Here is a 72089-nt window from a genome sequence, read left to right on the forward strand (position 1 = left end):
GTGATGTTGTGTTTTTTCTTCTGACCTTCTCCACATGCAAACTCTAAAACTAATCACTGTCTCCTGTCTGTCTTCTTGTCTCTTTGTGTGTGTGTGTGTGTGTGTGTGTGTGTGTGTGTGTGTCTCTGTGTGTGTCTCTGTGTGTGTGTCAGGTGCGAGCGTTGCGACCGCAGCTTCACACAGGCGACTCAGCTCAGCCGCCACCAGCGACTTCCCAACGAGTGTAAACCAGTGAACGAGAGCAGCGAGTCCATCGAGGTGGATTAACCCCGACTGAAGACCGACTGAGGGCTGACTGTTTGCCAATTGACCTATGGCTAAGCCACGCCCCCAAACGCGATGAGCCAATCACAGTGCGCATAGCTCGCCCATACACTCGGACATTCTCTGCTTCCACGTCCATTGAAATGCATTGCAGTTGGTCAGTTTTCATTTGTTTTTATATCTTTTTTCTTGACATTTTAAGTTTTAAATGGTCAAACGGTGTGCATGGGGTACATGCAACTCCAACACTAGGTATCCCGAGAGGCCACGGGGGGGATTTTTTTTTTTACCTTTTCCCAAGCCACATCTCAACCGAGAGAAGTGTCTGCTCTGGATAAAGTTATGCAGTAGACCACAACACCAACTAAACGTGGATAAACTTAACAAGGATGTCTACATCTGTTCTAAGTTAAGTCAACAACGTATTTGAGGCAAAACATTGTCAGAGATGTTTAGATGTTAGCCAGCATCACAGCTAAGCATAGAGTCCGCTAGCTTAATGCTAACGTATAATGTAAAACTCCATAGACAGGCTAACAGAAATTAGCCCGTCGCTATCGGCGTTTCGCGGCAACCGACAGCCATAGCAGTAAAGCTAAGTGAAGTTTTGGTGACTTCGAGATGATATTTAATCTCCTCCAAAAAAATCATCAATTGCCTCCTGTGAAATGTCTCCTACTGTGACAGCTGTTGCCATAGCAACTGTCACCGAATGTTGACTGTTTGTCCGAGTGAGTGGAGGGGGCGGGGCTTAGCCAGAGGTCAATTGTGGGCCGACTGAGGACCAACTGAAGACCGACTGTTTGCCAACTGTGGGCCAACTGAAGACAGACTATGGGCCGACGGTTTTCCAACTGTTTGCCGACTATGGGCCGATTGTTTGCCAACGGTTTGCCAACTGTGGGCCGACTGAAGACCGACTGTTTGCCGACTGTGGGCCGACTATGGGCCGATTGTTTGCCAACGATTTGCCAACTATGGGCCGACTGAAGACCGACTGTTTGCTGACGGTTTGCCAACTGTGGGCCGACTATGGGCCGATTGTTTGCCAACGGTTTGCCAACGTTTTGCCAACGGTTTGCCGACTGAAGACCGACTTTTTGCCAACTGAGGGCCGACTGAAGACCGGCTGTGGGCCGACAGTTTGCCAACAGTTTGCCAACTGTGGGCCGACTGTTTGCCGACTATAGGCCGACTGAGGACTGACTATGGGCCGACGGTTTTCCAACTGTAGACCGACAGTTTGCCGACTGAAGACCGACTGTATTCCAACTGTGGACTAGCTTTGGACTGACTATTTTCCGACTGTGGGCCGACCGTTTGCCGACTATTTTCCACCCTTGACACTAAATCTGAAGATGCGTCCTCCTCTTTGTCCGTCCACTCTCAGTGTAAAACACGACTCGGCGTCTGTAACAGACACACAGCTTAGAGGACACACTGTCCTCACTGTCCTCGCTGGTGAATCTGTTTTCTTTCCCACTGTGATGAACCTGAAGTGAAACCAGAACCAGAACCGGCTCAGTCAGACTGAAGCCGCTTCACCTCTTTATTATTCACAGCTCAACGGTTAAAGTTTTTATTGCTCGCTTTACTTCATATCATTTATAATCTACTGTAGAGCTGCACAATACAAAACTTCAGCTGCAATAATCACATCATAGTTCACTTCTTCCTGCCTCTTTTCATTCAGGATTTTTAGTTGTTTTGTTTTCTTTTTTTTGATGAATGAAACAAATTAATAAACTAAGGTCAGTGTTGTTATAGATGAAGCTTTGTGGTGCTAAAAAAACTCCAGAAAAAATCTCCAGAAAGATTCTCCAGAAATGAAGAAACCAAATCACCAAACTATTGTTTTTTCTGTGAAAATACAGAAATGATCAATTTCCAGAAGTTTCAGACAGATTCTTCTGTTTTCCTGCTGCTTTGGTCTTTAGATGTTTGAGAAACAAGTTCAGCATTTTCAGATTTGGTGTCTGGTGTGAACGTCGACTGACCGACCGTTTACCGACTGTTTACCGACCGTTTACCGACTGACTGACAGATGTTGAAGCTGCTGGAGCGAACCTTGATTCATCCAAACCAAAGATCTTCTCGGTCCAGCGGAGCGTCGACGGACAAACACACAGTTTTTTTGGACGAGGATATTTATTGGAATCATGTTCCTTCCTTCGTGTTTCCCCTCCAAAGAAAACTCTTTTCCTGAAACCGGGACAAAGACAATGAAATACCAAAAAAAAAAAAAAATTCAGACCGATCTGGTCTGTGTGTAGCTTTACTTCTCGGTTTCTTCTTTTTCTTTTTGCAGCAGCGAAGCCAAAGGAGGCGCGACCAAAGCAAACAGACTGAATGCACAACACCGACCGGTTTCACTAACACGGTGAAACCAAAACCAAAAGACGAGGACGAGTGTGTGTTGTAAAAAAAAAAAAAGATATCAGAAAAGAAAAAGAAGGACAAAAGAAACATAAATTATATTTATCGTCTTGCTCATATCCTGCTTCGGGCACTTTTGTTTGAAATGTTGATTATTTAATTTGTGCAGCTCTGATGTTGAAGGAGACGATGATGATGTGATTTCTTATAGAAATAATCCCAGTGTGAACATGAAGCTGACACTCTTCAAACCGTCTGTTTGCTTTTCATCCACAAAATACGTGAACTTTACAGAGTTTACAGCCAGAAAACTTTATTTTCTCTTCACGCCGTCAGTTTGAGTTGGGTTTTTTTTTCTCGATCAAACTCAGATGTAGATAAAATAAAATAAAATAAAAAACAACGTGTCAGTTGGAAACGCTGAGGTGAAGCACAGTCACTGCACCGACACCAAAGAGTTAGAAAAGCTTTAAAAACTTCCTCCCAAAGAGAAACTCAGTCCAAGCTACAGAGAAGCTACGTTTCACTGCACAAACTGTTTCACACCGACCACAGAGTAAAGACAAAACATCGGTAAATAATTCATTTACAATTTAAAACTTATGAAAGTGGAAATAAAAAGATTTAACATGACAGTGAAATAAATGAAAACACGTTTAATTTTGACTCTTTAAAGGGACAACGAGGAGTTTTGGAAAACAAAGTGTAAGAAAAGTAAGGAAACGCTGGTCAACATTAACAATAACAAAATAATGATAGAGACAAAACGATAACTTTATCGAAAATGGAGCCATTAACAAGTGTGGGTAGCGTAGATTCATCCACATTAATATGAGACTTTTTTATAACCAAATAGAAACTCCTCGTTGTCCCTTTAATAGAGAAATTAGAGAAATTAAGAATATATAAATAACTTTAACCTGGTAGGAAACTGTGATCCAGTCCAGCTGTCATCTGGTCCATAAACATCTGGTGACATCACGCTGACATCATCTTGCTGTTGCTATGGTGATAATTTAACTAAAGATTTAACGATCTGACCAACGTCCTTCAGATTCTGTGATTAAGCAGCGTTTAAAAAATAAATATAATGAAAATACTGAAGCTTTAAATCAGAACTTAAAAATAAATAAATAAAAAAGTTATTGATTTATTTAAACACGGACGTAAAAATGGACCTGATGATCAGTTATTGATCGGTTATTGATCGGTGATCAGGTGTGAAACAGCCGTTGTCCAGTGAAACGTCTTCGTCAGATTCTTCCTGTGCTGTAAATAGAAAAACTACAAACTGGGATTTTTTTACTACGAATCAGTGAAACTGAGCTGAAACAGTTTGACTCAGTGAAGAAGAAGAAGAAGAAGAAGATTCACTTCCTGTTTACGTCTAGACACAACATGTCTATCTTTACATCCTCAGATGCTCCCTCAAGTTTTACCACACCCATGACCCCTGGACAAAAATGTTCACTATATAAAATCTCTATTCCTGTCTATAATCTGAAGGTTTTTACAGAGGGGATTGTTGATACATCATTTATACAACGTTTTATTCCAAAAAAACAAAAACAAAATAAGCGAAATTTGATTTTTTTTTTACGGCTGGTGGCAGTATTTTCTCATTTACAAAGTGATAAAAAGAGATATCCAAAATCCTCCTCTGTGAAAACTTCTGACTCTAATATGTCAACACAATAAAACAAGAATTTAATTTTGAAAGTGGCTTTATCCAGTGGCTATTGTTAAGATTTTCTGTTCTGGAAATGTATGCAAAATTAGCGCATATTTCCTTAGATATTGCCTCATTTACATATATTTTTTTATATTACAAAGATAAAATTTGACAAAACTTGTATTACAAAAAATATTTGTCTTAATGTGAGTGATAAACTTGGGAAGTTTCATGGTGATATCTGTTAGTTAAAGTTTTTACTTTATTTTTAGTCCAGCGAAGGGTCATGGGTGTGGTAAAAAATTCATTATGAGTCCAAAAAAATGGACTTTCATTCTGAAATTTGGGACAGTATCCAGAGTTTACCCAGAGATACACCTCCTCGCCAAAAACCAGACCCCAGTGACCTTTCATCTGACCGTGGGGAGTTGGGAAAGTGTGAGAAGTGGACAAAAATGTGTTAAAAAAAACTTGTCTCTGTGTTTGAGATGAAACTTGATTAAAACCTCATGAGCTCTGACTTCCAGCTGTGTCCAGGTGCATGCTGGGAAACATAGTCAGAAGCTGCGTTTTTACAAAGAAGGGAGGTTGTTAACTTCCTGTTTGGAGGACGAGGACGTCTCTCCGTGTCTTTGTGTCTTTGTGTCTCATCACGTGAACAGAAAGTGAATCTGCGTCTTCTCGTGTCTCCACCGTGATAATCACTTCCTGTCTGACAGAGTCTGATGAAGATGAAGATGAAGATGACGACGACGACACGGTCGAGTCAAACGGACTCAACGAAGACATTTTGACTCGATCTTGTTTGCATGACCCCCCCCCCCCCCCCTCCATACCCCCTCCCTCCCTTTTTATATTGAATGACAAAAACAGATCAAAAACCAAAAAGTTGTTGATCCAGAGGAAATAAAGCTGAGATCCAGTTTTGATTCTTATCACCGGCTTCTCTGTGCTTTTATTGATCATCCACACGTCACCACGGCAACGCCCGCTGATCAGAGACAGAAACCGACTCAGTAACGTGTCACGTGTCTTTTATTAAGATACAGTAACAACTGATCAGAAGTTTAAAGGGATAGTTCACCCAAAATTCAAATTTCATTATCTCATTATCTCCTCCCCCTCATGTGGACTAAGGGCTGGGAGAAGTTTCAGAGTCCTCCATGGCTTCTCTGAGTTACAGCGGGGCTCCGTGCAGCAGTATTTGTCCATATGACGGTTGCAAATGGATACCAACTGTCTTCGTAACAAAAAGACACACCAAAAAACATCCAAATACCTCCATGCTGCTCGTATGTAATGTCCCTCTTGTATTGAAGCCCCGACATGAGAAATTGTTCCGCCGGTGTGATTTGCACTGACACAGGAAGAGCAGTGAACCGAGACACTGGGAGCTTCCGCTACAAACAAGCTTGATATATAGACTTATTTAATTTTTTTCGGAACAATTTCTCATGTCGGGGCTTCAATACAAGAGGGACATTACCAATGTTCTCTCTAATTTTCAAAAACTCCTGAGCAGATGATGACATGCTGATGACATGCTTCCAAATCAAATCCTCCAAATATCAATACAATTGGCTATTACTATAATTTTTTTTTTTTCAGGCATGTCATTTTAAATCATCATCATCACACTTCATCTTAGTTCAAATAATACAATACACATGGCCCAAAGGGAAAGCGGGAGAAGCAAAAGTTTATCTAGTCCTGCCCCCATTACCCACAGAATAAAAATCTTTATCATAATCTTTACTTTTCTTTTTGCTTTTTTTACATTTTGATATAACATTCTTTTACTTATTATAATGATTAATAACAGATTATTTTGACAACATCACCTAGGCTACTCCATATCTAGGTCAGTTACAGTTAATGATAACAAAATACAATATTGTTTTGGCAAAACATATTTTGCATTTATTGCCATATGAACAATATGAAAAAAATAACTAACATCAAGTTGGTGTCATCAACTCTTGGCACAGAAGCATTCTTGATATGAACAGTAATAATAATTCTCAAGCAAAAACTTAAATCGTAGTTAGTTGCACTACAGACCACGGTTAAGGTCATACATTTCACAATTCGAAGCGCAGATTAGGGAGAAATAAACAGTAAACTAGTCGGGGATATTTGAGTGTGCAACTTTTTTTTGTCTTCTGGGCAAAGAGGTGGGGCAGTAAAACACCTTAGAGGGAACAGTGGACATTACAGACGAGCAGTATGGAGGTATTTGGATGTTTTTTGGTGTGTCTTTTTGTTACGAAGAAAAGTGAGCACCATTCACAACCGTCATATGGACATACAGTGCTGCGCCGAGACCCCGCTGTAACTCAGAGAAGCCACGGAGGACTCTGAAACTTCTCCCAGCCCTTAGTCCACATGAGGGGGAGGAGATAATGAGTAGAAATTTGAATTTTGGGTGAACTATCCCTTTAATCACATAATCATTTTTTTCTTCTTCACATAAACACAGATTTTTTTTTTTTTCCACTGATCCTTCAGATCTGGTCCAGACTCTTCGGTCCTGAAGGTCTGAAGGTTTTACCGGTTCAATATGCTAATGAGGCTGTGATGTCATCAAGGTCACCACATCTACGACTCGACTCGTTTCCACTGACTGAGTGATGATATTTGACCAAAGTTGTTTTTTTCTTTTAAAACTGTAGATTTAGTGGCTGATCAGCAGCTGCCTCTACTTACTGCTAATAATCTGTAACACACACACACACACACACACACACACAAACTGGACTTTTCCACTTTGAGTCTGATTTCAGAGATTATTCCTGAGAGGATTCGACAAATTCACCAAAACAAACAGAGCGAAGCGTCGGAGCATCAATCACTGGTGTTTTTCCTCCGTGGGAACCGGATTCAAACCCAGAGGCACAACACACACACACACACACACACACACACACACACACACACACACACACACACGAGTCTGGATTACATTACATGTAATGAGATTATGGAAGTGGTAGTTTTAATTAAGAGCAGTTAGTGTGAAGGAAGGAAAACAAACAGAGAAAGTGCTGAGTGGAGAACGAGAGAACGAGGAAAAGAAAATCATGTTTTTAACCGTTTCCACTTTGACTTTAATTTATTTGAACAAGTAAAAAAAAAAGAAAAGTAAAAGAAGAACAGACGGAGTAAATGTGCAGAGAGAGAGAGAGAGAGAAAAGAAGGAGTGGTTCAGGATAAAACATTTTCACCGTGTGAACGACTCAAAGAAAAACACGACGAGTCACTAACAAGTGATGACATCATTATTATAATCGATCAATTGGAAACTGGGAGAGAAAATGACAGTTGATAATAAACCAGGGCTGAGATCAACGTCATCGTAACCATGGAGATGTTCACTGACAGGTTAGAAACAACGAAAAAATAAAACACTGTTGAAAAAAATCTACAGAACAAAAAAACATTAAAGGGATAGTTCAATATTTTGGCAAATTGGCCCCATTGCCATAATCCCTATAGTCATAGCAGTAGGTTCGTTACCTTTAATTGTGGGTGCAAGCTGTTTTTAGAGCGCCGGAGCAGAGCCGTGAGCGGCTCAGAGCTACGCTACGGAGGCTCATTATGGGATTTCTTGGTTTCCCTCATCAAACTCATCAAATACACAATCCAACAACTCCACAACGCTCTGGTGGACAAGTTGTGACCTGCACATTCACCACGCTATGAGATAATAACACAACGTTACCACACAGAGTTGTTTTAGAGGGAAATTCATGCAAAACCGCTGATGCACGTTGCCTTCAGGGACAGTTTTTCATCAACAGTCTCTGTATTTCCCTCTAAAACAACTCTGTCTGGTAACGTTGTGTTATTATCTCATAACGTGGTGAATGTGCAGGTCACAACTTGTCCACCAGAGCGTTGTGGAGTTGTTGGATTGTGTATTTGATGAGTTTGATGAGTTTGAAACCATGAAATCCCATAATGAGCCTCCGTAGTGTAGCTCTGAGCAGCTCACGGCTCTGCTCCGCCGTTCTAAAAATAGCTTGCACCGACAATTAAAGGTAACAGACCTACTGCTATGACTATAGGGATTATGGCAATGGGCCAATTTGCCAAAATAATGAACTATCCCTTTAAAGTGGCTTTAATGGGTGTAATGGTTCGGGTTTAGGTGGAATTTCCCTTTAGGGAGGGGCTGTGGGGGGGGGGGTTGTACAGACAGAGGTCACACTTTCAAAACCAATTACACATGAAACTGCAGTTTTTTTTAAATTTTAATTGGAAACATGTTGATGGAGAAAAGTGGGAAAGTTTCACTGTGAGAAAAAACACAGACTGATGTTTAACCTGAGTGTGTGTGTGTGTGTGTGTGTGTGTGTGTGTGTGTCCATATTTAACACTGTTGTTGTTTACAGATTGTGTTTCATCCGTTTTGTTTCAGGTCAAATCACATTCGACTCATTTATTGTTTTTACTGTTCTTCACTGAACTGTTTCCATGTTTTTCCATGTGTGTGTGTGTGTGTGTGTGTGTGTGTGTGTGTGTGTGTGTGTTCACAGTGAGGAAAGGCAGCGCAGGTTTGAACTGAACTTTATTTAACCTGCAGCGCTGACGACAGATTAAACTTCTCACACTGCAGCGTACGGTGGCTCAGAGAGGTCAAAACACACACACTGTGAGTTTCTTCATTAATAATGAAGTTTCATCAGTGTCATTAAGATCAAAAGGGAAAAAAAAATACTGTTTCATTTTCACAGTCACCGATTGTAAATGTGATTTTATTAAGTTGTTTTTGTTTAACAAACTATGAGCTGTGGAATAGTTTTAATTTGTATTTTAAGTTCAATATTCACTCATTAACTTGTAAACACACAAACTTTAACTTTATTTAACTTAGTTTAGTTTAGTTTATTTATTTATTTCATTCATTTATCGAGCATAAAAAACAAAAAATAAAATAAAACAATGACAATACTGTAACTCTTGAATGAAAGGGGGCAGAAAGAAGTGAACTTATATTGTCTACCCCTTGTTCCAAAGAATTCATTCACAAATTAGATAGTACCTACATCCAACTTAACCGTACGGTGGCTCAGAGAGGTCAAAACACACACAAATATTCACTAAAGCAAATTAATAAGAGTTTGATCAGTGACATAAAAACATTTTATACAACAGTTAGTTCCAACCGGTTCAGAACGAGTCATTTGATTGGACAAGAGACAATGCGACAGCCGCAATTGTTAGATTTCATCAATAAGACCAACATTATCTCCTAAAAATAATTTAACCAGCCGGTGGTAAACCTTTTAAAACCTGCGGGTAAGTTATTTAGCGATCGTTTTCTCCCCCCGGGATGACGACGGAGGTTGGCCGGGTCACGAGCTCTGCAGACCGGCTGCTGCCTCTGTGATGTCGCGGTCGCTGCGGAGCTTCACTTCTCCGAAAAACGTCGGAGCAAACTTCTAAACAGCCGTCGTTTCATTTGGATAAACTGGCCGTATATTTGGGATCTAAACAGTTACTTTCCCGCATGAAAAAATATAAAAACTTAAAGGAGCATTAACGCAAATCCAAATTCTTAATACGGCCACTAGATGGAGCCAGTGGCAGAGCATATCAGATATAAACAAGTGGGCGTTTTGGCTATTTGCTTTGTAAATTTATAGTTATGGCTCCCCACGACCTATCTTTTGCATATTTCAGCTTATTTTATGCTATTACTGCTGCTTAAAGTGTGTGTGTGTGTGTGTGTGTGTGTGTGTGTGTGTGTGTGTGTGTGTGTGTGTGTGTGTGTGCAGGGCCGTTGCCGATAATTCTAGGGGCCCAGCGCCCAGTGGGGCCCATAAAAAAGCCCAGTAGTCTAATCTTTGTATGACTGATTTATTCAGTGTAACACCCTAATACTCATAGTACACTGTAAAAACACAACATCTTTCTAAGAATATTTGTCTTATTTCTTGTCCAAATGTCTCATTTCTAGTCTAAACTAATCTCTTTACCTAAAAATTAACTTGTTTTTAGATAATTTTCACTTAAATTCACAATAAATAGAAAAATCTGCCAGTGAAAGTACGTTTTTTGTGCTTGTAATAAGGAAGAAAAACTTGCTCCACTATCAGATTTTTTCTACTTATTCCAAGTGAAAATCTGCTTGAAAGAAGTAAAAAGTGTCTAAAAACAAGCTACTTTTAATATGATGTGTCTTATTTTAAGTAGAATGATATTTGTTTTGACTAGAAGTGACATTTTGACTAGAAATAAGACAAATATTCTTGCTAAGATACTTGAGTTTTTGCAGTGTAATGCTGCATTAGCATCAAAACAAAGAAGGCTAAATAAAAAACGATAATACATACGTAGTCTAAGAAAAAAAAAAAGGAAAAGTTAGGGGGAGGGGCCCACTTTAGTATTCTTTAAGGGGGCCCAGAATTCCTAGCAACGGCCCTGTGTGTGTGTGTCAGTCAAAACAAGTTTTCCAAGCAGGAATTTCAGATAAAACTCTGAAAGACGATTCATTTCAGATGTCAGAGTTCCTCTTGTTATCCTTCTCTTCCTCCTCCTCCTTCTCTTCCTCCTCCTCCTCCTCCTCCTCTTCCTCCCTGTAGATGGATGAGTCGTGAACATCTGCTCACCATCAGCCCAGATGTTAACACACACACACACACACACACACCCTGTGCTCAGTGTTAACATGTTGTTGAACATGTGAAAACACGTGTCGTGTGTCGACCTCCAGCTGCTTCTTCTCCTTCTTCTCTCACTTCATATTTTAACTTGTGAACTTTTTATTTCCTGTTTTAACCTTTGATTCAGATTCAAGTTTTATATTTGTTTTGTTTTTATTTCCATCAGTTTTATCTCTAAAAACAGATTTTCTCACTTGAAACAACAACTGACTCGTCTCTTTATGTTTAAACCTTCAGACGTTTCAGCAGCAGAAACATAAACATCAACACGTCTCTTCATCATTGCCTTTAAACTTTCATGTTGTTTTGATTTAATCTGATGAATTCTTATTGAAACTCACGATGACAAAGTTTTACATTTATGAGAAAATATGTCAAAATAACACAAAAAATGATATTTTATAAATAAAAGACCTAGTTTTTCCGCTAACACTTTACAGTAAGAGTGCCTTAATTAACGTTAGTTAGTACATTATAATTTTACATTATTAATAAATTATTAAGTAATAATAATAAAAGTTGAATAATGTAATTAGTTATCATTATGTATGCATTACTCAGCATTAATTAACACATTAGTTTATACAGTATATTAATGCTTAATAATGTACTAATAAGGGACCCTTATTGTAAAGTGTTAACAGTTTTTCTCCTTGTTATGAGAAAGTGAGGAACATAGTGAGTCGTAGTCGTGATAAAATCAACTTATAAAACACCAGCGTCAGAAATAAAACATTAAAACTAAATAACTCACATTCATCTGATCCTGTAGATTTAAAACTGTGAGTTTCTTCATTCGCAGGATTTTAACCTGATCACTGATCAATCAATGACTGATATATAATATTAATGAAGTTTCCTGAAGCTGGGCCAAAGATTTGATCAAAAAATAAAATACTGTTTAATTTTCACAGTCACTGATTGTAAATGTGATTTTATTAAGTTGTTTTTGTTAAAAATTTTATTTTAAGTTCAATATTCACTTATTAACCTGTAAACACACAAACTTTAACTTTATTTAATTTAACATCTGTTCTTTTTGCCTTTTAAAAACTAAATCAGACACACAGAGAAGCTTTTATACCAAAATAATTTATTACACACACACACACACACACACACAAACACATAAAATAATAAATTAAACTCCTCAGTGTTTCCTGAGGCGACGGCGCCACCTGCTGTTACACAACCACAAACTACAAGGACAACAACAACGTGTCACTGGTCTTCACAGGAGATAAACAATAAACAAACTAACAAACACAACAAACAAACAGTTGATCAGTTATTTTCTGTCAATAAACTTATTGATTAATGTGAAACTGGGAGTTCAAAACACAACGACGACACAATAACACGACACTGATCAAACTTTCTCTCCTAATTTAATGAGTCTTAATCTGATTTAACGTCTTTATTTCTTGTTTCCTCCTGGGTCAAGGAAGGAGGGAAGGAAAGAAAGATGGAGGAAGGGAAGAGATTGGATCAGGGAAGGAAGAAGAAGAACGAAGGGAAAGAAGGGAGGAAGGAAGTGAAAAGGATGGTGGGAAGAAGGAAGGGAGAAAGGAAGGAAAGAAAGAAGGATGGGCAAAGAGAACAGATTGGAAGGTCAAAGAAGGAAGAAGAAGGAAGGATGGAGGGAAAGAAGGGAGGGAGGGAGGAAAGAAAGAAAGAAAGACAGAAAGAAAAGGAACAGATTGGGTCAAGGATGGAGGGAAGGAAGGATGGAGGGAAAGAAGGGAAATGAAATCAGTTCATTCATCCTGATCAATCAGAGAAAATTGATCGATTATTAAACATTGTTTGATTTGAGAGAAAATGTTTGTTTTTGTTAGTTAAAGTTTCACATTTATTTAAGATAAAAAAAACAAAACAAAACAAAAAACATGAAGTTTGTTCCTTCCTGAATCAACATGAATTAAAAACTCAGAGTAACAGTCTCTGATTGGCCGTCAGCTGAGCGCCGGCCTCTGATTGGCCGTCAGGTGAGCGCCGGCCTCTGATTGGCCGACAGGACTTCCTGTATCTGTCTGCTGAGCTCGGCGATGATGCGGTCGTCGTGCGTGTAGACGCCGGTCCGCAGCAGCGAGTCTCTCTCCTCCAGCAGGCGGCTCAGGTGCTCGTCACCGCTCTCGTTAGCGCCCGTGGCAACGGCGTGGGCGGGGCCTAACGACGAGGGGGCGGAGCCATAGGGGGCGGAGCCTAACCGGTCGTCCTGCTGCTTTAACCTGAGGCAGAAAAAACAACATGGAGAAGATGAAGTTTGGTAGAAAAATGAAATAAAAACAGACCAGAAGAGGCCGTGTGGCGTTTCTGCAGGTACCAGCAAATCTAATTTAATGCTTTTTATTGCCATTTCAAACATTATTAATGCCCATGACTTACTGCAAGTACTATACATGTGTGTACGTATACTTACCTATATAAACATACACACACCCAATTACTTGGTTCCACACGTTATCACACAAAAACACAAAATTAATGTTTATATACTAAGAATAAATCAGTAAAATTATTTTTTCATCAAAAGTTAAATTTTTTAATGCGTGTGGGAATCAAATTTAATGTTTTTTAATGCCATTTAAGGCCTTAATTTTAGCTAAATTTATTTAATGACTTTTAATACTTTTTAATGACCCGCGGAAACCCTGTAAAAGTTTTATATCCCAGCACAACTTTTCAAAACAGCTGATCACTACTGGAAATAATCATATAAAATGAGCTCCTTCTTATTAAAAACAATCACGTTTATGTTTCTTTAAAAATAAAACAAATATTGGACAATTTATCATTGGTAAATACATTTTTTTTTATAGGTTTCACACTGACGTTTGTCAATGTGAAATTTTACTTGTTTTATTTTGAAATAAACTTTTTATTTCCTGTTTTCACTTCATCTTTGTGATAAAACATTAAAAATATAATTAATATTAAAAGTTTCAGAGTCATAACCTTGTTAACTCAGTGAGTTTAATTGAATTGAATAGAAAACCTTTATTGTTGCTGCAAATTAAAATACAGCAACTTATTTTACTTATTTTATTTTGAAATAAACCATTTTAATTTCCTGTTTTCATTCATCTCTGTGATAAATATCTGAAGTGAAGTCGTTTCCTCGCCTGTTGAGCTCGTTCCTGATCTCCTCCAGCTCCTGCCGGTCCTGTCGCACCGCCTCCTTCTCCTCCGTTGCTAGGTAACGCAGCCTCATGGCCTCCAGCTCCGCCTGCTGCTTCTTCAGGCGCGTCATGGCGTTTTCCTGCTCGCGCTGCACAAACACACACACACACAAACAAACTGTAGCAAACCACTTCTTGGTTTTATGTATTGCTGTTACTCATTTTGTCCACAAGAGGGCAGCCTTGTACTGCTAAAATGGCTAAATAAGTTAAACTCTTTTAAAAAACTAATAGTTAAGTTACTTTAAATGCATTGTGACATGATTTCGTTACATAAATATATTTCATGATTTGAGTGCATTATAGTAAAATGTAATTCATCTGGTTTTATATGCATATTGTCCGTTTTGAAGGTTATATTTGTAATGAGCTTTTATTTTGAAGAGACCACTAACATACCTTGTCACTTCCTGGCTGTATTGTGAACAGTATGAATGAGCTGACGGTAAAAGTAAAAGGTTTTAAGGTGAACTAAGGAAAATAAGGAGATAAAGCAACGGTAACTCAAGAATAAAACACCAAAGACGGTATTAGCTACCTACCCCCGAGGAGGTATAAGGTTAGTGTGTGTGTGTGTGTGTGTGTGTTACGGTCATATTTACGTTACGTTGCTATGCTTAAGCTAAGCTAATTCTCGCTCACCTGCGGTAAAGCTACGGTGTATTGTACAGGGCAGAGTGGAAACATAAATGTAATTGTGCTTTTTGTGTTTCTTCAGTTCTCACGTTGGTTTTCATGGAGCTGTTTGTGAAAATAAAGACAGTTTTGAGAAAATCATCAGTCGGGTCCACAATCTGTCGGAGGGTATGCTACACAAACAAAAAAAAACGAGTTGGATTGTAAACATTTCATCTTTCATTTCAGTCACAACTACTGTATTTCAAACTGACGACTGACTGCTCGTCCAATCAGATCGGAGGAGAGTCGGAAAACAAATGTTCAGACACCGACCAGCTGTTGTGTTTTGTTTTGTTTAGTTTAGTTTTTTTTTTTGTTGAGTTTGGTGATACATTTGTCTGGTTTCACATTTTCATAAAAAGCGTCCAGAGCTGCTGCTGCTGCCTGAGAACACACACAGAAAAAAAAAACTTCATAAAAACGTCTGACACTCGTATTTTCTCTCCAGACGGCCCCAGAAATTACCCATAATACCGTCTGGTTGTCTCACAGCTGGACGGACGCTAATAAATCAAGGAAACGGCGCGAGCAGAGAAAACACACAAACACTGAACTGATGTGGTGTGAACGAGTGGAGTTCAGGTTCAGGTTGAAGGTTTCCTCCGATCGAGGATCAATCAAACCGATCGGTTCACAGTCGTCGGGCTTACAGACGACAGACGAGCAGATGTTCAAACTAGTTTCAGTCACTGAGTTGGAGAAATGAAAACATCTGGATTTAGATAAAGTGACACGGATGAATGATTATTAACTGAAATTCATGGTTTATTAATGATTAAAACACTTTATTAATACTGTATCTGTTAACTTCTCATTATTATTAATTCACAGATTAATTGTGTCAGAATAATTCATGGAGGAAGGATGGAGGGAAAGAAAGAAAGAAAGAAAGAAAGAAAGAAAGAAAGAAAGAAAGAAAGAAAGAAAGAAAGAAAGGGAACAGATTGGGTCAAGGAAGGAAGAAGAATGAAGGATGGAGGGAAAAAGGGAGGGAAGAAAGAAGGAAAACTTCTCATTATTATTAATTCACAGATTAATTATGTCAGAATAATTCATAATAATAATTAAAGTTTGACTCACTGTTGAGTTTTATGTGAAACTGTTTCTGTTCACTAATAACTCTCTGTGTTTTCATGTCAATTTATCATAAAGAAAGAAAGAAAAACCTGGTTGTTAAATGTTTTAAATTATTTCAGTGTTGACTTTATAATAAATACAAATTATTAAACATTAGTTACTTAATTAATGATTAATAAAGAAAAGAAACAACCTGTTTCTTAAATGTTTAAAACAACTTCAGTGGTACATTTGTTGACTTTATTAAAACGACAAATTATTAAACATTAGTTACAATGTTTAACTCTGGATCTATAATCTAATCTATAATGTGTTTAATTATTGAACTTTCATACTTAATAATAATAATAGATCAGTATTATACATCAATAACAAACCAGTTATTTAAAAATGCCAAAACATTTATAACTGTTGTAGTTTTGATAAAGTTTTAGATAGATAGATAAATAGATAAGATAGATAAAATAAATAGGATACAAAGAGCAAAAATATATGATAAAATATATCCTGCAATGTCTAGACAATGAACACGACAAAGGAGCAACCTAGATATAAGTTATAAAGTTTTACCAGGAAGTGTTTATTGATATAGAACATGTTCTGTTATTCTGTTTAAATAAAGTTTTACGTAAGCTTCCTGTGTGATGTGGAGTCGACAGGTGGAGGTGACGTCAGCGAGGTGACGGAGCTGAAACCTGTCGCGCCGCTGACACAGAGCAGAACGAGTCCTCTGGATGGGAAAACCAACATGTTCACACACACACACACACACACACACACACACAGACACACACACACACACGGAAAGCTTCCATTTTCACACGGCTGATCTCCACCACCTCCGAACAGAAAAACACACATGAAAACACACACAATCTCTCTCATGAACACATCATTCACTCTCTCTCTCTCTCTCACACACACACACACACACACTCTCACACACACACAGACACACACACACACTCGTGTTGACACAGGCGTGCTCTCTGTGGACCATTAGCCGTCTGTATTTCAGCCGTTTTCAGGCTAATTACTAGAAAAACAAACAGGCCACAACATTTTCTCTGGAGCTCGGAGCCAAAACAATCTGAGGCCGAGGCCTGAAACAATTAGAGGACGAGGTGATACTGAGGCCTGGAGGGGGGGGGGGGGGGGGGGGGGAGAGGAGGAGGGGGAGTTACTACAACTCTGCTGCCTGGAGACGCTGTGGTTCACAGACTCATGGAGGTGGATTTAAAGGTACATTGTGTAGGAATTCCTCCCATCTAGTGTTGCGGTTGTATATCGCAACAAGCAACTCAATCCTATTTTTCATGCTGCATTCACCTGAAATTGGGCAGATGGCAGACGGACGACAGCCGCTGCACGTAACGGCATAAACAAGCCTCTATGTAATAGGGCTGAGCCGATACGCTTTTGTGCCGATTCGATTCTCTAACGATTTTTGGGTCCCGATTCGATTTAAATTGCGATTCTGATTAAACAAGTATTGCGATTTTATATTTCAATTATTGTGATTTTCTGTCCCTAAACAAGAGCAGGTTGAACCAAACACTTGACAATACATCATAAGTCATATTTACAAAAAACAATACACACAACACGGTTTGACTTTGTCCCAAAAAATAAATAAATAAATAAATTTTAAAAATCGGGAAAAAAAGCACCAGAAAAAAATCGCGAGTAATATAAAAATCGATTTTTTGGCCCAGCCCTACTGTGTAAACAAGTGGTCCGTCAGCACGAGGCAAAACAATACACGTGACAATATGTTGTCATGGCGATGTGGTATTGTTTACCTGACCCACGTTTTACCGTCTTTCTCTCGACTTCTGTGACTAAAATGACGTCTGGTTTGTTAGCGACGGCCGTCCGCCCGACTGCAGGTGAATGCAGCATCAGTGTAACGCTCCATTCCTCCTCGCTGCGTTACCGCGGTGACTTTTCACAGACGCCACCTCGACCTGAGCCGACAGTTGAGACGTTCAGTTGTTGGGACGTTCAGGCGCTCAGATATTTAGACCTTCAGTCGTTGAGACGATGAGACATTCAATCTTTCAGAAGTTCAGTTATTCAGTCGTTAAGACCTTCAGTCATTCAGTTGTTCAGTCATTCAGATGTTCAGTCGCTCAGATATTGAAACATTCAGTCGTTGAGACGATGAGACATTCAATCTTTCAGTCGTTCACTCATTCAGATGTTTAGACATTCAGTCGTTGAGACATTTAGATGTTCAATTGTTAAATCATTCAGAAGTTCAGTCGTTGAGTTGTTCGGACGTTTAGATGTTCAGTCATTGAGACATTCAGTTGTTTAGTCATTGAGATGTTCAGTTGTTGAGATGTTTAGACGTTGAGTTATTCAGACCTTCAGTCATTCAGATGTTCAGTTGTTGAGACATTCAGTCGTTCACCCATTCAGATGTTTAGATGTTCAGACGCTGAGACATTTAGATGTTCAATTGTTAAATCATTCAGAAGTTCAGACGTTTAGATGTTCAGTCAGAGACGTTCAGTTATTTAGTCGTTCAGACCTTCAGTCATTCAGATGTTCAGACGTTCAGTCGTTGAGACGTTTAGATGTTCAGTCACTGAGACATTCAGTTGTTCAGATGTTCAGTTATTGAGACGTTCAGCCGTTCAGTCGTCTGGTCTGAGATCAGAGGATCAAACGTCAGAGTGAAGTTCCTTCAGTCCGGAGAACAAACGTTTGGACTCGTCGTTTTAAATCGACTCAAACCTCCTGAAACCTCTGGAGAAAACTTCATGTTTTCTGAAAATATTCCTCGAAAATGTCTCAAACTCTCTGACCTCCCCCCGTCTGGACCTCCCCCCCTCTCCTCCCTCCTCCTTCATGATATTCCAGGAATGAGCAGTGGGAACTGGGCCGAGTCTCCACTGGGACCAGTAAAACTGAAACTCAGACGACGCGTCACATCTGCTGCTGCTCGACGGTTTAATACAAACAGACGACTGAGTCACGTGACATCACAGTCACATGACCAGATCAGATACTCAGGGGTTTTATCTCCTGATTTTAGACGGAGATCAATCGACCTGATCGATCAATAAATGAGAATAACTGGTGTTATTCTCCTCCGTCCAGATTGTTTCTGCTTTTATTTTGAAAAAAAGTCCAAAAAGGGAAGCGAGTGAATCTTCTCAACACTGATCAGCTGATCCACGGCCGCCATATTGTTGTGTTTTAACGAAGGATGACACATTTAAAGGGATAGTTCACCCAAAATTCAAATTTCACTCATTATCTCCTCCCCCTCATGTGGACTAAGGGCTGGGAGAAGTTTCAGAGTCCTCCGTGTCTTCTCTGAGTTACAGCGGGGCTCCGTGCAGCACTGCATGTCCATATGACGGTTGTTAATGGAGCTCACTTTCTTTTCTTCGTCCAAAAAGCATCCAAATACCTCCATGCTGCTCGTATGTAATGTCCCTCTTGTATTGAAGCCCCGAAATGAGAAATTGTTCCGAAAAAAATTAAATAAGTCTATGTTTCAAGCTTGTTTGTAGCGGAAGCTCCCAGTGTCTCAGTTTACTGCTCTTCCTGTGACCGGCGGAACAATTTCTCATGTTGGGGCTTCAATACCAGAGGGACATTACATACGAGCAGCATGGAGGTATTTGGATGTTTTTTGGTGTGTCTTTTTGGACGAAGAAAAATGAGCTCCGTTCTCAACCGTTATATGGACATGCAGAGCTGCACGGAGCCCCGCTGTAACTCAGAGAAGCCACGGAGGACTCTGGAACTTCTCCCAGCCCTTAGTCCACATGAGGGTGAGTAGATAATGAGTGAAATTTGAATTTTGGGTGAACTATCCCTTTAAAACTTTGTTGACTGGAGTTCAGTCAATACCGATCATCACTATGACACATTTCATCCCCATGAAGAGACAATTAGCAGGCTTCTTCTTCGTAACGTTTTTTGTTTTGTTTTGTTTTGTTTTTTTACTTCCTGCTGAGCTCTGATTGGCCGAGACACAGGAAGTTACAGGCCCAGTTCCTGTTCCAGTAAATCGATCTTTTCTCTCACTGGTCCATGTTCCCGTTGATTTTACAGGAATAAAAACACAATGAATTCTTCCTCTGACCTCGGAGCTCCAGACTGGAAACTTTAATCTCTTCGTCTGATGTTTTTTTTTTCTTCTTTGTACGAATAAAAATAAAAAAGCGTCTATCTAAAGCTCCTTGTCTTAATATTTGCAGCAGCCGAACTCTGATCGAAGCTCCGCCCTCAAACCTCCTGAGGAGAAAAGCACATTATTCCTCCGACAAGAATTTTTATGATCCGACTTGAGCTAAACAGTTGCCACGGCGAGCGACGGGCGGCGAGGATGAATAGGCCGAGAAAAACCAAACAAGCTCCGGCTTTAAAAAAAAAAAAAAAAAACCAAGGGAGCGGCGAGACGAGACGAGACGGACGGAGGAGTAAACACAGGAGTGATATTTTATTTAAAAAAAAAAAAAAGTGAGAGTGAGACACGAGAAGAGACGAAGCCTCAGACGGATTATTACTCAACAGGACGAGATTAATGGAGAGAGAGAGAGAGAGAAATAAATCACAGGCTGTTTTCTTTATGGTGATGTGGCACTTAGAGGAGGGGGAGAAGGGGGGAGGGAGGAAGAGAGGGATAAGGAGGGAGAGGGGGAGAGAGGGAGGAAGAGAAGGTGAAAGGAAGGAGGGAGAGAGCGAGAGAAGGAGAGAAAAGAGAGATAAGGAGGAAGAGGGAGGAAGAGAAGGGGGGAGAGAGAGGAGGAAGAGGGGGAGAGAGAGAGGAAGAGAGGGAGAATGGGAGGGAGAGAGAAGGAGAGAAAAGAGAGATAAGGAGGGAGAGGGAGGAAGAGAGAAAAGAGGGAGGGAGGGAGAGGGGGAGAAAGGGAGAGAGAGAGGAGAGAAAAGAGGGATAAGGAGGGAGAGGGAGGAAGAGAAGGAGAAAGAGGAGGATAGAGGGATAAGTAAGGGAAGGGGGAGGGAGGGAGAGAGAGAAAAGGAGGGAGAGGGGAAAGAGGGAGGAAGAGAGGGAGAAAGGAGGGAGAGAGAGAAGGAGAGAAAAGAGGGATAAGGAGGGAGAGGGAGAGAGAAAAGAGGGATAAGGAGGGAGAGGGAGAGAGAAAAGAGGAAGAGAGAAAAGAGGGAGGGAGGAAGAGAGAGGGATAAGGAGGGAGAGAGAGAGTGAGAGAAGGAGAAAATATAAAGATAAGGAGGGAGAGGGGAAGAGAGGGAGGAAGAGAAGGAGAAAGGAGGGAGGGAGAGAGAGAAGGAGAGAAAAGAGGGATAAGGAGGGAGAGAGGGAGGAAGAGAAGGAGAAAGGAGGGAGGGATAGAGCAAGAGAAGGAGAGAAAAGAGATGGTGAGAGAGAAACAAAAAGACGTCTGAGAAAGAAAAACCAGGAAGGAAAGAGGGAAAGGAGGAGGAGGAGAGGGAAAGCTGAAGAAAAATGAAAGAGGAAGAGGAGGTGAAGAAAAATAGAGAGAGAGAGAGAGAGAGAGAGAGAGAGAGAGAGAGAGGAGGAAAAATGTGAGTCCAGTTTTCCAGCTGCTTCACGTCAGTAACAGTTATTAGTTTGTCAGATAAAGTCTGTGTGTGTGTTTACATTAGACTTAGACTGAGTGAAGACCCACTTAGAGAGAGAGAGAGGGTGTGTGTGTGTGTGTGTGTGTGTGTGTGTGTGTGTGTGTGTGTGTGTGTGTGTGTGTGTGTGTGTGTGTGTGTGTGTGTGTGGTGTGTGTGTGTGTGTGTGTGTGTGTGTGTGTGTGTCTGTGTGTGTGTGTGTGTGTAGTGTGTGACAGCTCTCACACATTTCATTGTCTACTTCACTTCACATAAATATTTAGCTCTGGTGTAAAAACACACCTCTCTCTCCTCCTCCATCTCCATCACACACACACACACACACACACACGTGACATCACAGTCCGATCAGTGATGTCACCGCCGTCGGTCCGGATCAATAACTAACCGATCACATGATCAACACATCAGCTCTGGACCTGAGATGAACTCATGTTTGATTAAAAAACAGATTTTACTTCCTCTTCAGGGCTTTTATTTTGACAGCGTAAACACTGAGACGTTGCGTTTGAGGTCAGACAGGGTGTGGGATTTTCTAGCGTCCACAAACACACTTTAAAGAGACACGGCAACATTTTTTTTTTTTCGTGTCTTGCCTCACTCCCGAGTCCATGACCAGCAGATAGACACCATCCTTTCAACTGTGCGTGCAGTAACGAGGGAGATACGGGCAGAGTTAGCGCAGCGCTAATTAGCTTAGCTCAAACGCTGGAAGTGTATAGGTAGTGTTAGCCTGCCTCCACCTAAAGTCATCAGAGAAACTCTTCAGCAACTCTAAACGGAAACCGACGGGCCCATCTTCGTCTCAGAGCTGACAAAACTCTCCGGTAAGGCATCTTGAGCGGTCAAATGCCGCTAACGGGACGAGATCAGTCAAAACGGAGGGTTCAAGCAAAGACGGTTTGTTTTGGTTCAAGTTAGCTACATCGAGGGTAGGTTAGCTTCCTATTTCGGAAAGCACAAAATTCTATAGAATCGTCACCGTTTTCTGTATGTAAAGGGAAACGGGTGTTTTATTTTGTTAAAGTAACCGGAAGTGCGTTGGTCACAACAGCTAGCTTGAGTAGCGCCGAATTCGTCTGAACAAAATTGTAAACAGCTGGTATTTAGACAAATTAACGACACACTGCTGATCTAAACGGCTACTTTCTCACCTAAACATGTTTGAAATGTGGATAAAGTGATATATTTACAGAGTTTAGAGCTAAAACGAAATCAGCTTCTGACTGCTGATTTCGGCTCGGGTAGCAGGCAGGCTAACACTACCCATACACTTCCAGTGTTTGAGCTAAGCTAATTAGCGTTGCGCTAACTCTGCCCGTATCTCCCTTGTTACTGCACGCACAGTCGAGAGGATGGTGTCTATCTGCTGGTCATGGACTCGGGAGTGAGGCAAGACACGGAAAAAAAAAATGTTGGTGTATCCCTTTAATCGTGTTTCGACGTGTTACAACGTGTTTTCACAGGTGTTTTCACAGCTGATACATCTTCACTTCCTGCCTCTTCCGCCTCCGTCACTCGTGCTGCGTTCGTGTGCTCGTGTCTGAGTCGGCGCTCCCACCGCCACCGCTGCCGTGTGATAATCAGCTGACGGCGGCCAGTGGCTTCCTGTTCTCGCTCTACTCTCAGCTGCTAAGTGTCGGACGAGCTGTCGTCGGGAGGAGGAGTCGCCCGATGTGTCGCCATGACAACAAAACGTTAGATGTTTGTACAGGAGCGGACTGTTTTCTATCATCAGGGAATCGAACATCTGACCTCTGCTGACACAGGTGCAGGGAAAACACTACACTCTGATGGTGCGTTCAAGGACGCTCAGACATCTGAGACTTTTGTTTCTTAGTTTGAGCAACCGATAAATTATCAATCGTCACGTGACATATAATCAATCAGCTAATTTTTGATTATTAATTAATATTTTAAAATGTAAATAATAATTAACAGAAGGATTTTCTATTTTTTTCATTCTTTTTGTTTGTTTTTAGTTTAAAATCTTTTGGTTCTGGCAGAAAAAACAAAACAAAACAAAGTGACTTCTCTCCAGGTGTGAACTCAGACATTAAGCCCCGCCCCTTTTCCCCCCGAGCCTGCTGTCTGATTGGTCGATGTGATGTCACTGCGAGCGGCGAGCGGTCGGTACCTGTTTGAACCGGGCCAGCTCCTTCAAGGCTCGACCCCACTGCTGCTTGTAGTGCAGCTTGGACTTGGTGGTCGACTCCAGCTTCCTCTCCAACTCCACCTGAACACAACACAATCAGTTACCATGGCAACGACAGGATTTCTTCTTATTCTTTGATGTTTAAATTTGATTTTAATATAAAGTTGAATGAAGTTTGGTGTTGTTGGTCATCACAGGAACCGATACTTCAGTACCAAGTCGATACGTCGATATGGACAGAATTTCATATCTCGATATCGATACGATACGACTGTGGTTTCAGGGAAAACTGAGCATTCTTCAAAAAATAAATAAATAAAGCAGCTTTATCATTCCAAAGGATGTTGGAAGTGCAGTTTTATTGAACAGAAGCTGTGACTTACAGTCTTCACAGTCTTTATACAAAAGACAAATGTTTGCAAATGATCATCAGAACCGCCACTATCTGGCTTTCTGTGCATTTATTTTGAAAGGACAGCTAGAGAGAGACAGGGACCTTGAGTACAATGGAATGGAGTAAATGTTCTAGGAAAAGAGACATATTTACCATCTGAACTGTTCTCAGGGTATATACAGGAATCTTGAAGTTAATTTTAAAACCTTTTTAAGACTTTTTCAAGACCTTCTCAATATTTTTCAGTACCTCACCGCCGCTTCAAGCTGTAACCATTTACATCACTTTTAACTTAACAGTTTTAGTTTGTGATAAAGACTATAGACCACTATGATACAACAGAATTCAAAATAGGCTGGGATAATAAATCAAGGCAAAGCTTATAAAAAAAAAAAACATTGCTCCACTCTCAAAAAACAAAAACAACAATCTTCTTTCCTTTTTTATGTACCGGTTCATCTTTGGTTTTTAATAAAAATTAATAAATTCACACACTTTTACAATGTTTTTTAGGACTCTTGGTCAGCTAATTCAGAAAAAAATACCTTCAAAATTTAAGACTTTATAAAGTCATGACAAGACTTTTTAATACTATTTAAGGGTCTTCATTTTCCCAAAATTGATTTATCACCTTTTAATACTTTTCAAGACCCCGCGGATACCCTGTTATTCTTTGATGTTTAAATTTGATTTTAATATAAAGTTGAATGAAGTTTGGTGTTGTTCTGAGTGCGGCCATCACAAGAACTGATACCGCAAAACAGGAGCAATTACACTGAAAATCTTCAGATTCCTTCTTTTAGACCTAAAATGTTAGGAAAATACAGCCCTGAGTTGAATTTGCGCAGAATTGTCCTTTAAAACAGCCCCAAAAGTTTAATAATGAGAACAACAGTTCTGCTGTTGAACTACTTGAAGGAAAACACACACCGACTATATGACTTTCTGTTTGTGTTGAGACATATTTACCATCTGAACTGTTCTAAACTTCATGTTTCTGCTGCTCTTTAAACTCTAAAGTTTGATGTGAAACATTTTTTAAATAAAGTAATGAATTCAGAGGAACAGGGGTTCAGTTTGTTTGTTTTATCATTGTATCACATACGTATCAAGAATAGTAGAAATTCACTGGTATTGTGATATTGTGAGTGGCTCCTTTAATGAATGAATGAATGACTGAATGAATGAAGGCATTAATTCAAACATGTGAGTAATATATAAACTTAGGCTGGAATATCCCTTTAAACAAGTCATCAAGGTGAATATAAACAACATCAGACATATCAATAGTATTAATATTAATAATAATAATAAATACCTTCTCCAGAGTGAGCAGGTTGACGTCTGACTGTAATCTGACCTCAGGTCTGCTGTGCTGCTGCTCTCTGAACACCTGGAACTCTCTCTCCAGATGTTTGTACCGAGACTCGCCGTCCGAGATCTGCACACGCACACGTCAGTGAAACACACACATGTTACACACACAGACAGAGAGACAGGTGTGTGTGTGTGTGCAGGGTTCCTACAGGTTCCTTCAGGTTAAATTAACCATTTATATAAAAATGTAAAACCTATTTCACTGCCCTACCGGCAAAAAAAAGTATCCTCAAATTTCAGAGCGTTTACTGTAAATTAACTGTATCATCCCACTGTTTTTCTGCTCTTTGTGCTCTGCTAGGGATGGAACAATATCACAATACCTCAATAACAAGCCCATGATATTTACTGCAGTATCATAAGGCTTCATGATATCAAAATCTCACTGTTTGATGATACCATATAAGCTCCACAGCACAAGATTTATTCCACTATCCATAAGTCAACAAGAAGAACATTGATCAAAAATAATTGTGGTTGACATATGAAACTTTTGACGAAAAATGCAATATGGAGAAGTTAAATACAGCACAACTTTTAAAAGGGACAACGAGGAGTTTCTATTTGGTTATAAAAAATCTCACGTTAATGTGGATGACTCTACGTTACCCACACAGCCCATTTTAGATAAATATATCGTTTTGTCTCTATGGTTATTTTGTTATTATTAGTGGTGGCGGAGATGCTGGGCGAGCCAACCAGCATTTTTTACTTTCGGTTTCGCGGTGAGTCATGAGAATAACGCCGCCGAATCGCCGTTTATGGTGGGAACTACGACGGTATGTGATCGTCTTCCAACCTCTGACTTTAATTCTTGATGAATGAAAACATGAGTCTGTCTTGCGCCGGTCAAAGAATTTCACTCATAAATGTAGTGTGAAAACACTTCGCTTTTCCAAAACTCCTCGTTGTCCCTTTAAGACCCAGAAATCAAAGTCTTTTTCAAGTCTTTTTAAGGTATTATTTCCAAATTCATAAATTCAATGCTTTTAAGACTTTTTAAGACCCCGCGGGAACCCTGTGTGTGTGTGTGTGTGTGTGTGTGTGTGTGTGTGTGTGTGTGTGTGTGTGTGTGTGTGTGTGTTGTCCACCTGCTGCAGCAGTCGTCCTCTCTCGTCCTCCATCAGTCGGACCTTGTCTCTCTCCAGCTCCAGCCGTCTCTCACAGTCCAGCTGCAGCCGCCTGCTGCTGTCCTCCGCCTCCCTCTGCATCAGGGCCTGGTCGGCCCGCAGCTCCCTCTGCAGCCGCTCCGTCTACACACACACACACACACACACACACATAATCAGAATACACACATTTACACACAGTCAGACCACACAACAATAGCTGGGTTTCCATCACAGGTTTCCACTAAATAAAAGCGATATTTCTAAAATTTCCCTCGTTGGACAAAATTTTGAAATAAACACCAGAAATACACAAATATTTGTTCTGAGATTGAACATCGTCACCTTTTTTAATCAATGTATTGATTTTTAGGGCCAATGGCGTGATTAAACACTTCCTGCACTAGGATCTGGCACAAATTAAGCACTTTATATCTTATCTATTTATATATTTATTATATATTTCTGGCCATATCTATTATGTGTATCTGGCCTCATAACATTTCGATTTCCCTTCATGAAGTTTTGTATTGATTCGGTAGAACTTGTTCCAAATGTTACATAACAGATTTGGTTGAAGTGCCCTCTAGTGGACGCAACACGTAGGCCTAATAATAATCTGGTATCGGTGTATATAATGATATAATTAATAAAAAAAAAATTAAAAAACATTAACAAATTTGAATAAATTTTGAATATTTAACATAAGAAGCATTAGAAATTTGAATATGATTTGAGGGGAGGATCGACAGCCCTAAAACACAACTACTGATGATGCTGTGTATCTGTGTGATGATGCGTTCAGGGTCTGGGTGCAGTGTGGGACCTGCAGCTCCGCCTCCGCCAGCTGCTTCTCTCTTCTCTCCAGATCAGACAAAGTTTTCTGCAGCTGCTCCTCCAACAGGTTGAACTCCAACTCCTGCAGGAGAGAGAGTACATGTGTTAAAGGGATAGTTCAACATTTTGGCAAGGGTGGTGAAAACAGTCTCTGCATTTCCCTCTACAACAACTCTGTAACGTTGTGTTATTATCTCATAGCGTGGTGAATGTGCAGCTCACAACTTGTCCACCAGAGCGTTGTGGAGTTGTTGGATTGTGTATTTGATGAGTTTGATGATGGAAAAACCAAGAAATCCCATTAGTCTCCGTAGTGTAGCTCTGAGCAGCTCACGGCTCTGCTCCACCGTTCTAAAAACAGCTTGCACCGACAATTAAAGATAACAAACCTACTGCTATGACTATAGGGATTATGGCAATGGGCTAATTTGCCAAAATGTTGAACTACCCCTTTAGAGAGAGTGTGTGTGTGTGTGTGTGTGTGTGTGTGTTCTCCACCTTCTTCTTGACCAGAGCTTCTCTCTCTCTGTCTCTCCTCCTCCACTCCTCGGCCAACGCCTTCATGTGGCTCAGCTCCTTCTTCTTCAGCTGTGACACACACACACACACAATGAGGTCAACACACACACACACACACACACACACACACTCTCTCAGCAGGCTCAGACTCTGCTACCTGGTCGTCGAACAGATCCTCCTGCTCCTCCTTCCACAGCTCCAGCTCCAGGGCCGTACGATACTCCAGAGTGTCTCTGGGGCCCGAGGGAGCCGAGGGGCCCCGGGGGGGAGGGGGGGCCGCAGGGTGGGAGGGGCCCTGAGGAGGGGGAGGGGCCACATGCTCAGTCTGAGGAGGCAGAGAGGGAATCAGAGTGAAGCTTAGAGGTCGGCGACAGAGCAAATATTTCGTATCACGATTTTATCACTTTTTTTTTACATTGATTTTCACTGTACTGGTTTTTGGCTGTTTTGCAGGTTACTGAACTATAGTCTGCAAAACTGCTACAGTCAATAAGAAGAACAACTAAAGGCCCCAGACCGCTCAGTGTTTCCTCCAGGATTTTTTTAAAGAGTGGCGGCGAGGGTGGTCTGATCGGGGGGGGGGGGCGCGAGACCAGATCGTCGACTAGTCGCTGATGACGTCATTCATATTTTTCCCATCATAACTAAAATCCCAGGAGGAGGGAAATGCTCTGCAACAATCTGTATTCACTGACTGACGCTCACGCACAGAAATGAGTCCACAGAACAGCAGCTTTATAAACAACAAGCTGTAAATCAGTTTGTTTTTTTGTAACATATAGCCTACAGGTGCAAAAGAAAATCCTGTAGCTACTGTTCATTAAACAATTAGGGAGGAAAACGACACACAGGCCTCGTCACCATCACAGTCCTGCTCAGTCACAGTTTCACTCACAGTTTTTGTTTTTCCTGGTTGGTTGCTGCTGTTGTTGTTGTGCGACGTAAAGCTGTCGATATGAGCGGAGTTTTTTTTTTTTTTTTTTTAATTGCCGGCAGCCCGGACACACTGCCCGCGGCAGCGGCAGTTTCTCCTGCTCTGCTCTGCTCTCTTCTGTAGGCTACTCGGTTGCGGTTTTCCACACACACAGGTCTGTCTCTAGCGCTGTATGTAGCCTATGGATGTGTCTTGTGTGCAGACGCAACTGACAAATATTTATAGACAGACAAGCAAACTTAATCATCATTTATTTTATTTTGAAAATTGACCGGATTCTCTCGCCTTTTCTGTGCCCGACTTCCTGTCTGGTACGATCTCGCTCTATCCAGCTTGACGGCGCTCGTATTTTTTTCATTCAGCCACTCAGCTGTTGTTTCAAGCAGCTACTCTTGTAGCCTACTGTCACATGATCAGCGACTAGTCGACGTCAAGCTCAAAACGTCATTGTGGAGCAGTGGACTAGTCTGTGCAACCCCTAGTGGAAAACCTGCTTTACATTGTTTTAACATTAAAAAAAAAAAATAAATGAAAAAACAAAATCATCATTCTGAAGGTGTGGCGGCTTTTATTTTGCCGTGGCGGTGCGCCACGATCAATTACATGTAGCGGAAACCCTGCCGCTGGTCTGTCACTTTATCGTGTCCCCAGAACCAGAACCACTTCCTGTTGAGTCTGACCTGTGAGGAGTCGGACACGACGACGTCTCTCTCCGTCACCAGCCCCAGGTCGTCCAGCGTCGCCACGTAGCTCAGCTCCGCCACCGTCTCCATCGGCCTGATGGAAGAGGCATACGAAGGGTTAACCACCACCGTTCTGCTGTCACATGACTGCGTTCACATGACGACGTGTCCTCCTACCCGTGCGTCCCGACCACCGGCGTCCTGTCCCGGTGCGTCTGTCTCCAGCTCTGCTCGCCGCCGCCACCACTGCTGGCCGCTGCCGCCGCCGCACCGCGGCTCCGCTCGCTGCTCAGCAGGCGAGACAGCTGCAGCGAGGCTCGGCCAATCAGCTGGTCCCTGTGGGCGGAGTCTCTGTGCCACACCTCCACCACCAGAGGAACTCTACACACACACACAGAGTGAACCCCACAGCCTGTTGTTGTAAACCTAGATAAGGGATTGAGCCGGGATATGTTGGTTATCCTGGTTTAATTTAGCCACAAGTCAGTTTTTGGGTTGTCTGCAGCTAGCCTGCTCCAGACCATAACAACAGCCAGGCTTTTGTACTATATCACTTTTAAATTAATGTTGCACTGTATTTTAACTTATATCTAGGTTGCTCCTTTGTTGTGTATATTCGTTGTCTAGACATTGCAGGATATATTTTATCATATATTTTCCTCTCTGTATTCTATTTATTTTCCTTAACTAATTTATTTTCCTCTGGAGCGGCCTGGCTGAATAATTTCCTTCGGGATGAATAAATTATATCTATCTATCTATCTATCTATCTATCTATCTATCTATCAGTTGATTCTGTTGTCTTTATCTGTGAAGTCAGCAGTCACTCTGATCAGAAATCAACGTGTTTCAGACAGTTTTTCCATGTTCTTATGTAGCCTACATATTGGCCTGATTTCTAAACAAACTAAATACATTTACAATAATCAAAAAACATGAAACATTTATAATATTTATTGGGCTTTTTTTTTCATAATTAGGCCTTCAAAATTATTTTTTATAAAATATGTTACAAAATAAGTATATTGGCCTAAATATTGGTTGAGGTAAGAACATAAGAATAAAATTGAGTGAGTTTGAGCACCTTATATAATAATATAATAATTTGTACACCTCATCTGAACATCTTTATCAGCAATTTATTGAAGCAGCAGACTGCATAATGTTCTTGTATTTAATTAATTTTCACCTTTTGCACTTTTGGCCACGTGTATTTGTGCTGTATGAACTTTACTTTAGATTTGTGCAATGAATCAACTTCCACTGCTCATCATTTAGGCAAAGTGCACAACTGTTCATCTGTGAAAGGAACTGGAGTCGAACAACCAACTGAACCAGGATGGACTGAAGAGACTTTGTCCAACCGGCTTTCCCACTTATCCTGGATTTCTTTATTCTACTTTCGAACAGCAGAGCTCCACACCAGCCGGTAACCTGTCCTACAGCTCCATCTGCTGGTCACCGTGTGTGTGTGTGTGTGTGTGTGTGTGTGTGTGTGTGTGTGCGTGTGTGTGTGTGTGTGTGTGTGTGTGTGTGTGTGTGTGTGTGGACCTGAGGAAGGTGTCCTGCAGCTGCTGAGGCAGAGCGGCGAAGTCGAAGGCGCAGAAGGACTGAGGCAGAGAAACCTCCATGTTCCTGTGCAGCTCCACCGGAGGGTTGGTGAAGATGGGAGCGGCCGAGCCGAAGAACGGGTACGAGTACCTGTCACCATGACAACCACAACAACAACAACAACAACAACAACAACACTAGAGTCAGTGCGAGGGCCGGCAAAACGATTGTCTCATAAAATATTCAAATTTTTTTAATTGAACAACTATTCGACTATGTGAAAATCACTGCCCATCTCTATTTAATAAGATTATGAAGCATAGTGGTTCATCCATGTGCATAATGTCACTGCTTAACCTTCTTTAATCAGGGTATATACAGGAATCTTGAAGTTAATTTTAATACCTTTTTAAGACTTTTTCAAGACCTTCTCAATATTTTTCAATATCTCACTGCCACTTCAAGCTGTAACCATTTACATCAGTGACACTTTTAACTTAACAGTTCTAGTTTGTGATAAAGACTATAGACCACTATGATACAACAGAATTCAATATAGGCTAGGATAATAAATCAAAGGCAAAGTTTATAAAAAATAAAAAATAAACATTGCTCCACTCTCAAAAAACAAAAACAACAATCTTCTTTTCTATTTTATGCACCGGTTCATCTTTGTTTTTTAATAAAATGAATAAATTCACACACTTTCACGATGTTTTTTAGGACTCAAACTCTTGGTCAGCTAATTCAGAAAAAATACCTTCAAAATTTAAGACTTTATAAAGTCGTAAAAAGACTTGTTAATACTTTTTAAGGGTCTTAATTTTCCCAAAATTGATTTTTCACCTTTTAATACTTTTCAAGACCCCGCTGATACCCTGTTAATGTAGCCTGAACATTAATATTTTCAATAATGCACCAGGTGAGAGAGTTTCAATCAGTTTGCAGCTTTAGTTCTGTGGAAATCTCCTTTATTATTTATTGGAACTAAAACTGAAATTACTGTAAATGACTCGATACTGAATCGAAATGGATCGGATCGAAAATCTAATCGATGTTTGTTTGTTTATTCTGACTATATAAATAGTACAAGCCTACTACTAAACTATTTCTTTTCCCAGTCTAACACAGAGATGAAGTGACTTCCTGTCTGACCGTAGCGTGGCGTTGACGGCGTGGCTCAGGCTCAGCTGGCCGAGGCGGTTCAGGTCCAGAGAGAAGCAGTAGTGATGAGCCGCGGCCGGGATCGACACTTTGGGGGCCGAGACGCTGACGGACGAAGCTCCGCCCCCTCCTGCTGCCGCCGCTGCTGCTGTTGCCGCCGGCGACGCCTCCGTCTGAGCGCGGACAGGAAGCTCCAGGTCTGCAGCTGGAGAGGAAACATCATCATCATCATTAAAATAATAAACAAAGAGTGCTGTAGTGAACCTACCAAACCACTATTTATAAGATCTAAAGCCTTCAAACGTTCAGATATTGTGTTCCTAAAGACAATGGAAATCATTTTTCGAGTAAAGAACAACAGCCTTCCAGCTTGTATCCTTCAGTTATTTAAATGAAGAAAAGGAAACTATAATTTAAGAAGATTATTCATTTTTCAAAATGTGTAAAGTGAGAACTAATATAAAATAAAATGTGTTTCAGTCTTGGGAGTTAAAATGTGGAATAAGCTCAGTGATGAGTTGAAGACATGTAGTTCTTTGTTGAGTTTTAAGAAAGCCTTGAAATGTAAAATAATGAAAAATTATAAAATACAGTACTGGTTACTTTCATCTTATTATTTTGGGCTGTTGATATTCTAGGTAATTTAATTTCATAGAGTGTAAAGGAGAGGAAAATATAAGCGTAAATGTGTGTGTGGTTGTAATTGTGTATAATATGTGCTGTAAATTGTTCACACAAAATGGTTGACTTTGATGTTGGTGTTGTGTGACCGAAATAAACTAATTTCATTCATTCATTCATTCATTCATGAGGCGTGAGGTGTCAGTCAGAGCTTCACCTGCGAGCCCCGCCCCCCCGCGGCCGCGCTGCAGCTCCTCCAGGAGACTCTCCGCCTCGCTCTCCGTGTGGGAGGAGGAGGAGGGGGGAGGAAGAGGAGGAGGAAGAGGAGCAGCGGAGGCAGCTGGAGGGGAGGAGTCACCTGTTCCCAGGTGAGGAGGAGGAGCAGAGGGAGGAGGGAGGGAGGACATGTGAGCTCTGCCTCCATCTTTACTCCTCAGAGACTGAAGAGAGAAAAACAACGTCAACTATTTAGTTCAGTTTTGAGAAATAAATCTGAAATCAGGAAGATTGAAAATGTATTTATCAAGAATAGTCTGGTAAAGTTTTAGTGTTTAAACGTTTTCATGCACTGGAGGCTCAATTGTTCAAATATCAAAAGTTTCTAAAGCTTTGGGGCGACATTTTGGTGAAAGTTGCAAAACTGTAGCACTTTTAAACACTTATTGTGCCCCCCCCTCCCAGGAGGAATACTGACATGTCCTTGGAGTTGAGTAAATCTGGCATGTGACTGGAGCTTTATGCAAAGTTTGGTGATTTTTCATGTACAGGAAGTACTAGAGAATGCATTTCCTGAAGGAAACACGGGTGAAAGCTGGAAGCTGGAAGCTGAATGAGCTGAATTAAAGCAGAAGTGAGTGATATATTTGTGTTAATATAAGTCTTAAATAGTTATATCTTCTGACAGCAATCACTTACATAGAGTGTTTGGTCTGAAACACGGGTCTGTCAGTCACTCTGCTCTGCTCTGAGCCGAAGAGAAAACATTTATCGTATCCTACAGTTTTTATCCAATGAGGAGAGAGAACGGCATGCAGGGCTGTGTGTGCAGCCAAGGAACGCCTTGAATGTGGTGACGTAGCGACGAGGACTGTTATGGTGCGTTCAAGGAAACTCGTATTTTTCCGACCGCGAAGTGGTACCAGTTCGATCTGGTACGACTTCACCGGTCGGAAGTTACGAGTGGCCGTTATAGTGACTTTCACCGGTAAAACAGGTCGGAAAAACACGAGTGGGTTGCCTTGAACGCTACAAAGTCGTAAGTTGTGACTTGAAGCTGTAATTTACGATTTCAAAAGCCGGCCTGGAACGCAGCATTAGCGAAAACGACCGGACCACTTACTTCTGCTTTAATTGTTGAAACAATGCTGAATTAAAGGGACAACGAGGAGTTTCTCCATCGGCAGAACGAAAAATTCCTCATATTAATGTGGATGAATCTACGTTACCACTTGTTAATGGGCCCATTTTCGATAAATATATCGTTCTGTCTCTATCGTTATTTTGTTATTATTAGTGGTGGTGGAAATGCTGGTCGAGCCGACCAGCGTTTCCTTACTTTCGGTTTCGTGGTGAGTCATGAGAATAACGCTGCCGAATCTCCATTTATGGTGGGAACTACGACGGTATGTGATCGTCTTCCAACCTCTGACTTTAATTCTTGATGAATGAAAACATGAGTCTGTCTTGCGCCGGTCAAAGAATTTCACGGTGCGGAGGCTCATAAATGTAGTGAGAAAACGCTTCGCTTTTCCAAAACTCCTCATTGTCCCTTTAAAGTGAAGAAACTGCTGAAGAAATCTTGGAAGAAGAAGATGAAGAAGAAGGTGAAGAAAACAACAACAGTCTGTGTGTGTGTACCTGAGCGGCGACCCCCTCCCTCCTCAGGCTGACGGCCACGCCCACCGTGGGCTGCAGGTCGGGGGGCGGAGCCGCCATCGACCGCCTGACGCGCTGCGGCGGCCGCAGGACGAACGCTCCCTCCACCGTCGCCGCGGCGTCGTCGAGGTCGACGGGGACGGAGGACAGAGCGGACAGAGAGACGTCGGTGCTGCCCAGAGAGTGGTTCCCACAGCACAGGTGAACCTGGGGGAGGGGGAGACACACCTGGTCACCAAAAAGGGTTAAAAATTGCTACTAAATTTTGACGTACAGCGATTCTGCAAAAATGGCGTCTACACCAAAAATATTTACACTCTTTTCAGATCTATCAAAGCAATTTCCATTGATAAATCACACCGGACCCAAGAAAAGTGCGGATGTGAACACTCATATTCCGCCCCCTAAACACCCAAACACAACCATATATGGCCAATGCAAATCAGCAGCACGTGCATATTAAAGCAGAAGTAAGTGATATATTTGTGTTAATATAAGTCTTAAATAGTTATATCTTCCGACAGCAATCACTTACATAGAGTGTTTGGACTGAAACACGGGTCTCTCAGTCCCTCTGCTCTGCTCTGAGCCGAGGAGAAAACATTTATCGTATCCTACAGTTTTTATCCAATGAGGAGAGAGAACGGCATGCAGGGCTGTGTGTGCAGCCAAGGGACGCTGTGAATGTGGCGACGTAGGGACGAGGACTGTTATGGTGCGTTCAAGGAAACTCGTATTTTTCCGACCGTGAAGTTGTACCAGTTCGATCTGGTACGAGTTCACGGGTCAGAAGTTACGAGTGGCCGTTATAGTGACTTTCACCGGTAAAACAGGTCGGAAAAACACGAGTGGGTTGCCTGAAACGCTACAAAGTCGTAAATTGTGACTTGAAGCTGTAATTTACGATTTCAAAAGCCTGCCTGGAACGCAGCATTAGCCAAAACGACCGGATCACTTACTTCTGCTTTAAGTAGCCATGTGCACTCTGGAAATGTGTGGAGTGACGTCAGTGGAAGACGGTGAAGACAACGGACGGACGGAGAGCGGCAATATCAGGCAATAAATCAGTCAGAAAAAATATCTTGCATCGAAATAGGCCACAATAAAATAAAAAAAACTCCCAAATCTGAATGAAACAGAGCAGAAAGACGAATAATCATATTTAATCTGCCCCTTTATCCCAGATAACTTTTTTTTTTTTCTTTAGATGATGTGACAAACAATGTAAAACAGTACAGGGTTTCCACTACCAGTTACCATTACTTTGCCCCTTTCCATTAGACAAATGTCAAAAAATGTTAAAAATGTTAAAAATGTTAAAAATGCAGACTAAAAATCGAGAGAATCGGTAATATCGTAGAATCGCAATTTAAATCGAATCGCCATCCAAAAAATCGTAGAAGAATCGAATCGGGAGAAAAGCAGATCGTCCCAGCCCTATTAGTGGGTTTGATTCCTGTCGGACTAGAGTGTGTAAAAGCAAAAAAAGCAAAAACATAATAAATGAATAAAACCCGAGTAGAACCGTGTCGAACCGCGTGGCGCTAGTGGGAAATGACCATAATAACCCCCCTAAAGAGTCTCAACCCGTCTTGTGCATCAATAAACAAACATAACATTATAAACTCGGCGCTCACCTGCAGGCTGGGCTGCTGGGACAGGAAGCTGAGCAGGATCTGCTTGCTGCTGCGGAGGCGGACGGAGGCGCGCTCCGGCTCGAAGTCGGGGCTCAGCAGGTTGGTGAACGGCTCGCTGGTGATGTCATTACCCAGCAGGGAGTAGTAGAAGAAGAAGTGGGAGCTGTGGGACAGCTTCATGCTGCTGGGGACCAACTGACACACACACACACACACACACCAAGTCGTTCAATTAAATACATCTGGTCCATGATGTCATCTTCATTACATAAAAAGATCCTCAGTCTGGATGTATGAAGTTTAAAGGAATAGTTCACCAAAAAATGAAATTCAGTCATTAGTGACTGCCCCTCATGCTGGTGAATACTCCAGAGTAGTTTTTTATTCCTCAAAGTGCATCTGGAGACCCGGGAGGCCGGTTCCTAGTCCAATGAAAACTTTATATGAGAGTCAATAGGGCCCAAAAAAAAAAAAAACGTCCATAAAACTACACAAAAACCATTTAACATTCCTCCACACTGCTCGTCCACTGCAATCCAAGTGTCCTGAAGGGAGATAGTCCAGAGTTTACTGGAAACTACGTCATTTAGGACATTTTTACAGCCTAAACAGTCATGGATTGAATTTGCCCGTGAACGTGATGCACGCAGACGTGACCAGACTTGCCTCGATGACATTGTTTCGGGTAAAATCTGGACTATCTCCCTTCAGGACACTTGGATTGCAGCGGACGAGCAGTGTGGAGGAAGATTAAATGGTTTTTGTGTAGTTTTATGGACTTTATTACTCTCATTTAAAGTTTTGGTTGGACTAGGAACTAGCCTCCCGGGTCTCCAGACTTTGAGGAATAAAAAACTACTCTGGAGTATTCATCAGCATGAGGGGGAGTCACTAACCCTAACCCTTTCATTTTTTGGTGAACTATTCCTTTAACATCTACAAAAACACCACAGTAAAACTTTAAGTACTTTATCTACATATTCATGCACCTTTATAAACAAAGACACAGATTAAACAAATAAAAACAAAGTCTAATAAACAGTGTGGGAAGAAAAAGAGTTTTTATTGGGTTTTTTTAAACAATAAAAGTGGGCGTGGCCTGTCGGCGCTCTCACCTGCTCCAGTTTGGTGGCGAAGGCGACGGTGACGGAGAGGACGAACATGTCGCTGCAGCGCTCCGCCGGGCCGAGCTGGTGGTGGCCCTGGTCTGGGACCAGCACCGCCTCCAGCTGGCCCGGCAGCAGCTCCGTCGCCGTGGGAGACCCTGAGGGAGACACCATCATCATTTAACTCCACTACAGAGGAAACACTCTGGTGTTTTTTACAGACTTTCAGGCTGAGATCAATAAAATAAAAACAAAACAAAACAAAACAGAAGCTCTTCACTTTTTAATGAAACCACAGAAAATCTGAAGTTTTTCAGCTGCGAGATTCGACTCCACGTGACTGAGGTTAAATCACAGGAGCTGCAGTTTGTTGTGCACTGTCAGCACCATGTGTGGTGTTGCCATGGAGACGCCCTGGACAACCAATCATGTTCTCAAGAAGACAAACATTTTTAAAGTGAAAATGAAGCAAAAACTAGAAAAAGATAGCATTTCCTGCAGAAAATGTATGTGAATGCTGAAAGCAGCTGAACGCTATTGCTAAAGCAATGCTGAATGAGCTGAAGAAATTGTTGAATCAATGCTAAATTAGCTGAAGAAACTGCTAAAGCAATGTTGAAAAGGCTAAAGCTGAAACATATAAAGCAGTAGAAATGCTAAAGGGAGAAGAAAACATTGAAATCCTGCATGTTTAAGTGTAACGGTTGAATAGTGGAAATCTGCAGCTAACCTGACAGGAAGGACAACTGATGAACCAGCACTAACATGAAGCAATGGCTGAGAATAAATTAAAAAGTAGAAGATGTGAGATGAAATGGCTAGAAATTACTTGAATTGTTGAAGAGGATGATGAAGACACGAAAAGTTTGAAAAATTCCTGAATTTAAAAAAAAGTTAATACCTACTGAAATACATTGTAAAATGACAGTAAAATGCCTTCAGCATTCACACTAATTAATTCACACTGAGTCACAAGCACATTATGATGGACAGATAGAGACAGATAGAGACAGGTAGAGACAGATAGAGACGGACCTTGTCTGGGCGGGGCCTTCCGGGCTCTGAACCTATCAGGCGACGGCTCTGAGGGTTTGGAGTCGTTCTCCAGCAGCAGGCCGAGCAGCAGCGCCGGACGCTGTTTGGTGTATTTACTGCTGAGCAGAGGAAACCAGCGCGCCTCCTACACACACACACACACACACACAAGGTTAATATAGTTTAAAAATGTTCATTAGTTTTTATTATTTCTATCTAGTTTTTCAGTTTGAGTTTAGTTTTAGTGAGTTCAACAAGTGATGAAGCAGTTTGAGTTTATGTTTATTTTATTTGATATGGACATTACAAATACATTGAGACTGTTCCAGTGGATAGACCAGATGGTTTGCTTGGGTGTGTTAGCACACGATGTACTAATTTTCAACATTTTAGTTTTGAGAAATTGACTAGTTTTTATGTAGTTTTTATTTAGTCTTAGTCTAGTTTTTATTTAGTCTTAGTTGTAGTTGTCCAGGTTTTAGGAGAAAGCCTCTGTCCGACCTCTGAAGATGAACTTGTTCCCTTTTAGTTGCATCCATCCCATAATGTTCCCATCAGTCCTCATCAGGTTTCATTCACTCTTCTCTACCTGTGGGTCGTACTCTAAGTCGTCCCATATCGACCTTTAGACATCGACAAGAAAACTACAACTAAGTTGATGCTATCTGACTCTACTTTAGTTTTAGTTTAGTTCTCCTTTTTGGAAAAATTGTAATTTTTATTTTGATTTCAGTTTACTAAGTTGTTTTTTCACTGCCAGAAAAACAGTTTTTCCCCCCAAGCCACCAGACTATTAAACAAACCAACCCAACAATAAATCCAAATGGAAAATGGACTCTGGCTGTGGCCTTTTCAACTTCCCTTTAATCCTTTTAAACTTTTTAGGTTTTAGTATCGTAATTTATTTATTGTCTCTTTTTATTCATTATGCATATTGTGGAGTGTCCACCCAACCTAAGCTTCTCACAATGTACGTACTTGTACATCTATGTGACAATAAACTTCTTGAATCTTGAAAAATCAGTTTTATCAAATGGGGCGTGGCCTCTCCGAAAGGGGCGGGGTCTCTCTAACGGGGGTGTGGCCTCTCGGAGGGGGCGTGGCCTGCATGAAGGGGGCGTGGTCTCTGACCTGTCTGACCTCGGTCACCGAGCGCAGGTCGAGGACGATGTACCCGACGCTCTCTCTCTTCCTGCTGACCGAGTCCACGGCGAAACACTGGAGCTTGATGGGAGTTCTCTGCAGCCTGGAGGAGGGAGGACAGCTCGTTGTTACCATGGAAACCCAGACACCATGTGTGTGTGTGTGTGTGTGTGTGTGTGTGAGGCGGACCGGTGCTGGTGCAGCGTGCGGCGGTCCAGCTCCCAGCCCAGCTCGGTGCTGAACAGCGGCTGCTCTCGGTGCTCCACCGGGTCGGTGCTCAGCTGCTCGCCGTCGAAGCTCGCCACCACCTCCAGGCTGAGACGGGGACACTTGGGGAAGTGACGGCCTGAGACGGGAGAGACGGGACAGACCGGACAGACGGTTTACTGTTACCAGGGTTCCTACACATTTTACATTTCCAAATTCCATACTTTTTCCAGACCCTAATTTCCGGACTTGCACTGCAAAAAACTCGTAACCAAGAATATTTGTCTTATTTCTAGTCAAAACAAATCTCATTCTACTTAAAATAAGACTCATCACATAAAAAGTAGCTTGTTTTTAGACACTTTTTTTACTTCTTTCAAGCTGATTTACACTTGAAATAAGTAGAAAAATCTGATGGTGGAGCAAGTTTTTCTTTCTTATTACAAGCACAAACTTCCTTTCACTGGCAGATTTTTCTACTTATTTCAAGTGAAAATTTGTTTGAAACAAGTGCAAATGATCTAAAAACAAGTTTGTTTTTAGGTGATGAGTCTTATTTTAAGTGGAAAGAGATTAGTTTTGACAAGAAATAAGACAAATATTCTTGGAAAGATTTTGAGTTTTTGCAGTGTCTCAGTAAATTCTTTTTTTAATAATTTATGACATTTAAGTAAATAGATGTTTATCATGTTAATAAATCATGCAATTAATCATTTGTTTTCATTATTCTGAATTTGTATGCCATTATGTAACCAAATCATTTCCAGGATGTTGTAGCTAGGTACAACAGCGCATACAAAAATAATAATGTGAATAAGACCAAACCCAGATAAATATATTTCCATACAATAGTTTCCATTTTCCATACTTTTCCAGACCTGGAAATGTATAAAATCAAATCCCATACTTTCCATACTTTCCATACTTGTGTAGGAACCCTGTGTTACTGTTGTCTATAAAAGGTGGACAAACCTGGAACAAACTCCCAGTCACAATTAGAGAGAGCAGCACTTTTACCATGTTCAAGGGAAAACATGTAACCACCTGTAACTTATATAGAACAACTGCCGGGGAACCACTTGAGTTTTTATTTTTCAGTTAATTGTACACAATGTTTTTTTGTGTACGTCATTTTTGGTTCTAGTAGTACTTACATAATTACGATTATGTATTACATTTCTTGCAATATCAACACACTCCTGCTTGTGCAACTGTGTGTACGGGCATCGTGCAATACAACCTGGTACCCATGCACTACTTTAGCACTTTTGCACTTTATCTCTCAGAAACTCTTATGGTCCCCCTGCCCATGGAAGTGTTGTCAAAATGTCAATGTTTTATTTCGTTATAGTCGTCTTGGTATCTCCTTGTTGTCTGTATTATTATGTTGTTTATATTACTATGTATATTGTCACTGTACTGTTTTTTATGTTATGGAGCTCTAGATGGAAATTAGCATTGCTGCTATAATCCGGCACGTTTACATGTTTTTATATGTAGATTAATGTGCACTGTCCCACCCAAATAAACAAATAAAGTAAAGATACATTTGTACATTATAAACAAAGTGGTGAATTAGGCTATTTAGATTTTGTTTTGTTTGATCTGATTCGTAGATTATCATTATTTGCTGCCGTTTTCTTATTGGTTCAGAAGTATAATATGACGCTTGTGTGTTTTTTGGTTAATAAAGTGAAGCTGTGGAGCCGAGGGAGTTTTTCTGTTGTAAAAGAAAGAACGTATAATATTCTGGAAATCATTTCTGGAAGCTGCCAAACAGACAGAGAAGTGAATGAAAACAAATCACAGAAAGAAGAGTCTGTTTTCGTTACTATAAATTAACTAACTTGAATGTTACTGTACAATAAGTGTAAAACTTAGACTAAATCCCGTCTCAAATCTTTACATAAAGACACAGTGATCCCAGTAGAGACGGCAAAAATCTAAAAACAAGAATAAAAGTTGAAATATAATAGAAAACCTGCAGTAAAGAGCAGCTAAACAGAACTAGTGAATATCTCATAATGTTATTAACATGTGTGTGAAGCTTTGTTTATTCAGCTTTATCATCGTTGCATGAAGGATGAAAATGTACTTTGACTAAACTTTGATTAGTTTCTCTTTATTATTTCATCTGGCCTGGATTTTTCTTAAAAAACACAAAACAAAACAACATATATTCTCAGTTGTGTTGTCTACTGTAGTTTATAAGGACTTTAATTAAACTAATGTAAATATAACACTACTGTAGTTTATAAATACTTTAATTAAACTAATATAACACTACTATAGTTTATAAAGACTTTAATTAAACTAATGTAAATATAACACTACTGTAGTTTATAAATACTTTAATTAAACTAATATAACACTACTATAGTTTATAAAGACTTTAATTAAACTAATGTAAATATAACACTACTGTAGTTTATAAAGACTTTAATTAAACTAATGTAAATATAACACTACTGTAGTTTATAAAGACTTTAATTAAACTAATGTAAATATAACACTACTGTAGTTTATAAATATTTTAATTAAACTAATATAACACTACTATAGTTTATAAAGACTTTAATTAAACTAATGTAAATATAACACTACTGTAGTTTATAAAGACTTTAATTAAATTAAAGATAATAACACTACTGTAGTTCATAAATACTCTAATTAAACTAATGTAAATATAACACTAGTGTAGTTTATAAGGAACTTTAATTAAGTTAATGCAAAGATAATAACACTAAGTTACTGTAGTGACTCGGAGGATTTAACGGAAATCACCGACAGTTACCGAACCACTTCCCCGGAGATTGACACCGGTGAAGCCGCTGTTTACTGACAACACACCGGTAAAATAAACCTGTGTAGTTTGGTTAATGTTTAGTTAATTAATTAAGAATTAAAGAGTTTGTGTTTCTTGTTCCTAACTCACCTTCCAGGATCGACACAACGATCAGAAGTTGTTCGCTCTTCGCAGACATGTTGACATCTGTTCACTGCTGTAACTTTCTCCGACAGTTTCAATCAAACTGTTAAAAACTAAAAATCCGCTTCAGATCTTCATTTAGTTGTGAATTAATTAACTTCAGGGAAACTAAACTGAGACAGAGGATGAGACTTCAACCGTTGCAGCGAACAGCCGCTTTCTTGTCAAGCTTTGGCGCCACCCATTTTGTTTTAAAACCGGAAGTGATGAAGGCGACGCTGACACGTCACAGCGTCACCTGGCGGCCGGAGGTGGAACTGCAGCTGCAAACAGAAAACTGTCACTTTCAACTATTGATAAATATCAGTTATAAGTTACGTTTTATTTGTGTTCCTATATATATTTGGATTATAATCTACGTTATATATTTTAATAATAGTATTGTATTATTGTAATACTTGCAATATCAACCAACTGTAAGTGTTTTGTGCATTTTTACAGGCTAATGAAACTACCTCATGCAGTTTTAAATTAGCAATCAAAGGAAAAGCAGGGGGAAAGAATACTATTATTTGATCAATTCAGATTATGTACGTTCAGAATTTGGATATTAGTTAAATTTTTTCTACCTTGTATATTTTCTATCTATATATTTTTTATAAACTGATCACATTAGTTTACAGTGGTTGCAAATATTAATTAGTCTTAATTTGTCAAATGTTTATAGAATTTGTATATACTACATTTAATGGATATGAATGATTTCCAGAGGAAACCACAGTATATACAGTATTACTGTAAATTATTAAGTAAGACAAATATTAATTTAAAGAGAAAGAAAAAACTGGAAAATGTTGCAGATTCCAATTTTCAGCAAACTAATATGGAAAAGTACATGAACTCATATTTATGACATGTTATCTGTATCTGTTAAGATAGAATCCTCTTGTATTTCCACATTTTATAGGTTTTAGAGTTACACAAGTATAATAATAATGAAGTCAACACTTTTCCACAGATCATTGAAACATTTTCGAGGGGGAAAAAAAGACAAACAAATATATATAAACATCCTTTAATCATGATTGCCAAACATATGAATTAAGGCATATACAGTATAAAAAAGCAACAGCAGGTTTCATGTTTATACGATTTTTCAGTGTGTTATTAAATGGATACACCGGGTGGATGAACTGAACAAACCAAGCAGCCTTTATAAGACAACACTGTGTCTTCCAAAAAAGTTGACAGCATTTTGTAAACAGAGTTCATAGCACTATATTCAAGTAATAGAATGATCACTGATACGATGCAGGTAAGGTGTTGTGTAAGTGAGGCAGAGCAGCTGATAGACGACGGTTCATCACCACAGTGGTTGTAGTTTAAAAAAAAGAAAAAACTCACTCTGTCGTTGGACGTTAATTATACACTGAGTACCATAGACGTCGGAACTAGGGGTGCGGGGGGTGCGGCCGCACCCCCTCCCACCCGCCCCTCCCGCACTCCACCAGCCTCCCTATATCCACAGAATTAGGTTTAAAAAAAAAAAAAATAAAATAAAATCTGAAAAAACTGAATTTGTCTGACTTACACTTATCTCATATAACGCAGATCTATGCTTTTGATGTGATATACAGCCTGCCTGGCTCCATACAGCAGCCTGGCATCTGGCGTATGGAGTCAGGCTGCTGTAGCGCTCCACTCCCACCATTTCAGTAGAAAACGCTGTAGTGCATACTCAGGCCTGTGTGGAGTGTGTGTGGCGCTGTAGCGCTGCCACACATAAACACCAACGACAGAGAAGAAGACAGAAAGCTTCCCCGCAGTATTCAAACTCCAGACATTACAAGTGGATTAAATGTTGACTGGGAGTCGTGTCAGTGCAAATATGACGGTCGATAATGATTCAACGGGCGAGATTCAGCTGCAGTGTCCGAGGGACCGAGTTAGTTAGACGCTGTTGTTAAGTTACGTCCATAGACTGTTGCTAGGCTACACAGCGGTGTGTCTCGGTACAGGTAGAGCGGTGGGGATATGACATCATCGTTTCAGAAAAGATCCGTTTTGGGTGTTTTCGGACCACAAATGTGCAATGCTTCATAAAAGAAAAGTCCAGGTGCTTCAGCTGGCCTTTGAGAGAGATTGGACCCGGAAATGTCCAACCCAGTGGAAAGACGCTGTTCTTTAATGGCCACACTCGCCGCATGCAACTCTTCTAAAGGTAACGCTAAGCCTCATTTAATGCATTTTGCCCGCCGTGGCATTGTTTATATTGTTTAGGCTATATCTTAAAGCTGAGTGTGGGTTTGTCCTGTCTGAATGTATGCTGCATCTGGCTGTGTGGTCTAGTAGCTTCAGTTGTTTCAGTGATGCGCAATGGCTGCGTGCGTGCGTGCGTAAAAGAGAGATGGCACACTGCGTGTGTGTGTGTGAGTGAACGAGGGAGCGAGGGAGCGGGGGGGGGGGGGTGATTTTCAGACAACGTCCGACTCTCCCAACAAAAATCCCGCACCCCCTCTCAGAAAATAGTTCCGACGTCCATGCTGAGTACGTTTCTTTTTTCTTTTATTTCAACGTATAGGCCTACTTGAACGCAGCATCAGGGCTCACAGTTTCAACGCAGCATCTGGTGGCCACACTGGATTGTACTGTGCATTCAGTATCACCTAGTTAACTAACTAACTAATTAACTAACTACCGTAACGAGGCCATGTTTGTTTTGACACAACTAATTAGAGAAGTAGCTTGTGTAGCTAGCAGCAGCTGGAAACAGTATAGGTGCAGCATTGTATTGAAATAGTGTTGGTAAATTGATACAGATGGATGATCTTTGATTATATAAACTGCAAAAACTAATTTTTAGGATTTATAATTTCGCTCTATGTCTCAGGACGTAGTGACTGCAAAACTCGGATATCGCAAAATTATCGTATCGGCTAATATCATGCGTATCTTTCAGTGATTCAAACCGCTAATGAACATTTTTCTAGCGATCATTATAGGTGGCAGTGTACTAATAGGCTACGACATGTTTGTATCAGACGAACAATTTTGTCGTGTCCAGATGGGACGACCTTCAAAATGGTTTCACCCAACAGCAGGGTTATTAGCCTATATTTAGGACATTTTCAGTAGTTTTTCAGTTTTCAGTTTAGTTTTAGGTAGGCTAGTTCAAGTTCAAGTTATTTGGCAGTTTCCGTTTAGTTTGTTCTTAGTTTTTAGTCTCAGTTTTTCAGGTATCAGGAGGATCACATTCGTACAGGGCTGTGACGTTTCCTTCCTGCAACTTTTATATTTCTAGCGAATCATAAAATGCATGCTAAGCTAAGCTAATCTTCTTCTTGCGGTAGCCTATGTGGCGGCCAATATCCTCTCTGCTGCCCCCTAGTGGAAGCAGCCGGTTAACACAGTGAACAAGGGAAACAACAATCTGCAATTCAGTTTAGTTTTAGTTTTGCACTGTTCATCCTGGTTTTTATGAAGTTTCATTCTTTCAAACATGTCATTTTTATTGTTTTGGTTTAGTTTAGTGTTTGTTTTAGCCTTTGTTTCCCGTTAACGACAATAAACCTGCCCTCTAATGGTCTGAACTAAAGACTCCGGCGGTCGACTGTGGCCCAACTGCTGCTACCTCAGTCCAGATCGAACAGAAAGAAGACGTGGTTTCGGTGCAGGTCAAGTTTTGGTCGCAACAATTTAACGACCAGAAAACAGATTAATATGAATCTGACAGTGCTGAATGAGGCGAAACGTTTCTAAGAGGTTCAGAAGGTTTAGAGAAAGAGAAATACTGCATTTTATTTTGGTCTCAAATGTGTCGACTCGTCACATCTGTGTGTGTGCAAACACTGTCAAATCCATGTTGTGGTTTTGTGTTTTTTGTTCCGGCCACGTAAAAATCACTATAATCATCAGCGTTCACACACGTTTAGCAGCTTCAAACTTCACAGTCTCACACGTGACCAGTTGAAAAAGACGAATGTTTCACTATAATAACAGCCTGGAAAACCCACAGCAGTGATCAGTGGTTCGGATGTTGAAGACAACGAGCAGCACCAGAGTTTAGGGTTTTTGGAGGTGAAATCTGTGTTTAGTTGGCGTTGACTCTGGAGACGTATAGTATGGCAGTGGTGGTATGGCACCCGACCGTCCTGTCTATCAGAGGCTCTGCAGTGAGCTAGTTACTGTAGCTTGTAGTAGAAGGCATGGGAGCAGGGGCGGGGCAAAGGATTATGGGATTCCAGATGGGGACGGCTCCCCCCCGCTGGGATCGCTGCAGGTTGAAACGTGGCCGTGGGCGTTTTTACTTCCAGAGGACAATTCCAGTGTCATCGGTTTCTACTACTGAACTCCAGCAGTTTTCTATTGTTATACTCAACTTGTTTTTGTTTTCTATTTTTCTACAATCCTACATGTTATTCAAATTAAATATCAAGAAAGGAAACAGTCTCATGTTATGACTTGAAGTCTGAATTTAGAGAAATGCACAAAGCCTGTATTCAGAAACTGAGCCTTAAACAAAGAAGAGTTCCTGCACACATAGCCAACGTTTCGGTACTAGACCTTTTTCAAGCTTGAAAAAGGTCTAGTACCGAACAACTAGACTATATTACCGAAATATTTTGCGACGTTTCGGTACTAGACCTTTTTCAAGCTTGAAAAAGGTCTAGTACCGAACAACTAGACTATATTACCGAAATATTTTGCGACGTTTCGGTACTAGACCTTTCTCATGCTTGAAAAAGGTCTAGTAACAAACAACTAGACTATATTACCTAAATATTTTGCGACGTTTCGGTACTAGACCTTTTTTAAAGCTTGAAAAAGGTCTAGTACCGAACAACTAGACTTTATTACCGAAATATTTTGCGACGTTTCGGTACTAGACCTTTCTCAAGCTTGAAAAAGGTCTAGTACCGAAACGTCGCAATATGTTCTGCAAGTTGTGTGCGAGAACTCTTCTTTGTTTAATCGTCATCCTCCGACGCACCTGCCAAGGAAATACTGTAGATGCACAGATTTTTGCTTTTTCAGAAACTGAGCCATAAAACCAGCCGTCAGGACTTCCTGTCACTTTGTGATGTCACAAAGGAGCCACCTAAAGCCCCGCCTCCTCACCCTTGGACCCACCATCCAATTACTTTGCAGGATTTGGTTTCTCTGAGTGTTTTAGCTGAGAGAGAAGATGGAAAAACTACACTGAGATGGTTTTTTTCTTCTTTTTTAGATCAATCCTTCAAAATAAAAGCACAGGAGGAGGAGAAGGAAATCTGGAGCTGAAATCTTTTTGTCAGTGTGAACATTTTTGGCAAGTTCACTGTCGTACCTGAGCAAACAACTGCTGTGGAGATCTGTATCCTCACTAGTGTGTAGATGTTAGAAAACACTGGAACTGTCCTTCAGGAGTTTGTAATGGACACGTCATCGACCTCTCGTGTCCAAAGAGAATCACAATCACTCTGGTCTCCACAGCCTGAGCCTCCTGGTTCATATCTGAGACCGACTGAGGTCGACCAAACCTCACCGGAGCTTTTTCAATCACATCCCATGATCCGTTCTCCTCAGCAGGTTGTAAGTTATGGATTTGTAGATGTTTTCTTTTCTTTTTCTGAACACTATCAGGGGGTGTGTGGTTTTATCTCCATGACAAAGGCTGTTTTTATCTGCTGATAAGAATCATCTGAAAGCTGCAGAGCTGCGAGAACAAAACCTTGTCGGTTGTTTAAGACGGAGATAAAAAAAGAAAAGCACAACAACCACAACAACTGAGCTACAGTGTGAGGAACGGGTCAAAGGTCAACTTCCCGTGGAGAACGGCATCTTAGACCAAAGTTCGAGTTCACTGTGCACTAACATCAGTTCAGATCCGTTGTTGGCAGATTGTAATAACCAGGAGGAATTTTTTCTGCCAGTAAAAAGCAGCAGGATGTCGAGATACTTCACTGTACACTTGACTGCACGTCTCCACGGTCGTTTCCACTCAGTCTCAGATATGAACACAACAGTGATGAGGGGCACAGACTGGAGAGACTCACTCACTGACCGTTTGCTCCCACATCACCTGAACGCAGCAGCGTCGCTAGGCTACAACGTTCAGACGACTAGGGTTGGGCATGGTTTGAATTTTGACAATCCGTGTATCATTCGTTCTTTGCATTTTCAATTGGCTACCAAAAATCAAAAAATTAAAGAGTGGCAGATTATTTTATCATTTGTTTTTTAATCTAACACAAAAACACGAGTGAAGGTTTTCCATATTGCAATTTTAGGCTTAGATCAAGAATGCAAAATGGAAAAACGGGCCACAGGACAATTATGTATTGTTTAAACATGTGACTCTGAAGGAGGAAGACATGACAACTGAAAAGATTAGCAGGATCTTCCAGGAAATAAAATATTTTCACCAATCGTGGTGGCTACTAGCAAGCTAACATATCTTTGCTAACGCTCGTTACCAAACTTCCGCCAAACTACCAAACGCTGATTATCAAAACTTCTGACCATTTCCTATTTTTGATCTGATATATGAAAAACCAGACTTGTATTAGTTTTTTGTGTTACATTATAAAAAAAATAACGAAATAACCAGTCACTTTTTCATTTTTGATTGTCAGTTGAAAATAGAAAAGAGCAAATGACACACAGATTTTTACCGGTTATGGTTCCTCGCGATTTCTAGGCCTATTCTATTCAGAGGCGGGGTCAAAAAAGTTTGTGCCGGTCTACTGGTTTTTACTGGACTGCAAACCAAAGACGAAGCGCAAATTTAAAAAAATGTTCAGGAACTGTTTAGGCGAATCGAAATTAAATCTTCTTAAAGAGATAGTTCAACATTTTGTCAAAGTGGCCCATTGCCATAATTCCTATAGTCATAGCAGTAGGTTTGTTACCTTTAATTGTTGGTGCAAGCTATTTTTAGAACGGTGGAGCAGAGCCGCGAGCTGCTCAGAGCTACGCTACGGAGGCTCATTATGGGATTTCTTGGTTTCCCTCATCAAACTCATCAAATACACAATCCAACAACTCCAAAACGCTCTGGTGGACAAGTTGTGACCTGCACATTCACCACGCTATGAGATAACACAACGTTACCAGACAGAGTTGTTTTAGAGGGAAATACAGAGACTGTTTGCTGAAAAACTGTCCCTGAAGGCAACACGCATCAGCGGTTTTGCATGAATTTCCCTCTAAAACAACTCTGTCTGGTAACGTTGTGTTGCCAAAAAACAATTGGCACTAACTTGAATGACCTTGATCATGTTTATCAGGTCAGAGCCATTCAGAGGGCAAGGGCCATTCTGGCAAACCCTCTCCACCCTCTTCATGCAGAGTTTCGACTCCTCCCATCTAAGAGGAGGTACACGTTCCCTTGTCAGGCCAAATCAAACAGATATTTAAAATCCTTTGTCCCATCTGCCGTTAGATTCCTTAATACGCTGTAGGCGAACCTGTTGGGAAGGATGTACAGTACTGTAATCTGTGATGACTATATGTATTTATATGTATTTATTGTGTCATGTGTGTGCTATGTGAGCTCTACTGTGTTGAACTTTTGCTGCAAACCAAATTGCCCTTCGGGGACATTAAAGATTTTCAAATCAAATATCTCATAGCGTGGTGAATGTGCAGCTCACAACTTGTCCACCAGAGCGTTGTGGAGTTGTTGGATTGTGTGTTTGATGAGTTTGATGAGGGAAACCAAGAAATCCCATAATGAGCCTCCGTAGCGTAGCTCTGAGCAGCTCGCGGCTCTGCTCCGCCGTTCTAAAAATAGCTTGCACCAACAATTAAAGGTAACGAACCTACTGCTATGACTATAGGGATTATGGCAATGGGCCAATTTGCCAAAATGTTGAACTATCCCTTCGACGTTTCCGGTAGAATTAAAATGTTCGATCCGGTTCTGTTTGATTCTTGATCCTCGATGCCCAACCCCTCGTGACAACATGGTGGTGGTTCTGTTTGTGCTGGTCCGGTCCGGTTCCCCCTGCTCTGGCCGCCGCCCCCCCTGCATGGCTGATGGAGATCAACATAGATACGATAAAGCATGTTAGTGCTCGGGCCATGAATCTGTACAGAATATATACACCACTGGTTCCTACATGGCACTGGGCAGGTCGATGTGAAGGTTTACTCTCACATAAAGACAATACAATCAACATGGTTACGCTCAAGTACAGGTTAGTAATACAAATGTAGCGTCAGCACTATGGAGGGAGGAGGACCACTTCAATAATCATAATGAGAATAATAAGATAATAATAGACTTTTTAGCTTCCTAATGCTGTTCCCCCAATAGAAGTTCTTTTTTTTAAATAAAAAAAAAACAAAAAATAAAAACGATCAACACTATCGGGATAAAGTCAGAAGTTCTTCATCATCATCATCATCATCATCAGTACATTCAGTCATATCATCGATTCGTCGCCATAATACACTACGATAAATGTGCATCTTATAAAGTTGGGCCGAGTGCGCCGCAGGTTTTTTTTCGTTTCACGCACGATGCCAAAACTCTGCAAAACTGAAAGCTTGAAAAGTCTGTTGTGGTGGATTTGTACAGGTAAGCTCCTCCTTCGAGAAAAGGTCCCGGTCCTGGTCCTGATCCTGGTTCCCGTTCACCTGTGTGTCCCCTCCGCCGGCACGGCACATCTGTCTCCTGGATGACGTGTTATAAAACAGGTGGTTTTTCATTATTAGTAAGAAATGAAAAGAGGTTTTGTTCTGTTTTTGTCTGTTCTCTGCCTCTCAGCGAGGCGAAGCTTATTCAACACCATGGAATTGATGTCTGATAAATCTGCCGTTCCTCATGTGAGACGTGGTCACATGGTCCACTATTTCTTCCCTTCGCCCTCTGTGGAGACAAGAGGAGAAACCGTCAGAGATAAATAAATAAATGAATAGATAAATAAATAAAAACCAGAGGAGGCTCAGGCCGGGTCGACTAATCACAGGTTCGATATCTCGTGTCCTTGGGAGAGAGACACAGAGACCTAAATTGCTCCTGATGGTCGGAGCTGAGCCTTTCTCGGCTGCCCATGCAGCGCCGTCAGTGTGTGTAAATGTGTGAACAAAGAGGTAAATTGTAAAGTGCCCGGGGATAAAAGCTCCGTATAAAAGCAGCAGCCATTCCCCATTTACCAGTCGTTTAGCAGGTTTGAAAGAACAAGTGATTTCCAGCTCCAGACGACACAGACAAAATGTTTCAGACTCGCAGGTGTTGATCTGCAGCGGAGCGGGGAAATAACACGACGACGTGTTTCTGTCAGAATTTACCACCACGGTCAAATTAACACTCATCTCATCTACTGCCACATCGTTCTGCAGCAGAGGAAGGAACTCACAAACCAAACACCACAGCGGTGCAGCGGTTAGCAGCCACCACTGCACTCGGTGTACGGTGGCCCTGAGAGCTCAACTCACTGCAGCTTAGGAAAAACACATGCGTAAGATAGAAACGTGATAAAAACTCTTCAGTTAAAAACTTCAGTTTCATCAGTTTGACAAAACCTCCCCACACAACAGGAAGTATCTCTTCTGTCCAATACACACAGGAAGCTTCACTTTTCAATCAAACAAACTAATGCTACTGCCACAATTGTTAGATTTCATCAATGAGACCAACATGTATCTCCTAAAAATAATTTAACCAGCTGGTGGTAAACCTCTAAAAACTTGCGGGTAAGTTAATTAGCGATCGTTTTCTCCCCCGGGATGACGACGAAGGTTGGCCGGCCGAGCAGCTCTCCAGACCGGCTGCTGCCTCTGTGATGTCCCGGTCGCTGCGCATCTTCACTTCTCCGAAAAACATCGGAGCAAACTTCTAAACAGTCGTCATTTGGATAAACTGGCCGTATATTTGGGATTTTAAAGGGACAACGAGGAGTTTCTATTTGGTTATAAAAAAGTCTCATGTTAATGTGGATGAATCTACGTTACCACTTGTTAATGGGCCCATTTTCGATAAATATATCGTTTTGTCTCTATCGTTATTTTGTTATTATTAGTGGTGGTGGAAATGCTGGGCGAGCCGACCAGAGTTTCTTTACTTTCGGTTTCGTGGCGAGTCATGAGAATAACGCCGCCGAATCGCCGTTTATGGTGGGAACTACGACGGTATGTGATCGTCTTCCAACCTCTGACTTTAATTCTTGATGAATGAAAACATGAGTCTGTCTTGCGCCGGTCAAAGAATTTCACGGTGCGGAGGCTCATAAATGTAGTGTGGAAACACTTCGCTTTTCCAAAACTCCTCGTTGTCCCCTTTAACAGTTACTTTCTCGCATGAAAAAATATTAAAACTTAATAAAGTTACATAATAACAGCGCTAGAGCGGGAAATAAAACAGCTTTTCGCCTGTTTTACAGCTACCGCTACCGGTTGCTCCGAAATGCATTCTGGGAAACTTGTATACTTGTATGCATACTGCGGTGTGAACGGCGTCGGTCTGCTGAAGTAGCAGACTGAATCCCACATTCAGTATGCAGTATACAGTACTAACGCAGTATGTAGTAGGCAGTACGGTAGTATGCAGTTTCGAAAATAGCCATGGTATTGATCACGTGTGCTGTTAGCTTAGCATTAGCCTTTAGCCTGCTCCGTCACCACATCTCAACATTTTCCGATACCGAGTCACTGCTTGGAGGACGTATTTCTAACCTTTTGTGTTGTTAATACAACAATAACTGGAGTTGTCATGTTGCTTGAAAGTATTTTGTTAGTTAGTCAGCAGCCTAGTTCCATTTGTTTATATCTGTAACCATGGCAACCCAGAGCTGGTGCATTCTGGGAAAGTAGAGGCTGCCATTTGCAGTGATCAGCTACGGATGTGACCTCTCAGTTGACAGCTCCGCCTTCTCCGCCTTTCTTTCTCTCTGTTCTTGGCTAAAGCAACGTTTGTAAGTATTCTTCAGTATGTAACATTGAGACGTTACTCATTTTGAATTTTGTTGTTGATTGTGTCAGCTAAGATGTTGATTAGCATAAGCAAGGCCCAGTTAGCTTTGTTAGCTCTATTGTATTTATCACATGTTGTGCTGTTATATTAGCCAAGTGTGCTAGCTACACTGATATTCTGTATCAGATTTGTTTAATAAGTGTTTTACTGTATTCTGTTGCAGTTTCACAAATATCTCAAGTAAACTTCATGGAAGTAACAAAGCTGTCTCCTGGAGTTCTTGGGACTGTTTAGCTGAGTGGAACATAGTCCATGACAGTGAAAAAACGGCAATACAGCTAACGAGGGACACAAGGATTGCCATTCTACGGAGCAACTCAATAACAAGAGATAAGCGGCTAACACTACAGCTTCGAGACAGCTTCACATTAGCTTTCTTCTCCTGATATTGAAAACGCAGTGAGTCACAATGTCACAACGTAGCAACAGTAAAAAAGAAAATGAAGATAACCAGTCTGAGGCAGTACGCTCAAGGAGCAGTCGCTCATCTGGTACATCGTCCAGCACAAAGATTAGCATGGCCATCGCCAAAGCTAAGGCAAAAGCCGAAGCAGCACAAGCTAGAGCGGCACATTCACAAAGAGAAATTGAACTTAAAGTAGAGCAAGCACGTATTCAAGCCAACCTTGATGCGTTAAATGATGAAAAAGAAAAGGATGCTGCCATAGCAGAAGCTAATACTCTCGTGGCCGGTTTACAAGATATGGGCTTTGAAGTACGCAGTGAGGCTAACAGCCTGGTTCTCCAATCTGTCAAAGACGAGCGCGTTGCCGCCTACGTGTCGGCCCAAGCCAGCCTATGCAGCAGGGGTCTATCCGTTGGAAGAGGGAACGACAGTGCTTCGTTAACGCTTCATCCTCCACCTCCTCAACCAACCAATGTTATCCCTTCAACACCCCACCCACTCAATGCAAGTCAAACGCAAGATGCTGTTTCGGCCGACGTTAAGCCACACCCGGTTCTTCAGGCCTCTCAGACCAGTGGGGCACCGCCACAACAAAGCTTCAATCAGCCCCTTAACTCCTCTCCAGATCTTCAGCTTCGTGGAAGACGTCCGCAACAGAACTTCAAGCAGGAACCCTCCTCTCCTGCGCACCAGCCTGTTCACAGGACATCTTATGGAGCCAGCCATGATCATTCTGCATCGAGTGGAGACCTCATCAAATACCTTGCTCGCAATCGCCTGGTGACGTCAGGCCTCACCACATATGATGACCAGCCAATGAACTATTGGGCCTGGAAATCATCGTTTCTAAATGCTATCGCCAATCTAGACATGTCCGCCGCAGAAGAACTCGACCTCCTCACCAAGTATCTGGGGAGAGAGTCGGCAGAGCAAGTTAGACGAATAAAAACAGTCAACATCAGGAATCCAGCTACTGGACTGTACATGGCATGGGGGCGCCTCGACGAAATATACGGCTCACCAGAGGCCGTCGAACAAGCTCTGTTCAACAAACTAGAAAACTTTCCAAAGGTTACAACAAAGGATCCACAGAGACTCAGGGATCTAGCCGATCTCTTGTCAGAGCTACAAGCCGCCAAGGAAGACGGCTACCTCGCAGGCTTGTTGTACTTGGATACCTCCAGAGGAATTAGGCCTATCATCGAGAAACTCCCATACAACATACAAGAAAAGTGGCTTTACTTCGGGACAAGATACAAACAAGAACATTCTGTTAGTTTCCCACCTTTCTCCGTGTTGGTAAACTTCATCTCCTCGGAGGCAAGAGCACGTTCAGACCCAAGCTTCAACCTCTTCACACAAGCTCCTGCAGAGAGAAAGGGCAAGTGGGAGAGACCCGTGAAGACATCTGTGAATGTTCACAAGACGCAGGTCTCAGGTGCTACTAAAGCTGAGTCTAGAGAAACTACAGAACGAATCGATCCAAACAAACACTGCCCTCTACACAAAAAGCCCCACCCTTTGAGGAAGTGCAGAGGTTTCCGTGAGAAGAGCATAAATGATCGTAAACAGCTTTTGAAAGAGCATTACATCTGCTTCCGCTGTTGCTCCTCCACAGAGCATCTTGCAAAGAACTGCACCGCTGAGATAAAATGTACAGAGTGTGAGAGCACCGCTCATGTGACGGCACTTCACCCCTATCCACCTACCTGGAAATCTAAGTCGTCCCCTTCTACTTCAGAGGATGGCGGGGAGGAGGACAAAGCGGACAGCCAGGAGGTCAAGTCGACGTGCACGCAGGTATGCGGTGAAGGATTGAGCGCCAGAGCATGCGCTAAGATCTGCCTCGTCAGCGTGTTCCCGAACGGATGCAGAGAGGAGTCCAAGAGAATGTACGCCATATTGGACGAGCAGAGCAATCGCTCCCTGGCACGGTCAGAGTTCTTTGAAGTCTTCAAGATCTCCGGAAGCTCCTACTCATATACACTCAAGACCTGTGCGGGGCGTACAGAGACGGCGGGGAGGAGAGCTATCGGTTACTCAGTGGAGCCAGTGGATAAGGGAGTAAGCTTTCCTCTGCCTACACTCCTCGAGTGCAACCAAATCCCTAACGTCCGCGCCGAGATCCCTACGCCAGACGCAGCTTACCATCATGCCCATCTGAAGCACATCGCCGACAAGATTCCGCCTCTGGATCCGGACGCCAAAATACTCCTCTTACTGGGCAGAGACATCCTACGGGTCCACAAGGTCCGAGAGCAGATAAGCGGCCCAGGAGATGCACCGTTTGCTCAAAGGCTTGACCTAGGATGGGTCGTCGTTGGTGATGTGTGCCTTGGAGGCGCTCATAAACCACTCGAGGTGAGAAGCTACAAAACGACCATCCTGGAGAATGGTCGTGTGAGTCATCTTCAGCCATGCAACAACCACATCACAGTGAAAGAGATATTTGGTCAAGCACCTAAACATCAACATTATCCAGCACCAACTTCCACCTGCGGCTCAATGACGCTCATTGGGGACTGCTTGGGGCAGACTGTCTTCGCTCGTACTCCAGACGACCACAGACTCGCTCCATCCATGGAAGATCTGGAGTTTCTGAGGATAATGGAAGCTGGGTGCTATCAGGACAGCTCCAAAAGCTGGGTCGCACCATTACCCTTTCGGTCGCCGAGACAGCGACTGCCCAATAACAGGAAACAGGCGTTCGACCGTCTTGTCTCACTCCAGCGCTCATTGGAAAAACGTCCACAGATGAAAGCTGACTTCCTAGAGTTTATGGAGAAGATGCTCAAGAAGGCGCACGCAGAAGTTGCCCCGCCGGTGCAGCCTGGACAAGAGTGCTGGTACCTGCCCCTGTTCGGGGTGTATCATCCCAGGAAGCCGGATAAGATCCGTGTGGTCTTCGACAGCAGCGCGTCATGTGAGGGAGTATCGCTCAATGATGTTTTGCTCACCGGCCCTGACCTTAATAACAGCCTGCTAGGTGTCCTTATGAGGTTCAGGAAGGAGCAGGTGGCGATCACCGCTGACATCGAACACATGTTCCACTGCTTTGTCGTGAAGGAGGACCATCGTGATTTTCTCCGCTTCCTGTGGTATAGGAACAACGACCCAACCTCTGACATCGTGGACTATAGGATGCGGGTCCACCTTTTCGGGAACAGTCCCTCGCCTGCCGTTGCAGTGTATGGTTTGCGACGGGCAGCTAAGGAAGCAGAGGCTGACTATGGCAGCGACGCAAGAAGATTCGTCGACCGTGAGTTCTACGTCGATGACGCTTTAAAGTCCTTCAGCACAGAGGAAGAAGCCATCAGCGTTCTTGGGCGAGCACAGAAGATGCTTGCAGCTTCTAACCTCAGGCTACACAAAATTGCTTCAAATCGACCTGCAGTCATACTTTACTTTATTTGTTTATTTGACTGGGACATCGCACATCAATGTACATATAAGAAACATGTAAATGTGCCGGATTATAGCATCGATGCTAATTTCCATCCGGAGTCCCAGGACATAAATACAATACAGTAACAGGGGAACACAGTTACACAACATGACAAGTAGACAACAAGGTAAAAAACAGGTCAGATACTCAAGCCAGTAATGGAACCTGGACAGTTTGGGAAATAAAGTGCAAAGTGCTGGGCCAAAGTGAAAGGTGCTAAAGTGCAGGAGTACATGGGTACCAAGTTGTATTGCACGGTGCCCTAAAGTGCACTCAGTTTAAAGTGCCAGGTGTATTGCATAGTATAGCGCATCGGATTAAAGTAAAAAGTAAAAGAGAGAATTAAAGAATGACATGGTATATATACATATACATTCGCACATAATAACTATACCTCTATTAATTCAGACATGCCGCTCACAAACATTCGCACATAATATCTACCAAGCTGTACCATTGCACACACAACGGCCATAGCCATACAACTGCGAACATGTCTAACTCGAGTTACACATGTTTACAGGTGCTCACAAGTTTGTTTGTCTAATATCCAGTCTGTGAGTTGTGCTTTAAAGGTCCTAAAAGTCGGACACTCTCTAATATTGATGGGTAACTTGTTCCATTCTAAACATCCTTGGACTGATAACACGTTTTGAGAGAATGTTGTGCGTCTGAATTGTACCTCACAGTCCCCTCTTGTGGTAGCTCTGGTTCCTATATTCCTTTCTGGTTGTTTTTTTATATACTCGTTTAGGGGCGGTGGGTACAGGCCGTTTAGAGATTTGTAGATCGCACATACATGTTTAAAGAATTTAAGATTGTTGAAACTAAAAAAATTATATTTTGTCAGGATGTTGCAGTGATGATACGAATGTGTTCTTTTGTCGAGTACCTTAAGGGCTCTCTTGTACACTTGTTCGATTGGTCTAAGAGTCGTGGCTCCTGCGAAAGACCAATTTGTGAAACAATAGTTAATATGGGAGAATATCATACAATGTAGGTAGGCTTTAGCAGCACCAGTTGTTAGGAAAGGTCTAATTTGTTTGTAATTTTGGAGGTTGAATTTAATGGTGTTTACAACCTTTTTAATGTGAGTTTTAAATGTAAGGGTTGGGTCCAATGTCACCCCGAGGTACTTAAACTGTTGTACGAGTTCAAGCTCCTCACTCCCTAAGAACACATTCGATCTCTCTGCATTGACTGGTTTCTTGGAAAAGAACATACACACTGTCTTTTTGGTGTTCACAAGCAGACATGAATCCTGCAACCAGCCTTGGATCCTGGTTAGTACAGTTGACAATACTTGTGCAGCCTCTTTTGGAGTTTTACCGTGAGTTATAATAACAACATCGTCTGCATACATCTGTGAATATACAGTACCACACACATCTGGCAGGTCATTTATGTAGAGGGAGAACAACAGCGGCGCTAAAGTGGACCCTTGTGGTATTCCGACATGGCAATTACGACAGGCAGATTTAACACCAGCAACACTCACACACTGTTTCCTGTCCTGCAGGTAAGATTTAAACCACTGCAGAGTTGCGGGTGAGAAATTAAAATGACTTAGTTTGGACAGGAGGACTTGGTGACTGACCGTGTCAAACGCCTTTCTTAGATCTAAGAAGACTGCGGCAACACAAGAACTCCTGTCCAACACACTCTTTACCCTCTCAATAAAAAAACAGTTAGCTGACTCTGTAGAGTGACGAGCACGGAACCCGAACTGCATTGGATGCAGGGGGGTGTGGCTTTTGTCTAGATATTTGATGGTTAAGTCAGCTATCCATTTTTCTGCCACTTTTGAGATCACAGGCAGAATGCTGATTGGCCTGTAATTGGTCATGTCAGATCTAGAGCCGGATTTAAAAACTGGTGTCACTGTTGCCATTTTCCATGCTGATGGGACTGTGCTTTGTTCTATTGACATGTTTACCAGATGTGTGATAGGTTCGACTATAGATTGTAAGTTAGTTTTTAAAAAGTTTGTATCCAGTCCAAACACATCCTTGGCTTTGGAGCTTTTTAACGCTCTGATAATTTTTGCTACATCAGCCTCTGTGATTTTTTCTAGTTTAAAAATGGGCTGTGTATTATTAGTAAAATTAGTTAAACATTTAGGTTTAAAGGATTTTGTTAATTCGTATACTGAGTTTATAAAAAAATCATTCAGTTTACTGGCTAGGGTAAAGGGGTCCTTCACCAGTGTTCCATCAATTTTTAATTCCAGCTCTTTATCATTTTTGTTGCTTTGTTTTCCCATTAGTTTATTCATGTGTTGCCAAACTTTCTTGCCATTTCCTTTTGCATTTTCAATTATTTTAATAAAGAAATTTGCTTTGGCCTTCCTTAGTTCGTATGTAACCTTATTTCTAATGTGCGTGAATTTCTGTCTGTCTGTTGTTAGACCAGAGTTTATTGAATGTTTCAGTAACTGATCTCTTTGTTTCATTAGTTTTCTACATGTATTATCAATCCAGGGTAGTGAAACTCCTTTCCTTTTCTTGTAAGTCCCTCTAGTGGCAAAGGAGTTCACTACCTCATTTATTTTTGTTTGAAATAAGTCACAGCTAGTCTCAAGGTCCCTGCATTGCGTGATGTTGCTCCAGTCGACCCTTTTTAGGGTTTCGACAAAGTTCTGTTCCTGACTTTTAGGTATGGTAGATATACATGTTTTGGGCCTGGGAGGTTTACCGAGACGCTGTTTTGTTAATTTTCTGGTAAAGAATATCATGTTGTGGTCTGATATCCCAGTTAGGAAGTTGTAGGTTTTGATAACTCTTTCAACTTTATTCGTAAACAGCAGATCTATTCTAGTTTTAGAATGATTTGTGATTCTGGTGGCCTCTTGTACAATCTGGGAGAGATTATATTGGTCTGTTAATTGTTTAAGGTTTTTTCTACATTTTTTGTCATCCCAGTTAATATTCAGGTCCCCAAAAACAATGACTTCTTTGTTAAAATTACAGACGTTAAAAACCAATTTTAGCTGATCATAAAAATCGATCTTAGCCGACGGATGGCGATACAGACAGATCAGGATGAAGGACATCTCAGATGATAATGTAACCTTTACCCCCACACACTCTAGTTGTACTTCCTCTGGCCATTTAATCTGTTCACATTGCAAGGTGTCTCTGATATACAGTAGGGCCCCCCCATGCTCATCAAAGCATTCCCATCCGAAGATCGATCCAAGGACGTCAACAGCCTAGATCTCTTCGTCGATGATTTGCCCATCCAACGTAGCCTTGGATTGTCCTGGGACATGTGTACAGACAACTTCATGTTTCAGATTGAAGACGACCACAAGCCGTTCACCCGCAGAGGGGTACTCTCAACCGTGAATAGCCTCTACGATCCGCTAGGGTTCCTCGCACCCGTCACGGTTCATGGAAGACTGATACTCAGGGAACTTACCACGCAAGCAGAGGACTGGGACTCACCTCTTCCCAAAGACATGGAGATCGAGTGGACTCGATGGAAACAGTCACTCCAAGATCTAGAGGGTCTCCAGATACCTCGTCCTTACACGTCTTTCTCCACCTCAGGCGCTCTGAGAAGAGAACTCTGTGTCTTCGCAGACGCATCAGTCAAAGCAATAGCAGCTGTGGCTTACATCAAGGTGACAAGCCACCAAGAGCAGACTGAGATTGGCTTTGTCTTCGGGAAGGCAAAGTTGGCCCCTCAGCCTGGCTTGACTATCCCGAGACTCGAGCTCTGTGCGGCAGTACTCGCCGTTGAGATTGCCGAGATGGTAGTCACAGAGATGGACACAATATTTGACAACATCACCTACTACACAGATAGTAAGGTAGTATTGGGGTACATCCATAACCAGTCAAGGAGATTCTATGTCTACGTACACAACAGGATCCAGCGAACCCATCAATCCCCTTGTTCCGGTCAGTGGAAGTACGTTCCAACGCACCTCAACCCAGCTGACATCGGGTCAAGAACTGTGACACCAGCTCTGCTTAGCAGCACAACGTGGCTCAAAGGACCAGCCTTTCTCCATGATGTGACTTTGCAGTCATCTGAGCTTCAAGAGACCTACGACCTTATCGATCCCGACGCCGACTCGGAAGTGCGTCCTCAGGTGGTGACAAGTCTCACTCAGGTTTACAGAGACGTGGTACCTCCACAACGCTTCGAGCGTTTCTCCAAGTACAGCATTCTCCTCACAGCCATAGCGCACCTCATCCATGTAGCTCGTTCCTTCGCCCACTCTACCCAGAACGGATGTCGGGGGTGGCACATCTGTCGCCCTACAGAAGAAGAGCTACTGAGAGCCAAAGTGTGCATTGTGAAGAGTGTCCAGAATGAGTGCTATACAGAGGAACTTAAGTGCATTAACTCAGGGTCCAACATTCCATCCTCTAGCAGCCTGTGGAAGTTGCACCCCACTATGGACCAAGACCAACTTCTCAGAGTAGGAGGCCGGATTGGACAATCAGGTCTGACCACGAGCGAGACTCACCCCATCATTATTCCTGGTCGGCATCATCTCGCGAACCTACTTGTATCACACTATCACGAAGCAGTGAAACACCAAGGGAGACATCTGACCGAAGGTGCCATTCGAGCAGCCGGGTTCTGGCTGGTGGGAGCTAAACGCTGCATCAGCAGTCTGCTTCACAGATGTATCACCTGTAGAAAGCTGAGGGGAAAGACCGAACATCAGCAGATGGCAGCCCTGCCAGCAGAACGGCTACAAGTAGCACCTCCTTTCACCTATGTAGGTGTCGACGTCTTCGGACCATGGGACATCGTCTCACGCCGCACAAGAGGAGGAGTCTCCAACTCCAAACGATGGGCTGTGATGTTCTCATGCATGTGTTCAAGGGCAGTTCACATCGAGGTAATTGAGGCAATGAGTTCCAGCAGCTTCATCAACGCCTTGAGGAGATTCTTTGCAGTCAGGGGCCCCGCGAAGCAGATCCGCTCTGACTGCGGAACTAACTTCATCGGTGCCTCCCGTGAGCTGGAGATGGACAAGACCAATCCAGGCTTCAACAGTGTGGAAAAGTACCTGGATACACAGAGGTGCACCTGGGTGTTTAACCCGCCGCATGCGTCCCATATGGGCGGCGCGTGGGAACGAATGATCGGCATCGCCCGCCGCATTTTGGACTGTATGCTGCTTGAGCAAAGGAAGTCTCACCTGACGCATGAGGTTCTGACGACGCTCATGGCCGAGGTAGCTGCAATCATGAATGCCAGACCGCTCATTCCCGTGTCATCAGATCCGGAATCGCCTCTCATCCTCACCCCAGCAATGCTCCTGACCCTTAAGACAGGTGCTGCACCTCCTCCTCCGCCAGGCAGCTTTGAGGAAGAGGATCTCTTCAGAGAGGAGTGGAAGCGGGTTCAGGGCTTAGCAGACATGTTTTGGAACAAGTGGAAACACGAATACCTCAAGACGTTGCAGCTTCGGCACAAGTGGCAAGGAAAACGGCCGAGCCTCCAAGAAGGAGACATCGTCCTCCTGAAAGATAATCAGGCAAAGAGAAATCAATGGCCTATGGGCATCATCACAAAAACCTTTCCAGGAGAAGATGGATTAGTTCGGAAAGTCGAAGTGGAAGTCGTCAAGGATGAAACCAGAAAGACCTTCTCTCGACCCATTACAGAAGTGGTTCTGCTTCTCTCTCCAAAGACTGATTCTGTTAAGTAATGTGGGTTCTTTAAAGACCCCAAGCGGGGAGTGTCATGTTGCTTGAAAGTATTTTGTTAGTTAGTCAGCAGCCTAGTTCCATTTGTTTATATCTGTAACCATGGCAACCCAGAGCTGGTGCATTCTGGGAAAGTAGAGGCTGCCATTTGCAGTGATCAGCTACGGATGTGACCTCTCAGTTGACAGCTCCGCCTTCTCCGCCTTTCTTTCTCTCTGTTCTTGGCTAAAGCAACGTTTGTAAGTATTCTTCAGTATGTAACATTGAGACGTTACTCATTTTGAATTTTGTTGTTGATTGTGTCAGCTAAGATGTTGATTAGCATAAGCAAGGCCCAGTTAGCTTTGTTAGCTCTATTGTATTTATCACATGTTGTGCTGTTATATTAGCCAAGTGTGCTAGCTACACTGATATTCTGTATCAGATTTGTTTAATAAGTGTTTTACTGTATTCTGTTGCAGTTTCACAAATATCTCAAGTAAACTTCATGGAAGTAACAAAGCTGTCTCCTGGAGTTCTTGGGACTGTTTAGCTGAGTGGAACATAGTCCATGACAGGAGTAAACAGCCATAACATGCTAACACAGTCGCTGCTTTAATTTCTGAAATTCAATGTATTTCCCTTCAAAATACAGTATTTGTGTCATTGCTCTCAGATAAAGTGGCGACACCATTAAACACAAGATTAGCCTACAATATCATGACAGTACCTGGTCAATATATAGACAAACATCATGACCATTTGTTTGATCAGCTGAGGAGATAATGAATTAATGATCTGAAAAAGTTTCTTTAGCTACTTCACATGACTCCTTCTTTCTTCTTTTTCTCTTAACTTCCTGTTCATCTGCTCTGCTTCACAGTAATTACCGTTCCCAGATAACTTCAGCCTCGCACCGCTGAGGTAATCATCACATTATGCTCTTTAACTTCCTGGCAGGAACCTGCTGCATCATTTCACACAATCAGACAAAAGGCAGTGATATATAACCTGCTCAGACATATGGAAAGAAAAAAAGAGAGCGCGGTGGGTAATGATCTCCTGGATTATAGTTTAAGCAACAAGGCGGCGGAGCTGTGATTCCCCGGAGGAGGAGGAGGTTTGGGTAGTATTAGATTTATTGACCCGGCAGACGGAGCGAGGACGAGACGAGACGATTCTCCAGCTCGTTTCGCTCACAGTTTGTAGTTTATTGGAGAAAATTTTAAGCCAATTCATTTTTTTTATCAGATGCAAAGTAAGTGGACGGTACAGAAGAAGATATTCAGCTCACTTCACTGAAACTGGCAAGTTACGTTTGGAAAACAGTCCAACAGTCCCACACTTGGGCTGAACCGGCTGCTAGAGCTTTTTATACGTGGTTGTGTGTTGGTTTTAGTAGGCTATATAAGAAAATAAAGGTTTAGTGTTACATTCACTTCTTTAAACCAGTGAATTATATAATAATCCTTTCATAACAGTGTCAGTTGACTGGTCATAGTTTTGTTACTCTCAATAGTAAAAAAAGAAAAAAGAAAATGGGACAACCACAAGAAATAAAAATGGAATAGGATTAAAAGTCTTTCTATGTGGTTTCCTATCAAAAAAAGTAGGCTAATGCAAGTGTAAATGTTGGCTAAGTTCTGCTGATGCTACGTAGGCTACCGAACGTTAGAATTAATAGCTGTTTACTTTCCAGTGTGGAACATCAAACTTTATCATTGCTGTTAAAAAATAACTCTATTTCTATTTTCTTTCACTTATTTCCCTCTACTGAAGTTAGCATGCTAACGAGTTAGCCCTGGTCCCACGGTCCGTTTCCAATACCGAGTCACAGTGAAGCTTCTGGTCTGCTCTGAAGAAGTAGCTGCTCTGATTAACGTAGCCTATTATAACATCTGAAACTCTCACTAAGAGAGTCAACACCTGCCAATGCCAATGCTAATGCTAATGCTACTACAGTAATGCTGCGTTCAAGAAAACTGGGAATTCTGATCTTCCCGACCTCCTCCTTGAAAAAGTGTAATCCAACAACATGTGTTATGTTAGAGCTCCCACTCGGCGAAGTCGGAGAAACAAATCTACTACGCGACTTCTTCGAGTATCACACAACTATCTGTACCCGTGCAGAACCACACGGTCATCGGTAAAGCATCAATTAAAATGCATGTAAATGCCAAAATACATTTAAACATTGTATTTTAATTGTTTTTGCACTGCAAGAACTCAAAATCTTTCCAAGAATATTTGTCTAATCTATCTATCTAATCTATCAATCTAAACTAATCTCTTTCCACTTAAAATAAGACTCATCACCTAAAAATTCACTTGGTTTTAGATCATTTTCACTTGTTTCAAACAAATTTTCAATTGAAATAATAATCATTTATAATAATTATATAATATATATAATAATTATATTAATAATATTTTTTGTGCTTGTAATAAGAAAGAAAAACTTGCTCCACTATCAGATTTTTCTACTTAATTAAAGTGGAAAATTTGCTTGAAAAAAGTAAAAAAAAGTGTCTAAAAACAAGCTACTTTTTAATGTGATGAGTCTTATTTTAAGTATACTTAGATTTATTTTGACTAGAAATAAGACAGATATTCTTGGTAAGATTTTGAATTTTTGCAGTGTGTGCCCTTTGTAAAGTTTTAACGCCTTGTTTTTGGTTATTCTGTCGTGCTGTGTCTCTTTGAAGTCAGAGTTTTCAGCTGAGAGATTCCGAGTTGCAAGTTGTCTCGAACGCAGCATAAGACCACAGACTACAAATAGTTCTTTAGATCCCCGTAGCTGAAGGTGATTGAGAGGCGTTGTGCCGTCACGGGGGTTCAGACGTACCGGTGTTAGCGTGTCCTGACACCTGCTGACTGGAGACCAGCGACCTGGAGCTCAGACCTTCAACACAGAGGAGAGAGAGACATTCACATTCAAGACATCCACATCGCCGTCGGACACTGAGCTGCTGTGTTTCTGTGTTTCTGCTGTGGACGATGAATCATTCATCAACGTAGAACTTTGTTATCTGATGCTTGAGGAGCTTTTTGAAATCAGACCTGGCTTTAAAACCTTTAAAAACTTTATTATTTTAGTGTTGTGCTCAAACATAAGTAGATCTCATTCCCTCCTTTCTTCTATCTATCTATCTATCTATCTATCTATCTATCTATCTATCTATCTATCTATCTATCTATCTATCTATCTATCTATCTATCTATCTATCTATCTATCTATCTATCTATCTATCTATCTGTCCATCCGTCCATCTGTCTGTCTGTCCGCCCCCTCTCTCTGTCTTTCTTTCTATCTACCCCGTTACTTTTTCTTTCTTTCTTTCTTTCTTTCTTTCTTTCTTTCTTTCTTTCTTTCTTTCTCCCCTCTCTGTCTGTCTTTTTCTATCTATCGATCTATCTATATTTTCTTTCTTTCTTTCTTTCTTTCTTTCTTTCTTTCTTTCTTTCTTTCTTTCTACCCCCTTTCTCTGTCTTTTACTTATTTCTATCTATCTATCTATCTATCTATCTATCTTGAATAATGAATAATACACAATGTTGATATCAGGGAACACACAAATGGTGTTGTTTGCAGAAAGTGAACTTTTACCTGCAAATTTGCAGTTTTTCACAGAAGGAAATTTAATTTCAAGCACCAAACTGTGAAGATTAAGTTAAAACAAATGTGTATTTTCTGTGGTGGGTGTTACTGTAAAATATGGAGTTCCTTAACAGTCGCGGAAAAAAGCTGCACAAATAGGCTATTTTTTTTTCAGTTTAAGAGGATGTACAAGCAAAGGGAAATTATATAAAAACAAGTAATAAAAAAGAATAGTCATGGATTTTTGATTTGTATATTTTGGCTGTAAACTGGTTCATTATTGTGGCTTTTCAGCTGATGTAAGCGTTTTTTTGGGGGTGTTTAAGAAAGGAGCAGGTATTATAAGTTTCACTTAATCTACTCTTTTCGAATCCCAAGACTGGAACGAATAAATAAAATGAAATGAAATCAAATTTTTGTTCTTGCTTCAGATCATTTTTATTTTTATTTTACAATCTCTTTTACTTGATTATCTTCTCTACTTCCTCTCTTCCTTCTCTGAAAGTGAAAGTTGAGCTGGATGTGAAGCTCAAAGGTTTGTTTGTGTTGTATCTTTTATTCTATATTTATTTATTTGTAATTATTCACTTAAGACACTCAAAATAAAGCCAGGAAAAGTAATGTGTGTGTGTGTGTGTGTGTGGCTGTTGTACCTTGGTAGATGTCGTACTGTCCTGACATCAGGTTGTAGCTCATACCCAGGTGTGTGTGATGGTGTGTGTGGAGGTGTCGGGCGAACGACACGTGGTTCCTCTCTCTCTCTGTCTCTCGCTCTCCCTCGGGGGAACCCTTCTCGCCAGGCTGCACACACACGCACATTAGGTCATTACCATCACAGTTCCTGATGAGACTGATGTGTGTGTGTTTTAAAGGTAAATTCATCCAAAACCACTGATGCGTGTTGCCTTCAGGGACAGTTTTTCATCAAGCAGTCTCTGTATTTCCCTCTAAAACAACTCTGTGTGGTAACGTTGTGTTATTATCTCATAGCGTGGTGAATGTGCAGCTCACAACTTGTCCACCAGAGCGTTGTGGAGTTGTTGGATTGTGTATTTGATGAGTTTGATGAGGGAAACCAAGTATTAGCCTCCGTAGCGTAGCTCTGAGCAGCTCACGGCTCTGCTCCGCCGTTCTAAAAATAGCTTGCACCGACAATTAAAGGTAACGAACCTACTGCTATGACTATAGAGATTATGGCAATGGGCCAATTTGCCAAAATGTTGAACTATCCCTTTAAGAATTATTTTACTGCCCCTGATCGGTCAGATAAAAATACCCACAACAGCGTCACTGATGTTACAGCTCAAGAACATGGCCGACTGGGCCAGATGTAAAAAATCAAGAAGAAGAAGAAGAGCAGCTGAGTAAAAAAGAGTAAAAAATAAAAAGTGGAAACAACCCGTCACAGTGTGAACCGTCCGTCTGGCTCTCGTCACTGGATAATTGTAAATCGGAGTGCGTTTCCATGTCGACCGGGAGTCTGGGCGCTGCAGTCGGATATGAAACTTAAGAGCTAATGCCTCTTAGAGGTCGCACAGCACATCCACATCTGCTCCAGATGTGAAGAGAAGAGATAAACTGAAGTTTCTCTCTGAACTTTACAGATAATAGAAACACAGCTCAGACTTTCTGTTGCGTTTTCTGCAGCAGTCAGGCCGACGTCGCTCCTCTGGTTCATCGTATTATAAAAAGAGCAATCACACTGTTTAATAACAATTATAAAGAGGCTGCTCAGTTTTAATAAAACACTGCGGCAGCTTTGGGTTTACAGTTAAAACAGTGTTGCAGGGAAACGCAGAGGAGAGAGTGTGAAAGGCAGGTGGTGATGAACACTGATTATTTATCTCAACACAGTCCCATGTGAGCCAAGAGGATTTCACTTTGTTGTTAATTAAATGAGAAACAACAGCTGCCTGGAAAAAAACAAAAGATCAAACATTACAGCAAAAAAAAAACATGTAGTGGTTGATAAAAAATAAAAAGAATAGTATGACCTCCCTCTTGATCATTTCACCTTCTTGTTGCATTAGCAAACATGTCTGATGTAGGCCTATTTATATCTGCTTAAATCTCCATATAGTATAAAGGTAGATGTTTGTATTAAAGGACAGTTCCAGGCGAATTCAACTCAGGGGTGTATTTTCATATCATTTTAGGTCTAAAAGAATGAATCTGAAGATTTTCAGTTTAATTGCTCCTGTTTTGCGGTAGTTGCGTCTGTCCGCGCATCGCCACGGCAGCAATGAATGGGAGTGGATGTAAGTTCCGCTGTTTAGGCTGTTTCCAGCCCTCAAAGCCGCAATTTTTTTCCACAGACAGCGTCAGATGGCGACTCAAACATGCACCGAGAAGTTTATTTACTTCAAGCAAGCCCACATGTTTGTAAAAGTCGATCTAATTCAAAGTCTCCCGGAGTCTCGCGCGAGCCCGAAGTTGCGGTGCTGGTGTATTCAGGTGCAGTAGGAGCTACTGTTTGTGTCATAAACACAGGAATATCAACTCTTTACTTGCTTTAAGTGTACATTTTTTTCCACAGACAGCGTCAGGTGGCCACTCAAAGATGCGCCGAGAAGTTTTTTTTACTTGAAGCAAGTAAAGAGTTGATATTCCTGTGTTTATAATGACACAAACGGTAGCTTTTCCCACTGCACCTGAACACACCGAGCACGGCAACTGGGTCTCGCGCGAGACTCCGCGAGACTTTGAATTAGATCGACTTTTACAAACATGTCGGCTTGCTTGAAGTAAATAAACTTCTCGGTGCATGTTTGAGTCGCCTTCTGACGCTGTCTGTGGAAAAAAATTGCGGCTTTGAGGGCTGTAAACAGCCTAAACAGCAGAACTTACATCCACTCCCATTCATTGCTGCCGTGGCGATGCGGAGACAGACGCAACTACCGCAAAACAGGAGCGATTAAACTGAAAATCTTCAGATTCATTCTTTTAGACCTAAAATGATATGAAAATACACCCCTGAGTTGAATTCGCCTGGAATTGTCCTTTAAAGCTCCATACAGTATAAAGGTAGATGTTTGTGTTAAAGCTCCATACAGTATAAAGGTAGATGTTTGTATTAAAGCTCCATACAGTATAAAGGTAGATGTTTGTGTTAAAGCTCCATACAGTATAAAGGTAGATGTTTGTGTTAAAGCTCCATACAGTATAAAGGTAGATGTCCATGTGTAGTGTGATTATAAAGCAGCTCTAGGTTCTATATTAATACTGTGAAAGTATCAAAGCCTCAGTCCACAGAGAAATGCACACAGCCTGTATTCAGAAACTGAGCCTTAAAACCAGCCGTCAGTACTTCCTGTCACTTTGTGATGTCACAACTAAGCCCCGCCCCCTCATCACCTGGACCCACCATCCAACAACAACTTGCAGGATTTGGTTTCTCTGAGTGTTTTATTCTGAAATCTGCTCTGTTTTTTATTGGATCACTTTAGAAAACAGTCAGCCAATCAGAAAAGAGGCTCAGAGCCTCCTCCTCTCTTCTGATTGGCTGAAATCGACCTGTTGTTACTAGAGCTCCAGAGAGAAGCTGAGAGAGGAGATGGAAAACTACACTGAGATGGTTTTTAGATGAAGTTTTGAAGCTTTTAAACTGTCTTCAAATGTTTGTGTTAATATTTTAGCTCTGACTGTGTCACTGTGGTTAATAGGACGTGTAATCTTTTGATGAAAAAGTATAATATCTATAATGTGTCGTGTTTTGTTTAACCTTCTCCTGCTGTTTTGTGTCTGTTCAGCAGGAAACATCAGATCAGTGTTTTATAAACCCACATGTGGAGGTGTGATATGACGCTGTGAGTAAAAAAAAGTGAGCGTTGTCTCACAGCTGGTGATTTTCCGTGGTACTGGTGGCTCTGCTGCTGCAGCAGCTCCATGGCCGAGGACGAGGACGAGTCTCCGCTCTGCTTCCCGCTCACTGCTCCTCCTCTGCCGGGCGGAGTCACCTCTGACTCCTCCCTGCCCGCCGTCTTCCCGTACAGAGGATAGTGGAAACCTGGAGCACACGCAAAGTAATACTTTAGACATTTTATTTACTATTCACACAGTTAAAGATACAGTCCCTTTTTGATTAAATGTAAAGGATATGCTACGCTGGGTTGCATTGTAGTGTTTGTTGAATGACCGAAATAAACATAACAATCAATCAATCAATCAATGTAAAACAGGCTGAAATAGACATTTGCACATGTTGTACACATGTGGGAAAATAAAGTCTGTGGGTGAATGTGTTGAACTTGGCTGTAAAGGACAAATTCACCCTCAGGTAAGATCATTTGAGCTGACTTTTGTATTTGGACGATTCAGTTTTCATATAAATAAAAGAAGAGTTTTGTCTTGCTGAGGCTTAAAGGGATAGGTCAACATTTTGGCAAATTGGCCCATTGCCATAATCCCTATAGTCATAGCAGTAGGTTCGTTACCTTTAATTGTCGGTGCAAGCTATTTTTAGAACGGTGCAGCAGAGCGGCGAGCTGCTACTGAGGCTCATTATGGGATTTCTTGGTTTCCCTCATTAAACTCATCAAATACACAATCCAACAACTCCACAACGCTCTGGTGGACAAGTTGTGACCTGCACATTCACCACGCTATCAGAACGTTACCAGACAGAGTTGTTTTAGAGGGAAATGCAGAGACTGTTTGCTGAAAAACTGTCCCTGAAGGCAACGCGCATCAGCGGTTTTGCATGAATTTCCCTCTAAAACAACTCTGTGTGGTAACGTTGTGTTATTATCTCATAGCGTGGTGAATGTGCAGGTCACAACTTGTCCACCAGAGTGTTGTGGAGTTGTTGGATTGTGTATTTGATGAGTTTGATGAGGGAAACCAAGAAATCTCATAATGAGCTCTGCTCCGCCGTTCTAAAAACAGCTTGCACTGACAATTAAAGGTAACAAACCTACTGCTATGGCTATAGGGATTATGGCAATGGGGCCAATTTGCTAAAATGTTGAACTATCCCTTTCAATGAGGCGTTAGTGTACCTGGGTAGTTGTGGACGAGGGTTGGCGACACCCCTCTGTAGGAGCCGCCGCCGCTCTCGCACATGGCCAGGTAGGGCTGGTAGGAGGAGTGCTGGTACTGGATGTAGGGCTGCTGGGGCGTCATCGGCGGGGACACGGCGGCCCGGGCGCTCTGCGAGTCCTCGGACAGGCCTCCGATCGGCTCCTGGCCCTGGTCGTCCAGCCCCTCCAGCCGCTCGTCCGAGTCCTCGCCGTCGATGGCGGGCGGGAGATC

The 72089-nt window shown here is 41.6% G+C and overlaps 2 protein-coding genes and 1 pseudogene across 3 annotated transcripts in view; 1 reads left to right on the forward strand and 2 right to left on the reverse strand.

Moving 5' to 3' along the window:
* prdm6 (PR domain containing 6) overlaps positions 1–304 on the forward strand; it is a 130701-nt gene extending 130397 nt beyond the window's left edge. The window contains exon 9 of the mRNA XM_085785795.1: positions 153–304. Coding sequence (XP_085641921.1) covers positions 153–267 — 115 coding nt within the window. The 3' untranslated portion in view covers positions 268–304. The remainder of the gene's footprint in view (positions 1–152) is intronic.
* A 12587-nt stretch (positions 305–12891) lies between these two features.
* cep120 (centrosomal protein 120) lies at positions 12892–43024 on the reverse strand. Its single transcript, XM_085785796.1, has 20 exons — positions 42786–43024; positions 39833–39989; positions 39632–39746; positions 38501–38645; positions 37475–37623; positions 36360–36554; positions 34705–34929; positions 33065–33287; positions 32218–32431; positions 31063–31212; positions 29689–29892; positions 29509–29605; positions 28052–28219; positions 27874–27963; positions 27365–27457; positions 26521–26682; positions 25371–25493; positions 23641–23739; positions 14106–14251; positions 12892–13211 (listed from the first exon to the last, which is right to left on the reverse strand). Exons 1-20 carry the CDS (start codon positions 42832–42834, stop codon positions 12965–12967), a joined length of 3051 nt encoding a protein of 1016 aa, XP_085641922.1. The 5' UTR covers positions 42835–43024; the 3' UTR covers positions 12892–12964.
* Positions 43025–51101: 8077 nt separating this feature from the next.
* znf608 (zinc finger protein 608) overlaps positions 51102–72089 on the reverse strand; it is an 84554-nt pseudogene continuing 63566 nt past the window's right edge. Inside the window, exons 6-10 of the transcript XR_015036619.1 lie at positions 71837–72089; positions 70676–70845; positions 67493–67640; positions 66087–66143; positions 51102–51633 (exon numbers count right to left, since the gene is read on the reverse strand). The exon at positions 71837–72089 is cut by the window's right edge and continues 252 nt beyond it. The product of XR_015036619.1 is annotated as a zinc finger protein 608 (transcript). The remainder of the gene's footprint in view (positions 51634–66086; positions 66144–67492; positions 67641–70675; positions 70846–71836) is intronic.

The sequence above is a fragment of the Trachurus japonicus genome, chromosome 9, assembly GCF_045865225.1.
Source record: "Trachurus japonicus isolate A0001 chromosome 9, Traja_1.0".
NCBI classification, from domain to species: Eukaryota; Metazoa; Chordata; class Actinopteri; order Carangiformes; family Carangidae; genus Trachurus; species Trachurus japonicus.

Bases quoted from the DNA above. Each gene is read 5' to 3' on its own strand.
- cep120 (XM_085785796.1), bottom strand. From the start codon at position 42,834: ATGTCTGCGAAGAGCGAACAACTTCTGATCGTTGTGTCGATCCTGGAA. The intron at 29,606-29,688 runs GTAGGAGGACAC...CTCTTCCATCAG, and splicing joins CCGGTGGTCGGGACGCACGG to GCCGATGGAGACGGTGGCGG. The intron at 26,683-27,364 runs GTCCCACACTGC...GTGTGTGTGTAG, and splicing joins TGGCGGAGGCGGAGCTGCAG to ACGGAGCGGCTGCAGAGGGA.